The sequence below is a fragment of the Schistocerca nitens genome, chromosome 1 (genome assembly GCF_023898315.1).
Source record: "Schistocerca nitens isolate TAMUIC-IGC-003100 chromosome 1, iqSchNite1.1, whole genome shotgun sequence".
Lineage (NCBI taxonomy): Eukaryota > Metazoa > Arthropoda > Insecta > Orthoptera > Acrididae > Schistocerca > Schistocerca nitens.
This window is the reverse complement of record NC_064614.1, coordinates 8,043,116-8,115,204: the sequence shown is the minus strand read 5'-3', so window position 1 is coordinate 8,115,204 and position 72,089 is coordinate 8,043,116. Positions and strand designations below refer to the sequence as shown.

The 72,089-nt window shown below is 44.6% G+C and overlaps 1 protein-coding gene across 1 annotated transcript; it reads left to right on the top strand.

Moving 5' to 3' along the window:
* Window positions 1-28,807: 28,807 nt before the first annotated feature.
* Window positions 28,808-58,007, top strand: LOC126234412 (uncharacterized). Its single transcript, XM_049943106.1, has 4 exons — window positions 28,808-28,908; window positions 38,631-38,783; window positions 43,357-43,515; window positions 57,766-58,007. Exons 1-4 carry the CDS (start codon window positions 28,813-28,815, stop codon window positions 57,922-57,924), a joined length of 567 nt encoding a protein of 188 aa, XP_049799063.1. The 5' UTR covers window positions 28,808-28,812; the 3' UTR covers window positions 57,925-58,007.
* The last annotated feature ends 14,082 nt before the right edge of the window (window positions 58,008-72,089 follow it).

Below are 72,089 nucleotides of genomic sequence, written 5' to 3'. Positions count from 1 at the left end.
GTGAAAGGTTTTGTGTGTGTGTGTGTGTGTGTGTGTGTGTGTGTGTGTGTGAGTGTATCTATTTACATTATGTTTCCCTTAAGGTTTCTTTCTTCGTCATCTTCTTCATTGTCGAGTTCTGTGTATTGAGTTGCCACTGTCACCAGCACTGTTTATCAGCTGTAATAATAAGATAGTGGACAGTGGAACAGTAGAAGGTGTGAAAACAAGATAGCAGACAGTGGAACAGTTGAAGATGTCATTGGCGGTTGTTTTGATTTTCTCAGAGAGCTGTGACTGTGTGTGTGTGTGTGTGTGTGTGTGTGTGTGAAAAGAAAGAGGGAGAGAGAGAGAGAGAGAGAGAGAGAAAGAAAGAATTGGGGAGGGGGGGGGGGGTGAGGGAGCGTGTAGGTTTGAGGATTCATTATTATGATTATAATTATATTTACTTATTTTTAGTTTATATGTGTGCGTGTGTGTGTATGTATGTATGTGTCTGTGTGTGTGTGTGTGTGTGTGTGTGTGTGTGTGTGGTGTGGGGAGGGGAGTTCTATAGGTTGGTATTACCTAAGTATCTAATGATTCTTTGAGGGCCGAGAACAGAGTTCCATTGCAGAGGGCTGTTTAACAGTCATAATAATATAAAACGCACTGATGATGCTGCAACTGCAGTGAAACATGTCTGGGACAAAAAACAAAATTTTGTTTTGCTAAAGGCGGACCCCACTCAGGAACATAGATCTGTTACATTTTCTGTGTGTTTCGCCAATAAAATGCAGTCTTTGGTTCACCTTCCTCACAGCATGTTCTGTATGATCGTTCCAGTTTAAGTTTTTTGTAAGATCAATCTACAACCTTCAAGTTTTTGTTGCTTCTCGTGTAACCCAAATTTAACGGATTTCTTTTAGTACTCATGTGGATGACCTCACATGTTTTATTGTTATAGGCAACTGCGATTTTTCTCACCATGCATGATATCTTATGTGAAACATTTCGCTATTTTGATCTTCTGATGGCATTACTAGACGTTATGCGACAGAATCATCTGCAGACTGTCTTAGAGGGCTGCTCACGTTGCCTGCTATAACGTTAATACACATTAAGAACAGCAGAGCGCCTGTAACTCTCACGACTGAGATTGTACTCCGCAGGCAGGCACTTTGATAATGAACTGCCTGTAAAAATCTGTGTCTAAAACTATACGAGATAATTGCAGATCCCCTATCGTCTGTCGAATGTACCCATTATTTCGTGTGAATAAATGGCCAGTTGTGTTTCACAAGAAAGATATTTTCTGAGTCCGTGCTGATTACGTGCCAATAGATCATTGCCTTCGAGACATTTCAGAATATTGGGAGTACAGTTTACGTTCCAGTATCCTACAACAATTAGATGTCAGTGATGTGGATCTACACTCCTGGAAATGGAAAAAAGAACACATTGACACCGGTGTGTCAGACCCACCATATTTGCTCCGGACACTGCGAGAGGGCTGTACAAGCAATGATCACACGCACGGCACAGCGGACACACCAGGAACCGCGGTGTTGGCCGTCGAATGGCGCTAGCTGCGCAGCATTTGTGCACCGCCGCCGTCAGTGTCCGACAGTTTGCCGTGGCATACGGAGCTCCATCGCAGTCTTTAACACTGGTAGCATGCCGCGACAGCGTGGACGTGAACCGTAGGTGCAGTTGACGGACTTTGAGCGAGGGCGTATAGTGGGCATGCGGGAGGCCGGGTGGACGTACCGCCGAATTGCTCAACACGTGGGGCGTGAGGTCTCCACAGTACATCGATGTTGTCGCCAGTGGTCGGCGGAAGGTGCACGTGCCCGTCGACCTGGGACCGGACCGCAGCGACGCACGGATGCACGCCAAGACCGTAGGATCCTACGCAGTGCCGTAGGGGACCGCACCGCCACTTCCCAGCAAATTAGGGACACTGTTGCTCCTGGGGTATCGGCGAGGACCATTCGCAACCGTCTCCATGAAGCTGGGCTACGGTCCCGCACACCGTTAGGCCGTGTTCCGCTCACGCCCCAACATCGTGCAGCCCGCCTCCAGTGGTGTTGCGACAGGCGTGAATGGAGGGACGAATGGAGACGTGTCGTCTTCAGCGATGAGAGTCGCTTCTGCCTTGGTGCCAATGATGGTCGTATGCGTGTTTGGCGCCGTGCAGGTGAGCGCCACAATCAGGACTGCATACGACCGAGGCACACAGGGCCAACACCCGGCATCATGGTGTGGGGAGCGATCTCCTACACTGGCCGTACACCACTGGTGATCGTCGAGGGGACACTGAATAGTGCACGGTACATCCAAACCGTCATCGAACCCATCGTTCTACCATTCCTAGACCGGCAAGGGAACTTGCTGTTCCAACAGGGCAATGCACGTCCGCATGTATCCCGTGCCACCCAACGTGCTCTAGAAGGTGTAAGTCAACTACCCTGGCCAGCAAGATCTCCGGATCTGTCCCCCATTGAGCATGTTTGGGACTGGATGAAGCGTCGTCTCACGCGGTCTGCACGTCCAGCACGAACGCTGGTCCAACTGAGGCGCCAGGTGGAAATGGCATGGCAAGCCGTTCCACAGGACTACATCCAGCATCTCTACGATCGTCTCCATGGGAGAATAGCAGCCTGCATTGCTGCGAAAGGTGGATATACACTGTACTAGTGCCGACATTGTGCATGCTCTGTTGCCTGTGTCTATGTGCCTGTGGTTCTGTCAGTGTGATCATGTGATGTATCTGACCCCAGGAATGTGTCAATAAAGTTTCCCCTTCCTGGGACAATGAATTCACGGTGTTCTTATTTCAATTTCCAGAAGTGTATAATTCAGCGGAAGGAAAGTGACGGACCTGCGATGGAGCTCGTTAGGTGCAGCACCAGGAGTAGTAAATAGCAACACATGTAAACAGCTGCGTAACCGCGCATACACCGTTTGCATGAAGATGGTCTAAAGTTTTTGGAAAGTCACTGTGCCAACACACAGATAGTCCGCGTGGCTACCACGCAACATAAGGTTTTCTGCGGTTTCGAGTTCTGAAGATGTAAGTAAACAATTTCAGTACAGAGAGCATTTCATCCCTCATTCAGCAGTTGGCACCCAGCTGAGAAAAGCACTAGCCATTGGTCTAACCAATTTCAACAAACTTGACATCTTTGCGAAGGACAAAGCACGGGGCAAACCACGACGATCTCGGCTACTGTTTACATATGGGGAAAAGGAATCGACTACGAAGAATACTGCTAACCAAAAGAAAGCGAACAAAATTACAGCTTGATCGATATCGCACTGTTACTTATCGTGTAAGACAACGACCGGAAGGAAATTTCGTATGGAATTAAATATTGCAATGCAGTTAACTATAACTTTGCATAAGTAGCTGACATTGAATTTACTTTTGATTGCAGAATAGTAAATTACAGTCGTCAGTTCATATGTGAGTAAAGTTGATAAATTTTAACTGCTGAACTGAAATTGAAATTTCGTAACAATCACAGGTGTGTAAGGTAAGAAGAAGCGGAACGAAATGCACATGCACGAGCTTTAATGGAAAAGCGTGCATTGGAATTCTTTGTAATTAATGGAGCTCATTAATTATTGCTTAATACTTCCACATAACTAGAGGTGTGCTGAATGTCATCATTCACTGTAATACTCTCCTTCGTCAGGTTCTGTGAAGCAAACACCCACGACTAAACACTATTCAGTAATAGGTCCAGGCATTAATCATTAACTAACAACAAAAACTTCCGGAAAACCAACTTACAAAAGTCAGAAACATATAAATATTTGCAAACACATAACAAAATAATAATAATCACTTTTGTCACAACTGAATATTCACTTCTGTTTATCAGCAATCTGAAGTTACTTTTACTTTGCCTTGTTTTTAGTTAGGTACTAACGTGCTTCAGTAGAAGCACTACGATGTACTATGAACTTAAGTTAATTATTACCGCACCTAGTTTCATGAATTGACCGAATTTAAGTTGAATGGCTAGTGCCATAAAATTTCTCTCAATTGAAATAATATGTCTCTTTCACTTATGATACACTCGGCAATACTGTTAAAAGGATAGGAAACTACTGACAGTTAGTGGCATAGGAAAAATCTGTAAGACTCACTCAATAACAGTTCAACTAAAAACACCATCGTGTTCAAACTATTACGTTTACAACGCTGGCAAGCCGTATGCATAACGATGCAACTACGAGGGTGAGTCAAATGAAAACCTTAAATATTTTTTAAAATGTTATTTATTGTGCAGAAGTGGTGCAAAGCTGTGTCATTCAGTGTCACTTGGCGGTTTTCCTGAACTATGGCTTCAACTGCTGCAATGTTCTGTGGAGTCACAACTCGTTGTGACCTGGAGGACGAGCATCTTCCACCGAAGTCACACCATTTGCGAACTACCTACTCCATTCTTAGACTTGCTGCTGTGACAGACATGCATCACCGCATTGAACCTTCATTCGTCGATGAATTTCAATAGGTTTCACACCTTCATTAAGCAAAAACCGAATAACAGAACACTGTTCTTCCCTGGTGCAAGTCGCAAGTGGGGCGGCCATCTTTATACTGATACTGCGACGGCACGTGTGCATCTGCACTATGCTTCCCCCTACAGGCCATTCTGCACGCTGTTCGCAGCACGCTTACCAACTTACAGGATAACGGCGCGAAATTGACTCACCCTCGTAAATGGCTACTCGATCTGACTTGGCGGCGTGTTACAGATGGTGCGACTTAACGAATTATGCGGTAATAGTTAATGGCAACAGACTCTTCAACAGCGAGCAATATTTAATAACTCTGTCCACACAGCACTCTTCTTCCAATATTACCAATTCTTCTTACATATTTTGTACGGTGACCAGACACGGGCGCGCTCATACATTTACATTGTCTTACCACACTTAAAAGAGCTTCTCAACAGTACACATTTCAGTAAGCCATTTAGCGTCTCCAGAATGCGTCCATACTACACGTCAGATAACTTTCAACTCGTCTACTGCCTCTCTCCGCGCAAGCTCGCACCCGACGATATCATTACTATGCTCGATACATATATTTTTATTTTTATTTTATTCAATGTGAATTTCGCTAAACTTTGACAGCGTTTCTACCGCGGAGTTTTACAATATTCCTTTCCCATAATTCTTCATAATTACAATACAATCTTTAAGTAGTGCATACTGACAATATTAACAAAGTACGTACGTATCTCAGGAATTACATCAAAATTACAGAATTGTGAAATAACTGGTAATTGTGAGAAACGGTGTTGTAGTGTTATAAGCTGTGTTTGTATACTTTACATTTCCTATTTCCATTTGCAATATAAATTATTCATATCCTATTTATACTCCATACCGTAACATTAATTCATTTCCGTCCATATTTTTGAATGAGCCTGTACCTGTGCAACAGCGAGTTGCAGGTTTATCTGCACCCAGCTACGTCAGCAGGTGAACCCCAGCAACGCACAGTTTACCAAGTGGTCCAAACAGTGCGAGCGGAATGACGCACCCGATCGACGTGGCGGCCGTTGCCCCCCCGCGCGCTCCGCTTTATCCGAGCAATTGCCCGGAAATCGCCCCCTCTAATTGGAAGGCCGCGGTGCGCCGCCTGTGTTCTCTTTGTCGCTGCAAACGTTAATCGCAGTTGCAGTGCTTCACCGAAAATTTGCACAAAATGGCGCAGCAGGTTATACCACACACAAAAATGCCAATTTTAGATCGCTTCTAATTAATTTTCCTGTGAAATTACTCTTCATTTGAGTTTACGGTCGTTTTAGATGTAGGATAACACATGCCAGTGCCGTGGTAGTACGTGCCGCACACCAGGAACCGTTGGTATTTTATCAGCTGCATTGCGTTCGCTGACGTCAAATCGCTGTGAAAAATTGACGCTGGCCTTTGTAAGGTTACTGCTTTCACGGCTCGTCCGAATGTCGATATGTGTGTACAAGCCTAGCGATTTATAACGTCGAGGTGTTGTGAGAATAAGTAGAAAACTGCAACTCTGTCTGCAATAGTGGCCGCGCAGTTTGAAGCGCCATGTCACGGATTGCGCGACCCCTCTCGCCGGAGGTTCTAGTCCTCCCTCGGCCATGGGTGCCTGTGATGTTCTTACCATAAGTTAGTTAAGTAGGGTCCCTTACGAATTCACACACATTTGAACATTTTGCAAGACGTGTATATTTCTATTGTCTATTGTCAAACCACAATTTATGAAAGATGTTTCATTAATAGGATTAAGTAGGAATAATTAATATTTGTCATGTTGGAAATAATTGTGGTAGCAGGGAATATCTGCACCAAAGTATTGGTGATATAATTTTAAAAAGGGCGGGAGAAACCACGTACGGATACATTTTAAGAAAAGAGCGGGAAAGACCGCGCATTGATACATTTTGTAATGGTAGCAGGGATTGTTTGCACCAGAAGGCATTGTTGGCAGCAGAGACAGCACTTTAGCGTTCGTAGGAAGTCAGTAGTAAGCGAGAAGTGAAGCGAGTCGGTAGCAGGTCTGAAGCGAGAGGTTGAGAGGAGCGGTGTGCCTGCCAGCCACCAGCTATGATTTACAAGAGATTATAAACGGATGTACAGAGACATCGGCTAACTATTATAATAAGAGGAACTAATATCATTGAATTAATTTTTTGAGAAACTCAAGACTACTGAAGGTATGTTTGCGCATTGCTAGTTGTAAGATTATTGTAAAAAGTAAGTCCTATTTGAACGTTTGTAAAATCATTTCATTCAGAATCTAACTAACTTTTGCCAGAAATATTGCATTTCTAATTATAATCCATCCCAAAAACCATCAACATAAAACTTAGCAAAATTTTATTGTTGTCAAGAAAAGGTTTAACTATGAATTACGTAACTTCAGTCAAATTAATTAAAGAATAATGTCAGCTTTGCTAGTAAAGAATAACGTGAGCTTTGGTAATAAATACAGCCACTTATTATGAAAGCCCACCAGCAGCTAATAGAGTCTAGTAAAACAGAGTAAGTATATTCATGTCGCAGTTCTATGTAGCAGTGAGATGGCGATCCAGTAACAGTAAAAAAGGTAAGGAACAGTTTTGGGTATTGCAGATAACGACTGAGGACCACACAACGACGACACGTTCTATGTTTCGTCGAAATAATCCGAAAATCACTTTTAAAAAGCAGCAATTGAATTTGTATGCGAAGATTGAGAAAGAGAATAAATTTTAAGGGGAAGATTTCATTTGTTATTACTAAGCAAGAGATAGAAATCCTAAGGGAAGGTTACATAGGTTATTGTAAAAGGGAAGGTTATCATTAACAAAAGAGATATAGAGGAGACGGGAAGGTTTCAGTTTTGAACGTTCCCGCTTTGTTAGGCGCTGCGAGCAGTACGGGTCAGTCGGCAGGTTCGTTGCTGTGTGATCGTCGTTCACTAGAATCTGACTTTGTGCTGATTCGCCCGCCAATCATAAAGGGCTAATCAGATCTCAATACCAACAGCAGAGGCATATGCACGTTCCAGACACATTACTCTGACTACCGCGGGAGTTCGACATCAACGTGCAATATCCACTCGCAGACGGTACGCGGCATCACTAGGATGCCCACTATGTGATCAAAAGTATCCGGACACCTGGCTGAACTTGAGTTACAAGTTCGTGGCTCCCTCCGTCGTTAATGCTGGAATTCAGTATGGTGTTGGACCACCCTTAGACTAGATGACAGCTTCCACTCGGGCAGGAAATCCGTTCAATCACTAGCTGGAATGTTTCTTGGGGAATGGCAGCCCATTATTCACTGAGTGCCGCACTGGGGAGAGATGTCGATGTCAGTCGGTGAGGCATGGCACGAAGTCGACGTTCCAAAACATCCCAAAGGTGTTCTATAGGGTTCAGGTCAGGAGTCTGTGCAGGCCAATCCATTACAGAGACAATACTGTCGTGTAAGCACTCTGCCACAGGCCGTGCATTTTGAACAGGTGCTCGATCGTGTTGAAAGATGCACTCGCCATCCCCTAATTGCTCTTCAACAGTGGAAAGAAAGAAGGTGCTTAAAACATCAATGTAGGCCTGTGCTATGATAGTGCCACGCGAAACAACAAGGGGTGCAAGCTCCCTGCATGAAAAACACGACCGCACCATAACCTCCGAATTTTACTATTGGCACTACACTCGCTGGCAGATGACGTTCACCGGGTATTCGGCATACCCACGCCCTGCCATCGATCGCCACATTGTGTACCGTGATTCGTCACTCCACACAACGTTTTTCCACTGTTCAATCGTCCAGTGTTTGCCTTCCGTACACCAAGCGAGGCGTCGTTTGGCATTTACCGGCGTGATGTGTGGCTTATGAGCAGCCGTTCGACCATGAAATCCCAGTTTTCTCACCCCCCGCCTAACTGTCATAGTACCTGCAGTGGATCCTGATGCAGTTTGCAATCCGTGTGTAATGCTCTGGATAGATGTCTGCCTATTACACATTGCGACGCTGTTCAAGTGACAAGGTAGGCCTGTACGCTTTTGTGCTGCACGTCTCCCTTCACGTTTCCACTGCACTATCACATTGGAAACAGTGGACCTAGGGATGTCTAGGAGTGTGGAAATCTCGGGTACAGACATATAAAACAAGTGACACCCAATCACCCGACCATGTTCGAAGTCCATGAGTTCTGCGGAGCTCCCTATTATTTTCTCTCACGATGTCTAATGTCTACTGAGGTCGCTGATACGGAATACCTGGCACTAGGTGGCAGCGCAATGCACGTAATATCAAAAACGTACGTTTTTGGGAGTGTCCGCATACTTTTGATCACATAGCACACGTAAAGGATGCGGCAGGGACGCGGGAAACAGTGCAGTCGTTTTCGCATGATGAATAAATGGCTCTAAGCGCTATTGGACTTAACATCTGAGGCCATCAGTCCCCTAGACTTAGAACTACTTAAACCTAACTAACCTAAGGAGATCACATACATCCATGCCCGAGGCAGGATTCGACCGCAGCAGCAGCGCGGTTCCGGACTGAAGTATATAGAACCGCTCGGCCACAGCGGCCGGCAAGAACATCATCATTGGCTTTCGGTGCAAGGACAGACGTATTTCTGAAACGGCAAAGTTTTTGAACTGTTCGAGTGCCGCCGTGGTTGAAGTATACCGTGCATGGCAAGATCGGACTATTCAAAACCGGCGCCGACCCAACTGTAGCACACAACAGGCAACAGATGTCAGGACTGAACGATGGCTGCCGAGATGTGTGCTGGCGAACAGACGTGCAGCTGTTGAGCAACTGACCGCGCAGATGAACCAAGGGGCTACTAACCCTGCCCCCTCAATGACCATTCAACGAACGTCGCCGCGCATGGACCTCTACACGCAAGGTGCACGCAGCCATGCAGACTGTTGTTCAGCGGCGAGGAAGGCCAGAATTTGCACATCTGTACCACAACTGGGCGTCCACTGAGTGGAGATTGGTGGGCTTTTAAGATAAATCGCGTTTTATTCTCCGCTGTGCGTGAAACGTCTGAAAGCAAATGAACTGTAACAATTATCAGAGAGGTCCAGGCCAGAGGAGGGAGCGTTGTGGTCTGCGGAATGCTTTCGTCGCATTCCCTGAGTAATCTCGTCATTCTTGAACGGATCAACACAAGTACGCATCTATTCTTCGAGACCATGTCCACCTCTACGTGCAGCTTTACTCGCCACGATGGCACCAACCAGCAAGACAATGCAACGAGTCACACAGCTTTCAGTGCACGTGCGTGGTTCGAAGAGCACAACGGTAAGTTTACCTACTCCTCTGGCCAACATACTCCCAGAATTTGAGCCCGATCACGAATCTGTGGGACCACTCCTACCGAACTGTTCGCGCAAATGGCCGTGCCACTGCACTCGACATGGCTCCACATCCCTTGCAGCGCCTTCCAGAATCTCACTGGCTCTCTTTCCGCACGTCTTACAGGGATCCGCGCTACAAAACGTCGTTATTCAGGTTTTTGACAGGTGGTCACATTAACTTGACTGGAATTCTGTGAAGTTTGTTCCTAGTGGAAATAAGTTACAATAACAATCAACAGTTACCATCAATTGGAGACCTCATGTAAGATAGTTAAATCAATTTTCCGATTCTTACAGCGTTCCTCTTTAGGACAAGACAGAAGGAAGAGACCTACAAGATGGCAAGGAACGAGGATATAGCTTTAGCGCCATTTTAACCCCCACACTGCGTTGTGGGATGTGAATCAATAATCGACGGTACTGACCATTTTTGCGTGACATTAGTACCTACTTGTTCCATAGGCAATGGATGCCACGTTTCATAATGTGGAACAAGTCAGTTTAATGTAACGTTTCTTTAAACGGTACAATTTTTTCACTATTTAATATCTAAAAATTTATCAATTGACTAGATAGAGTTGTCATTTAGAAAATCTTTTAATTCGCTTTTAAATGCTCGTTGGCTATGTGACAGATTTTATATGCATTTTGGCAAAAGACCAAAGATTTTTGTGGCAGCGTAATTCACCCATTTCTGTGCCAAATTCAGATTCAACCCAGAATAGTGAATATTGTTCTTTCTTCTAGTGTTGTATCTATGCACTTTCCTATCATTTTTGAACTGGGGTGGGTTATCAACAACAAATTGTCGTAAGTGAATCATATATATTGCTTAGTACTGTGAATATCTCGAGTTCCTTGAATAAATATCTGCAAGGTATAATTGGCTGGGCTCCAGTTATGATTCTGATTACACGCTTTTCTGCGACGAATACTTTTTCTGTTAATAATGAATTACCCCAAAATATATGGAAGCAGTGAGTGAAAATAAACGTAGTAGGTTAATAAATTGATATGTTTATGAACAAAATTAGCAATAACCCTAACAATGTAAGCAGCAGAATCTAAATGTTTCAGCAGATCATCAATGTGTTTCTTCCAATTCAACTTGTCATCAATTCACACACCCAGGAATTTTGAGTATTCTGCCTTAGCAACGGACTTCTGTTCAAAGTCTAAATTTATCAATGAAGTTTATTGTGCAAAGCGGTATCTGCTGCGTTTTATCAAAATTTTGTGAGAGTCCATTTGCAGAGGACCACTTATTTATTTTCTGCAAGACAATTTCCCCAGGTAATTATTGTCTGTTGGGTGTTATTACTATATTTGAAACATCAGCGACAACAACTAGCTTTGCATCTTCTTGAATTTAGAATGACAGTTCATTAATATATATTAATCACAATTTGGGAGCTACAAACTCGATATTTGTCCCCAAGTAATAACACTCGGAAAATTCAAAATTATTGTATGCTTTATTTGCTTATTTATGAGCGCTTTTGGGCCAAATGAAAGTTTAAATAAAAATCTGTTTTATCTTTCTTATACTATGGATAACTTTTGAGTTATTAAATCATTATTACATGATGTGAAGAGAATGGAAGAGGAACACGAAAAAGGAATATATTTATTACCATTCTGAATCAGTGTATTACAACAACCACTGCAGGCTCTACTCCTTTTGGTATAGTATAAAATATGCACATAATTAAATGTTCTAAAGTCATTATCATAATTCAAACAGTAAATGTTATTAGTGTAGTTCGAATAATAAATGTCATCTTTGTTAATTTTAAGGTATCAGACTATGACTGGGGTAGGTGTTACATTGCTACGGAGTGATTTAACGAATTTGTTTTTTAAATTACTTAATAGTCACTTGTCTAAACAGTTGAGTGTAGACCCTTGATATTACACCGACTCACATAAACAAAACCTGTTAATGCGAAGTAGAGAAGAGCCTCACGTAGAACGAGGAGCATGAAATATGCAGAACACTTCAACCGAGGCCAAGACGCCTAGGAACGTACAAAGTGTTAGGAAGAAGAAAGTGCTGCTGCTAGGCAGTAGCCATGGGCGAGTTGTAGGCCCTCAGTTACAGGAAAGTTTAGGGGCAGCGTACCAGGCCACCAGCATCTTCAAGCTAAGTGCAGGACTAAGTCATGTGATAGAGGACCTAGGGTCTTTATATAAGGACTTTACAAAAGAGGACCATGTTGTGATAGTGGGTGGGGCGGGAAACAGTTTGGACAGGGATGGGGCATATGATATACGTGGTGACGTGGACAATATAGCTTCTGTGACTCATGGCACCGACGTACACTTTGTTGAGCTGTTCTGGCGTCATGGTCGACCACACCTTGATGGAGCTGTGAGGTGAATCAATGTGGGGTTAGGGATGGCTCTGAGGACAGACAACTTTGCTCATGTTTCTCTGGTGCCCATCAGGACTATCAACATATGGGGTTTCACTAGGCTTAGCCTACACCTCAACAGGACTGGGAAGGGAAGATTGGTACAGCTGATTCATCTATCATAGATACATAAAGATCTATAGGAAGGTGCTAATTGCTACAAAAAAGTCATTTAATAAGAAAATAATATATAATGCAGAGAATAAAAGCAAAGCAGTCTAGGATGTTATAAAAAAGGAAACGGGGAGAGGCAAACAAACACAGAGTAACATACTGCTAAGGGAGGGGGTTGAAGTAATAAATGATCCACAGCACTTAGCAAACTATGTAAACGAGCGTTTTTCAAGTATTGCAGAGAAGTTACAGCAAAAATTCCCCCAAATAAATATAACACCTGTAAATAATGTTGCACTAAATACAATGATGCGAATCAGAGTTTGGTTTCCGAAGTGATAAAAATGCGGAGTCAGCCATAGTAGAATTCACAAAAGTTATACTTGATGCTCTTGATAAAGATGAGTGCGTCACAGGCATATTTTTGGATCTTCCCAACGCGTTTGGTACAGTCAACCACAAGATTATATTAAATAAATTAGAAGCATTAGGAATAAGAGGGGTAGCTAACAACTAGTTTCGATCATACCTAACAGATAAGGTACAAAGAGTAGAGATAACACATACTTCAAATAGATCTAACATTTAGTAAAACACTTATCAGAACCAAAATACAGTAATATAGGGGTTCGACAAGGTAGCATATTAGGACCAATACTGTTCTTGATATACATCAATGACTTTTCCAGTAGTGATACTCATGGCGAAAAAATCCTCTTTGCTGGTGACAGCAATATCGTAGTCACTGAGAAGACAAGAGAACCCCTTGCTGAGAAAGCAAATGAAACACTAAAGGAAGTTTATGATTGGTCAATAAGTAATAAAGTGACATTGAACATAAAGAAAACTAATGCCATGAATTTCAGTTTGAAGAGGAAAAATGACAATTTTAAATTAGATGTAGATGGCATCTCTGTAGACTGTGTAACAAATGCAAAATTTCTAGGAATGAATATTGATTCTTAGTTGAAGCGGTGTGAACACACAAAGGTACTTGCAAACAGAATGTCATCCGCATGTTATGCCCTTAGAATCCTATCATCAGTGTGTAACATGCAGTGTCTTTTAGTTACATATTAGTCATATGTACACTCAATTCTTAGCTATGGAATTCTTTTTTGGGGAACAAATGCACAAAATATGAACCAATTTTCAAACTCCAGAAAAAGCCATAAGAATAATAACCAAAAACACCAGTCAGGCTCATTGTAAAGATCTGTTCAGAACACTGTGGATTTTAAATGCTCCATGTGAATACATTTACCAGTCAGTTGTACACGTCAAAAACAACATTGGTAATTACTGCACAAACAGCTCTGTCCATGACCATGCAACAAGAGGTAGACTCAACTTACATTTACCAAGAAAAAATAAACATAAAACTCAAAACAGCATTTACTACCAAGGAATAAAACTGAACAATAAATTACCAAAAGAGATTAAAGAAATTGCCAAAATACACTTGTTTAAAAAGGCAGCTAAAAAGTACCTGTTATGCAATACATTTTATACATTGAAGGATTACTTAGCTAAAACAGAGTAGAGGTGTGATAAAAAATGTTATACAAATAAATAATAATGATAATGATTATAAAATATCCAACATTCCACATAACACCTACACTTTATATTTTTTCTCCTTTTTTCTTTTCTAGAAATACTTACCTCCAAGCTATGCATAGTACAATACTAACACCTCTTCCTCTATCTGAGCTCAACATCTCACTCATTTTGGAGGGATGCTGACTCAGTTTGTGTGTGTGTGTGTGTCTGTGTAGTGAGTGAGGTGATATGCAACAATTTGTGCAGTGACTGATAGTGAGATATGAGTGAACAATGTGGCATTACATTATTTAATAAGTTATTTGTAAAAAAAGTGTTGTATACCAGGAGTAAATTTAATGATTATCTGTAACTAGAATATATGTGTTATTTTAAATTGACCTAAATTTGTAAATACTTTGACATGTCCTATATCCTTGTAAAAAGAGATCTATGGATGAATAAAGCTACTACTACCACTACTACTACTACTACATATTAGTACGTCTTCATACCATCATCTTGCTACAGTCAGCAAAAAATTACTTCCTCTTCATGCCAAAAGACTCTTTTTCACTGTTTTCAATCTCTTAATATTTTTTCACAACCATAATAGCAAAAATGTGATTTTGGAAATTTGTGGTAAGGTGTTATGCCACCAGATTGCTGAAGTTATCGGTCCCTAAGCTGACCCACTACTTAAACTAACTCACCTTACGCTATGGACGACACACACACACCCATGCCCAAGGGAGGACTCGGACCTCCGGCGGAGGAAGGCGCACCGACGGTGACAAGGCGCCCCAGAATGCGTAGCACAACAATGTGATTTCTGAAAATCGTTAGACTTTGAGGAAGTTACACCTTTCGAAGTCTTTAATATTCGTTGAGCTGCCACCTCTTTACAGACAGTGACTTCTTATCATGTAATACAAATTAAATGATTTCAGCGTAAGCTTTCTCATCAATAACAGTCTTAACAAATGTACTAAAAGATTATAAGTTTAAAAAATTGGTTATAGAAAAGTTAATAAAGTTAATATTAATTAACTTTGTCCTTGCGTAAGTTCGCCACAGAACTGTTTCATTTCTTTCTTTTTCCACAACCCTCAGGTTATACATTTCTTTATTTCCGAAAGTTTCCAACAAGTGCTTCAAAGTACTCATGCCTGACAGCAGATCCCTCCCTTACCTCCGAGATTTTTTAAAATTCCTCTTTAACTTCACTAACCGTTCTCTCCAAAACTTTATATCCTTCTTTAAATTCCTTAATTCCGTTTCCAAATTTATCTGCCCTGTTTCTACTTTATTTGAGAACTCACTCTGTCCTAATTCCATTTTGGTCTGCCCTGTTCTAAATTCAGAAAACAGTAAACTAAACATGTGATTCACCTAAGGCATTATGAAAATATTTCCTCCCATTATTTCTAGAGTAACTTGAAATGTTACGTTTTCTACAGTCGCTTTTACTTCTGCTTTCGCACCCATCTAATGTATTGCTATGTCCATCAATTTCACGTTTTATAAATGTTTCACCGTCCATTTCAGTTATTTTTCTTTCATTCTTGTAGTTCATTCAGTCCTTTTTTTATTTGTCACTGAGAGTTTGGTACTTGGAAGAAACACTCATAAGATAAATTTACCCTCGAATAGCAAGCTCACCCTATTAGGAAGGTTCACTAAATTGTGACTTGTCCCGTACCAGTAGCCTCCTGCAACTACACACTTTGTTATCTTATCAGTGTTAAATAAAACTTGGAAATATTTAAATGCCATTATTATTAGTATAGTTAAGATAATAAATGGGATCTGTGTTAATACTGAGGCATCAAACCATGTCTGGGGTAGGTGTTATTTTGCTAAATACTGCTTTAATGAAATCTTTATGTTAATTTTTTAATTGTCACTTGTCAAAACAGTGGAGCGTGCAGGCTCAACATTACACCGTTCACAGAACCAAAACCTGTTTATATGCCAGTACCCTTGAACAAAAGAAATTTTTAGAACACATTCTCGATTTAACGTATTATCTCAAAATTATGCACATAAACTTTAACCCTTATTTTTATTGTGGGATATGGATCGATAATCGAGAGTACAGACAACTTGTGTAGAACTAGGAACTTGACGATTGTCCACAGTAAATCTCGGAAAATGCGTAAGTATTTTTTAAAGTTTATACTTCATTTGCTCACTTAAGAGACCTTTTAAGCTAAATGAAAGTTAAAATTAAAATCTTTTTTATCTTCCTTCCACTATGGATGATCTTTGATTTATTCATTTATTAGATGGCTTGGACAGGAAAAAACTGGAAAATGGACAAGAATATGAGGTAGGTGTTATTTCGCTGCAGACAGATTTAATGAAATCATTATGTTAATTTGTTCATAGCCATTTGTCTAAACAGTGGAGTGTGCAGGCTTAACACTACAACCACTCACAGAACCAAAATCTGTTAATGTGCCAGTATTTTTCCACGTAAACGTTAAGCCTTATTTCAGAAAGCCTATCCCAAAGTACACTTAATATAAGAATCTCTCGAAACACGCTAACATAGAATTTAAGTCTCATGCATCAGTTACCTGAATTGAAAAATGACAGCCACGCGTTATATATAAGTCCCAGTGCTAAATATAATGCATAAACTACAACCACCAGTCTCACAATTTGTAAATTAAATGCATTTAGTGTCTCACGTGTAAATCAGCTCTATTATAGCAATTAAACCAATATTCTTTGAGAAGCTCACTTCTCAAAATGAAAACATCATTGAATTCAACTTCTGTATCGATCACGAGTGTGTTAAATTTACCAACAATACCTGTTTACACCAGCAACATTCCAGAGAGCGAGGTGGCGCAGTGGCTAGCACACTGGACTCACCTTCGGGAGGACGACGGTTGACGGTTCAAACACGCGTCCTGCCATCCTGACTTAGGTTTTCCGTGATTTCAATAAATGGCTTCAGACAAATCCCTGAATAGTTTCTTTCAAAAGGCACGGCCTACTTTCCACCCATCCCTTCCGTAATCCGATGGAACCGATGACGTCGCTGTTTGGTCCCTTCCCGCAAACCAACCAGTGAAACATCCGTCAGCAACATTCCTATTGGACATCGAAAGACTCCCAGCCTCTTTCTGTTGCACCACTCTTCCGTGCTCTTGTAACTAGTAGACTGTAGACTCTTACTTAGTAGACTGTCCTTCTACGTTACTGCAACTCACAGTAGTAGCTTCCCACATAGATAAACAATTTTATCAGCAAAGACATAGTTTCTTTAAAGTTCCTTTAGTGCACAGAAAATGTTTTACGTTAGTGACAATGCAATAACGTAAACAAATCTTTCTTCTACACACAATAAGATTCATTATAAAAAGATCATGAAATTTGAGAGTGAAGAAATTACAACGTAGCAAAAGTCAACTACTTTACTGCACTGCTACTCCAGGAGTGCAGTTTAACCTAATACTAGATTAACGTGATTCCGGTACCTCTGGCATAGTCAGGCATTAATTAGTAAACATGACAGTAAAATAGTTGTGAACATGATGTTGCATGGCTGTGACTGTTGAAATTCAAACGATCATCTTAACGTAATTTAACTAGAAACTGTACTTTTCAGCGTAATCTGTCTGGTCTTATGGTTAGGCTTACCTGCAAAAAGTTTGAGATTACAGCTTATGTTGTCCACTAAGACACTGATGTGATGCTCTCCTGGAGCATACCATTATATTCAGTATTTGCAGATGGCTCTTCATCGGGATGAGACGGAGCCTGTCATCAAATTATTCATTCAGTCTCAAGTCTGGTTAGATGCCGCTATTGATGTGATTCTGATTCAATATCTTTTCGGATCTCTAGGAACACCGAAGGAATATGACATTGTGACTCCTGAGCTGGAACCCCTGTCACAGAGACTAGCCTTGAGCCACGGGAGGTGTCCGGGTCTGCATATGCGACAGGCGGACTAGAACGACACTATTCTGTCTGCAGAGACTACCAACAGCGAGGGACTATGTTGGACGTGACTCGTCACTAGCAACCGATACGATGTCGGTGTAGTATTACTCTGAGCCGCCACATAAGTCGCGTTATCCAAAGGTGAGTTATCTGGCCATGGAAGTCTTTGAGTGTTTCCACAGTAGTAGATGCTTCAGCTCTAGCTTCTGTGAGGCGGAGCGAGGAAGAACTCAACTCTTCGACAGTGTTTATAGGAGAATGGTGACTGCATAGCATAGTTGCACTTCGTCGTAGACGGTACTTGCATTGTATATCCGTCTGAAGTTGAACATTAGTCCATCTTAAATACGAGGGCGTTGAATAAGTAATGCAACGCAATTTTTTTCTGAAAACGGGTTGGTTTTATTCAGGGTACCAGTACATTATATTATTTCCCAATCTTTTGCCTGCGAATCTCTAATTTTCAATATAATCTCCATTCAATGCGACGGCCTTGTGCCACATTATTTGGAAAGCGCCATATGTCTGCATAATACCAGTCCACTGGTAGACGTGGAGTCAGTACCGTGCTCCGACAATGGCGCTCCCTTCATCCACGTGCTGCTTCCGTGGAGTGCATCTTTCATAGGGCGAGACACGTCGAAGTCGGAACGTTGCGAGATCTGGGATGTAGGGAGGATAAGGAAGAGCAGTCCACAGAGGTGTTTGACCGCCTCTCGCTTGCGCAGAATTATGTGAGGCCTGGCGTTGTAATGGAGAAGGAGAAATTCGTTTGCGTTTCTGTGGCGACGAAAATGCCGAACTCTTTTCTTCGACTTTACACTACTGGCCATTAAAATTGCTACACCAAGAAGAAATGCAGATGATAAACAGGTATCCATTGGACAAATATATTACACTAGAACTGACATGTGATTACATTTTCACGCAATTGGGGTGCATACATCCTGAGAAATCAATACCCAGAACAACCACCTCTGGCCGTAGTAACGGCCTTGATACGCCTGGCAATTGAGTCAGACAGATCTTGGATGGCGTGTACAGGTACAGCTGCCCATGCAGCTTCAACAGGATACCACAGTTCATCAAAAGTAGTGACTGCCGTATTGTGACGTGCCACTTGCTCGGCCACCATTGACCAGACGTTTTCAGTTGGTGAGAGATCTGGAGAATGTGCTGGCCAGGGCAGCAGTTGAACATTTTCTGTATCCAGAAAGGCCCGCACAGCACCTGCAACATGCAGTCGTGCATTATCGTGCTGAAATGTAGGGTTTCGCAGGAATCGAATGAAGGGTAGAGCCACGGGTCGTGACACATTTGAAATGTAGCGTCCACTGTTCAAAGTGCCGTCAATGCGAACAAGAGGTGACCGAGACGTGTAACCAATGGCACCCCGTATCATCACGTCGGGTGATACGCCAGAATGGCGATGACGAATACACGCTTCCAATGTGCGTTCACCGCGATGTCTCCAAACACGGATGCGACCATCACGATGCTGTAAACAGAACCTGGATTCATCCGAAAAAATTACGTTTTGCCATTCGTGCACCCAGGTTCGTCGTTAAGTACACTATCGCAGGCGCTCCTGTCTGTGATGCAGCGTCAAGGGTAACCGCAGCCATGGTCTCCGAGCTGATAGTCTATGCTGCTGCAAACGTCGTCGAACTGTTCGTGTAGGTGATTGTTGTCTTGCAAACTTCCCCATCTGTTGACTCAGGGATCGAGACGCGGATGCACGATCCGTTACAGCCATGCGGATAAGATGCCTGTCATCTCGATTGCTGGTGATACGTTGGGATCCAGCACGGCGTTCCGTATTACCCTCCTGAACCCACCGATTCCATATTCTGCCATCAGTCATTGGATCTCGACCAACGCGAGCAGCAATGTCGCGATACGATAAACCGCAATCGCGATAGGCTACAATCCGACCTTTATCAAAGTCGGAAACGTGATGGTACGCATTTCCCCTCGTTACACGAGGCATCACAACAACGTTTCACCAGGCAACGCCGGTCAACTGCTGTTTGTGTATGAGAAATCGGTTGGAAACTTTCCTCCTGAAACGCTAATCATTTGCATATCACAGCATCTTCTTTCTGTCGGTTAAATTTCGCGTCTGTAGCACGTCATCTTCGTGGTGTAGCAATTTCAATGGCCAGTAGTGTATTAGTGTACCACAATACACCGAAAATTTGATCGTTGCTCCATGAGGATGGACATCAAACAGGATAAGCTCTTCAGCGTCCTAAAGACTATCGCTATGATTTTAACAGATGAGGGTGCGGCTTTGAACTTTTTCTTCTGAGCGAGAGGTGGTGTCGCACCATGTAACTGGATCCGTGAATCAAATCGCACTGCAACAGCTCTTGGTGGCCAGGCGACACAGTCTATGGCTCCTTCCGTGTATAGCGATTTTACGACTATGACGAGTGGGGCCTGAAGATGGCATCAATGTAATGCCGAAACTGGTAGCACATAAGAAGTTCATAAAACAAAATAAATTTCTACAATACATACGGCTGTTGGTAAATTACTGCATCAAGTAGTTCATGCCAGCCGCCGTCCCACGATCCATAATGGATCAACGAAGATCGACTGCGAGTGTCCGCAGGTTCCAATACTGCAGAAACCACGACTGTCTGAGGCCAGCCGGCACGCGAGAGATCGGACAGACTTGTACTACCTTATTTCGATGATGACAGACGCTTCGCCCAAAGAATCACTGTGCTTTTATTTTTAAATGCCAGGTCTCCGTCGGCATTCTGCAACTGCTTATGAATATCTGCGATGCTCCAGTTTCCAGCCAAAAGAAACTCAATGACGTCTCTCTGCTAGGAACGTACCTCCGTTACAGAAGCCATTTTGAAAGCCACGTATAGCGCCTCCACCTATCGGAACATCATGAAGGAATAGGGACTGAAGCGAGAATACCCTGTATTTCTTGAATCGAAAAAAAAAAATTGTTTGATTACTTGTTCAACAACCCTTGTAGCATTCTGCTACATATAGAAGATGAGTCATACAGGATTCTGTGAATAATTACTTTCGTTTCTCTTGTAGAAGGATTCTACATGCGTTCTTTTCCGCGATGACGTGTCTCAACAGCAGGTAATACAATATTTAATAATTTTTTCATAACGCGGGGCCACAGTCATAATATATTTCTTTAAAGTCAGTACCGCCATTAGACTCTTGTTTATTTACAGTGTTACATTTACACTTCAAAATACTAACACGAATTCTTTACAGACGAATGGAAAAACTGGTAGAAGGCAACCTTGGGGGAGATCAGTTTGGATTCCGTAGAAATGTTGGAACACGTGAGGCAATACTGACCCTACGACTTATCTTAGAAAATAGATTAAGGAAAGGTTCAAATGGTTCAAATGGCTCTGAGCACTATGGGACTCAACATCTTAGGTCATAAGTCCCCTAGAACTTAGAACTACTTAAACCTAACTAACCTAAGGACATCACACACACCCATGCCTGAGGCAGGATTCGAACCTGCGACCGTAGCAGTCCCGCGGTTCCGGACTGCAGCGCCAGAACCGCACGGACACCGCGGCCGGCATTTAAGGAAAGGCAAACCTACGTTTCCAGCATTTGTAGACTTAGAGAAAGCTTTTGACAATGTTGACTGGAATACTCTCTTTCAAATTCTGAAGGTGGCAGGGGTGAAATACAGGGAGCGAAAAGCTATTTACAATTTGTACAGACACCAGATGGCAGTTATAAGAGTCGAGGGACATGAAAGGGAAGCAGTGGTTGGGAAGGGAGTGAGATAGGGTTGTAGCCTGTCCCCGATTTTATTCAATCTGTATATTGAGCAAGCAGTAAAGGAAACAAACGAAAAATTCGGAGTAGGTATTAAAATCCATGCAGAAGAAATTAAAACTTAGCCAACTGTCATTCAGTCTAGATGGTGTACTCAGTAATGAAACAAAGCAGTAGGCTCTGCCAGAAATATCGACTCTTAGACAATGTGTCTAATAGTGTATTTTAATATGACAGTATGCCATCTTAGGCAATTTATAACACTTGATAATGGCACTTTGAAGCCGAAATCATGATTGTGTAAGTATAAATGTAACAGTCTAATGGCGGTACTGACTTCAAAGTAATACAATATTGTTGGAGTTGGTGCAAAAGTCTCCTGGTAAGTTGATCGCAACTCAGAGCTATAAATATAGGGTGACAGTTGAAACTGGTCCTTGTGTTGGCATTAGTTCGCCATTTGAGAGCTTTTGGCCCCACATAGTTTGGTGGAGTGGTGGCAGCAGAGGGGGGCTGGGGAGGAACCGCTGTCTCTCTGTCGCGATGAAAGCGCGCGCCCTGCTGCGGAAGAGCAATGCTCGCCGGCGGGATAAAAATGGCGGAAACTTTTCTTATTACGCCGAGGGCGGAGGAGGCCCCGCCACGCTACGCCGTATTTTGTTCAAACAGGTGCGCCGTCGGAAGTCTTCAGCGCCACCTCCGGAGCGACGACACGGCCGCGCGGTTACGCGAGCGGGATCGGCGCCCGAGGAAGAGGCGGGGGTGGAGGGGGTGGGGTGTAAGAGAGAAGAACAGTGTGGGCGGCGGAGGGCAGCTGCGGCGGCGGAAGGGTGGGGGTGGGCCACGACCTGCCTTTGCGAAAGAGACGGTTTCTCACTGTCAGAATACACAGGGTTCCTTTTTTCATTTAGTAGTGCCATTTAAACTTCACAAGGCTGTAATGATCAGAAAAATGTCGCCATCAGTGGCACAACTAAGTCTGACACTTTGTTTCACAAATCAGAAAAAAATCGGATCACTCTGCTCGGTTCAAGCCCAAACTCAAAAACTTGTTTTGACTCGCTCAATATTAATTCACTAATGTTGTTGTTGTTGTGGTCTTCAGTCCTGAGACTGGTTTTATGCAGCTCTCCATGCAACTCTATCCTGTGCAAGCTTCTTCATCTCCCAGTACTTACTGCAACCTACATCCTTCTCAATCTGCTTAGTGTATTCATCTCTTGGTCTCCCTCTACCATTTTTACCCTCCACGCTGCCCTCCAATGCCAAATTTGTGATCCCTTGATGCCTCAAAACATGGCCTACCAACCGGTCCCTTCTTTTTCTCAAGTTGTGCCACAAACTCCTCTTCTCCCCTTTTCTATTCAATACCTCCTCATTAGTTACGTGATCTACCCATCTAATCTTCAGCATTCTGCTGTAGCACCACATTTCGAAAGCTTCTATTCTCTTCTTGTCCAAACTTTTTATCGTCCATGTTTCACTTCCATACACGTCTACACTCCATACAAATACTTTCAGAAACGACTTTCAGACACTTAAATCTATACTCGATGATAACAAATTCCTCATAAGGCAGAGAAAACTCTACACATCAGGAGAAACATTTACAGAAGAAAACATTAAAATTTTACACATGGATGAAACAAGATTGCAAGATGAGAACGCGATGGATTTTGACAAATTATAGACCTTTCAAAAGTATAACATACGAAATAATCCTTAAAAATACATCTCATGTAGCGGTTGCTTCGCAGTTTCGCAAGACATTCTGAGATCTGTAATCGAAGTAAAGCCTGTGCACAACAGATTTATGACAACTTCCTTGAAATTCGTTAATGAAATGTACCAGGTAACTTATGCACGCATGCCCGTCAACCAGACGAAAAACAAATACCAAGAAAAGTAAATAATTCACGGTCTAAGGCGCTGCAGTCATGGGCTGTGCGGCTGATCCCGGCGGAGGTTCGAGTCCTCCCTCGGGCATGGCTGTATATATTTTTCCTTAGGATAATATAGGTTAAGTAGTGTGTAAGCTTAGGGACTGATGAAATTGGCAGTTAAGTCCCATAACATTTCACACACCTTTTTTTAAAAAAAATAATTCATGGAAGACGCTAGAACGTAGAATCGTGAAAATTTTAATGCGTGATTTCAATCAACATTTGCGGAAAGACATGAAATTCAGGAATACGATTGATCACTTCCATGTGCAAAAACAGACCAATTAGAATGGAAAGAGATTTGTAGAACTCTGTAAAAAATTCGGCCTCAAAATTACGTGAATCTGTTTGAAGGAAAACCCAAAAAAAATAAACAAAAATAAATAAATAAATAATATGGCGACCACACAACAAGAACTTACGGTAGGTGTATTCCAAAGTGATCATCTCTGTGTGTGGTATCCTCATCATAAGGAGGTTTTAAATATTCAAGTCAGGGAAGTAGTAATTATTGACACAGAACACTACCAAATCCGAGTGAAACTAAATTCAAGCCCACTAAAATTTATCAATAGGATATCAGTAAATACAAAATTTGATACTAGTAAAATCCAGCCACTACTATCAGCAAACAAAGTAGCGTTCACGACACAGATTCACATAGTAGTGTTCTGTGGCATCAATTTTAGGGGTAATCTACTGCCGTCAAAAATTATTTATTTTCTAGAGGCTAGCAGCAACAACGTTATGCACAATGGAGGACAATACATTTTACAGGAGGTCCTTCAGTAATCATGGAATACTATACTGAATGAGTGGTTGGTAACAACAGTGAATAAGAGATGAATCTGAGATTCACAACGACAGTACTAAAAATAAACATAATCTCGAAGTAGGCTTAGTATCTCTGTCTGAGATTTAGAATGGAACGACTGGCAAAGAACTGGAAACCCACAGCTCTTTAAAAATGAAGAAAACGAATGCATCATTGCCCATTGATTGTAAAATTTCATATAACTCAACTCACAGATAAAAGTTATAGTCGACTAATGTTTGTATTTAACAGGATTTAAATTTTACATTAAACACACATAAAAAAAGTTTTGCGTCACCTTGATTCCGAGAGTTCCGGAACCTCTAAAGAAAATTTGAATAGAGATCAACATAAACATCATTCCCGCCCTTTCTATTGCTCATGAAAACCAGAAATTGCGTGTTGTACCACGACACAGCGAGACCTTCACAGGTGGTGGTCCAGACTGCTGTACACACCGGTACCTCTAGTACCCAGTAGCACGTCCTCTTGCTTTGATGCATGCCTGTATTCGTCGTGGCATACTATCCACAAGTTCACTGTTGGTCCAGATTACTACTCAACGGCGATTCGGCGTAGATCCCTCACAGTGTTTGGTCGTCCATAAACAGCCCTTTTCAGTCTATCCCAGGCATGATAGATAGTGTTCATGTCTGGAGAACATGCTGGCCACTCTAGTGGCATGCTGAAAGAAGCCATTCAGAAGAAGTGCAAGATGGAGGCGCCAATTGTCGTCCATGAAGACGAATGCCTCGCCAGTATGCTGCCGACATGGTTGCACTATCGGTCGGAGGATGGCATTCACGTATCGTACAGCCGTTACGGCGCCTTCCATGACCACCAGCGGCGTACGTCGGCCCCACAAAATGCCACCCCAAAAGAGCAGGGGACCTCAACCTTTCTACACTCGCTGGACAGTGTGCCTAAGGCGTTGAGCCTGACCGGGTTGCCTCCAAACACGTCTCCGATTGTCTAGTTGAAGGAACATGCGACACTCATCGGTGAAGAGAACGTGATACTAATCCTGAGCTGTCCATTCGACGTGCTGTCGCGCTCATCTGTACCGCGCTGCGTGGTGTCGTGGTTGCAAAGATGGACCTCGCCATGGACGTCAGGAGTGAAGCTGCGCATCATGCAGCCTATTGCGCACAGTTTGGGTCGTAACACGACGTCCTGTGGCAGTGCACGGAAAGCATTATTCAACATGGTGGCGTTGCTGTCAAGGTTTCTCCGAGGCATATTCCGTAGGTAGCGCTCATCTACTGCACTAGTAGCCCTTGGGAGGCCTGAGCGAGGCATGCCACCGATAGTTCCTGTCTCTCTGTATCTCCTCCATATCCGAACAACATCGCTTTGGTTCACTCCGAGACGCGTGGACACTTCCCTTGTTGAGAGCCCCTTTCTGACAGAAAGTGACAATACGGACGCCATCGAACCGCGGTACTGACCGTCTAGGCATGGTTAAACTACAGACAACACGTGCCGTACACCTCCTTCCTGGTGGAAGGACTGGAACTGATCGGCTGTGGGACCCCCTCCGTCTAACAGGCGCTGCTCATGCATGGTTGTTTACATCTCTGGGCGGGTTTAGTGACATCTGTGAACAATCAAAGGAATTGTGTCTGTGATACAAAATCACTGTAACGTCTTTCTCCAGGAGTTCTGAGAACCGGGGTGATGCAAACAGTTTTTTGATGTGTATACAAACAACTGTGTGAAATCAGTAAAGTAGTTTAGATATATAGTGTGGGGTGGGAGATGAAAACACAGCTGAAGAAGAGCATGACTTTTTCTTCAAAATTTTTGATTTTGTACTAACTTATGTATTCCGACAGTTAATAACAGGTTCGGTCAGTGTGGCCGAGCGGTTCTAGGCGCTTCAGTCTGGAACAGAGCGACCGCTACGGTCGCAGGTTCAAATCCTGCCTCGGGCATGGATGTGTGTGATGTCCTTAGGTTAGTTAGGTTTAAGTAGTTCTAAGTTCTAGGTGGCTGATGACCTCAGATGTTAAGTCCCATAGTGCTCGGAGCCATTTGAACCAGTTAATAACGGGAGTAGCTTGCTAGATTTAAACAACTGTCGGTATACACTGATCAGCCAGAACATATAACCACCTACCTAATAGCTGGTTTGTCCAGCTCTGGTACGGATAACAGCGGCGACGCGTCGTTGCATGCAAACGGTGATGCCCTGGTACGTTGCTGGAGGGAGCTGGCACCATATCTGCACACACAAGTCATCTAATTCCCGAAAATACAGGGGAGAGGAGCTATGGGCCCTGACGCCACGTTAAATCAGAGCCCGCATGTGCTCTGTCCGGTTCAGATCTGGCGAATTGGTGAGGGGGGGGGGGGGGAGGGGGGGGGCAACACGTCAATTGGTACTCGCCACACTGTGTTCCTCGAACCACTCCATCACACTGCAGGCCTTATGACATGATGCATAGTCTTGTTGAAGAATGCCACTGCCGTCGGCAAACATAATCGTCATGAAGAGGCGTACACGGTCTGCAACCATTGTGCGATATTCCTGGGCCGTCATGGTGTCTTGCACGAGCTCCACTGGACCCATGTACGCCCACGTGAACGTTCCCCAGAGCACAATCGAGCCGCTGCCAGCTTGTCTCCGTGCCGCAGTACAGGTGTCAAGGAGCTGCTCCCGTGAAAGACGACGGATTCGCGCCCTCCCGTCGGCGTCATGAAGAACGTATCGTGATTTATTAGACGATGCAACACTCGGCCACTGCGCCTGTGTCCAGAGCTCATTTCAATAGTAGTTGCCGATGTCGTGGAGTCAAAATTGGCACATGAATGAGGCGTCGGCTGTGGAGGCCCATCGTTGGAAGTGCTCGGACCACAGATTTTTCAGACACACATGTACTGTGCCCAGCATTAAAGTCTGGTGTTAGTTCCTCCATACTTCAAATGGTTCAAATGTCTCAGAGCACTATGGGACCTAACTGCTGTGGTCATCCGTCCCCTAGAACTTAGACCTAAGCCGGCCGAAGTGGCCGTGCGGTTAAAGGCGCTGCAGTCTGGAACCGCAAGACCGCTACGGTCGCAGGTTCGAATCCTGCCCCGGGCATGGATGTTTGTGATGTCCTTAGGTTAGTTAGGTTTAATTAGTTCTAAGTTCTAGGGGACTACTGACCTCAGCAGTTGAGTCCCATAGTGCTCAGAGCCATTTGAACCATTTGAACTTAGACCTACTTAAACCTAACTAACCTAAGGACATCACACATATCCATGCCCGAGGCAGGATCCGAACCTGCGACCGTAGTGGTCGCGCGGTTCCAGACTGTAGCGCCTAGAACCGCTCGGCCACTCCGGTCGGCCCTCCATAGTTCGCCGCCTGTCCTGTTTTACCAGCCTGCCCAGTCAACGACGTCCGACATCCGCAATGAGGGGGCGGCATAAAGTCCCAAGGCGTCTGGACGAGATTTCAACTCGGTTTCGCCAAATACTGAAGACACTCACAACAGCACTCCTCGAACACCCGACAAGTCGTGCAGCTTCCGAAGTGATCCTGCCGAGCCTCTGGGCCATCACAATCTGCCCCACGGTCAATCCCACACACACACACACACACACACACAGAGCACACACACTGGTACTACACGCACCGTGCGTGTGTCTGACTAGCAGTCACACTTCGCCAGGTGTCGCTGCTTTTGCCTGGACCGCTTTATATCGATAGCAGGTACTTGATGATCATAATGTTCTGGCTAATCAGTGTACTTACGAGATCTAGCCTCTGTCTTTCATGATGGGGTTCAGGGAACGCGGTGTGCAAGCGACTGAATAAAGAAGAAGAAGAAAAAGAAAAAAACAACGTCGTTTCATTCGACAGTCATCTGTAACAACACAAACACAGCAGTGCTCTCCATAGCCACCCACACGAAACAGGTAATCTCCTTGCACCTTACACGCACGATAAGAGAAATTCGAATCATCTCCTATAACCGCCCCCCCCCCCCCCCCCTCCCCATATACACTTCAGCAATACTGAGTTCTTCCAGTGTCGCAGACGGTATTATCTCAATATATGACTGAGTTTTGATAACAGTGCTCTGCATAATACTGAAAATAATCGACGCCAACCTTCGCTTGTAAGGATCTGTCACGCCAGCGTCGGGCGACATTTGGAACTACGCGGTGAGTTGACAGCGTGAGCCTCACTGCTTTAACGCTGCACGTGAGAGCTGGAGTGGAACTGATGTTTGGGCGTCCAGTATAATGAAGTGTTACAAACCGGCGATGGCAGCGGAGATAGCCGTCAGTTTTGATTCGAAAAGCTGCTAATGTGCCAACACATCAGGACGCAGATGGCGACAGCGATATGGTGTGGGCACTGGCTCCTGGGCGCCTATAAGAGCGGCCCTCGCGCGCTCTGTGGCCACGCCATGACCGCGATGTTGCTGCCGCTGCACGACATCAGCCGCTGCTGCTTCTGCCTCGTCCTGGCTGCTGCGTGGGTGGCCGGCGCGCCCAGCAACCTCCAGATGGCGGTAAGTTGGCAGCAGTGCACGGGCAAAGGGCTGCGTCTACGCGGTCCGTAGCCAAATTTGGAAAATAAAATAACCGGAAAATGGTGTAATTCTTTAACAGTGCGGTACATTTCTCTAGCCAACACAGCGTTACTCGTGAGTACATGAGCAGGTCTGACAGGTAGGTGATCCATACAGGCCACGTATGTAGCCGTGAGTGCGTTTTCCATGGTTTGCACCTGTCCACTGAGGGCAGTCGTATGGGCCCCACACTGATGTCGTCTTCTCTCCTCACGCGATTCAACACTAACAACCATTTCTTAATGACTTTTATGTTGAGTCAGTCAGACCGTATAATTAGTAGCTTTAGATGTGTCTCAGATCTTATTCCAAACTGTCTCGAGGCAACATTATCTAGTGCCACTCAAAGCGGGTACATACACTACTGGCCACTAAAATTGCTGCACCACGAATATGATGTGCTACAGACGCGAAATTTAACCGACAGGAAGAACATGCTGTGATATGCAAATGATCTGATTTTCAGAGCATTCACACAAGGCTGGCGCCGGTGGCTGACATGAGGAAAGTTTCCAACCGATTTCTGGTACACAAACAGCAGCTGACCGGCGTTGCCTGGTGAAACGTTGTTGTGATGCCTCGAGTAAGGAGGAGAAATGCGTACCATCAAGTTTCCGACTTTGAGAAAGGTCGGAATGTAGCCTATCGCGATGGCGATTTATCGTATCGCGACACTGCAGCTCGCGTTGGTCGAGATCCAATGACTGTTAGCAGAATAACGAATCGGTGGGTTCAGGAGGGTAATACGCAACGCCGTGCTGGATCCCAACGGCCTCGTATCACTAGCAGTCGAGATGACAGGCATCTTATCCGCATAGCTGTAACGGATCGTGCAGCCACGTCTCGATGCCTGAGTCAACAGATGGGGACGTTTGCAAGACAACAACCATCTGTACAAACAGTTGGACGACGTTTGCAGCAGCATGGACTATCGGCTCGGAGACCGTGGCTGCTGTTACCCTTGACGCTGCGTCACAGACAGGAGCGCCTCCGATAGTGTACACAACGACGAACCTGGGTGCACAAATGGCAAAACGTCATTTTTTCTGATGAATCCAGGTTCTGTTTACAGCATCATGATGGTCGCATCCGTGTTTGGCGACATCGCGGTGAACGCACATTGGAAGCGTGTATTCGTCATCGCCATACTGGCGTATCACCCGACGTGATGATACGGGGTGCAATTGGTTACACGTCTCGGTCACCTCTTGTTCGCATTGACGGCACTTTGAACAGTGGACGTTACATTTAAGATGTGTTACGACCCGTGGTTGTACCCTTCTTTCGATTCCTGCAAAACCCTACATTTCAGCAGGATAATGCAGGACCGCATGTTGCAGGTCTGTACGGGCCTTTCTGGATACAGAAAATGTTCGACTGCTGCCCTGGCCAGCACATTGTCCAGATCTCTCACATTTGGAAATGTCTGGTCAATGGTGGCCGAGCAACTGGCTCGTCACAATACGCCAGTCACTACTGTTGATGAACTGTGGTATCGTGTTGAAGCTGCATGGGGAGCTGTAACTGTATACGCCATCCAAGCTCTGACTCAATGCCTAGGCGTATCAAGGCCGTTATTACGGCCAGAGGACGTTGTTCTGGGTACTGATTTCTCAGGATCTATGCACTCAAATTGCGTGAAAATGTAATCACATGTCAATTCTAGTATAATATATTTGTCGCATGAATACCCGTTTAACATCTGCAGTTCTTCTTGGTGCAGCAATTTTGATGGCCAGTAGTGTATATTTTAGATGGTTAATGCAAGACAGGTCCTGTTGTGCTTTATCTTCCCGCACTTCTCAGCTGCCCAGTAAGGCTCTTATAACTTCAGGAAGATTCATGTACGCCAAGATCGGGACGCGTGCGCGCTGTGTAGGCGTATATGATCCCAGGAATGTTGTCACTGTTTTTATCAACTGGACAGACATTTCCTGTAAATTGGCGCTGTTATAGCAACCAAAACAGAACTAGACTCCTTTCGAACAGGCCTCGGAAAGGCCAACGGTACTGAGCGATCGCCGTGGCTTCCCAGCCGATAGGCGTTACTGGATTTGGATGTGGAGGGGCATGAGGTCAGCACACCGCTCTCCCGGCCGTTGTCAGTTTTAGTGAGCGGAATTGTAAACAGACGCCCAATATTTTGCTGCGCTATGCACCAGAACCATATCCGTAGTCCTCAAGGTGTCTGGATCGCAGCACTGTATGTAGCTGCCACTTCAGTCAAAACTGGACCACAGCTGTTAACGGTAGTAAAGATTCCCAGGATGCCCTAGTCAACACTACGTGGTCCACCATCATCTGCGGACAGTGCAATGGCACACACCCATTGCTAATCAGCTTGCAAAATTTTGTCGAACATGTAAGATTTGTAACAGGAAGAACCCAAGATATGTTCGGAAAAACGGGCTAACCCTAAAATGCAAAAACTTAGAGATAAGTGCTGCTGTCTGTTGCTAGTTACGGGAGCTATAAATAGAATTGACATACGTCTCACCCCTAAATATCAGCCTCATGCCAGTGTGGAATTTGCTGAAGGCAGTACTTGTGTGCATACAGTGCGTGCTGACACGCTCTGCATTGCCTGAACAGCAGCGCGAGGCGCAGCAAGCACCGACACACACGAGTATTTGCCTTGAGCACTAGTACCACTCTGGAGATCAGTCGACTGTTGCTTTTGTGTCTCAGGCCTAGGTTTTGGCAAAGGATCGAGTGAAAGCATCTATGAGGAGGGATTCGGCCTGTTGATCGATGTGAGAGGCACACGTTAATTTGCGTAATGGCGGATCGTGGCTATAGTCGCCGAAGGACAGAAGACTTCGGAAATTACCAACTCGAAGGCATATTCGCACCTATATGCTTAATCGAAATAAGATAAGTCCTAAAAAGATATGCTTTCACTATCAAGTGCCGAGTCTCATAACAGAGACAGTAATAGCGGATCACTTTTTTGTCCATTCGGACAGAGAATGCGCGTCTGTCTACCGAAAACAAGATTACATGTTCCACCACATCGATTCGGAACTCATTTCCACCCGTGTCGAAAAGCATTGGAGAAAAGAATGAAAAAGAATACGTTGGTCTGCTTATAAACTTGTCTGGATAACGTGCGTCCCAGCAGTGTAATATGAAGATCTTACGCCACACAGCGACACACAGCACCTTACAAAGCTGAGAATGATGGAGACGGGATGAGGTACGCCGTACATACACGCACTGTCTTTCCTCAGCAGTTCACTGTTTGTGTACTAGAACTTAATTCTTCTTGGACTTTCATTTCCTCTCTTCCGGGAACCTCTTCATTCTTTTACTTCTTTTCTTTGTCTTCTCCTCGGAAATCTAATACCTGAACCTTATTTTTATGATCTCTTTTCAAATGATTTTATGCTGCTGGCTTTGCTTCTGAATTCTTCGCTGTTTTGGATCAGCTGTAGCGTAATACTAGTCTCTTGCAGAGATCCTTGGACCGCTTCTACCCACTTAGAGTTGAACTTAAAGATTTGGTGTAACTGAACATCTCTTTGCTCAGTCGACTTAAGTCCATTATTACCATGTGTCCATAAAATTTCAGCCGTCCTTTCCGCGCTGTTTTCAAGTCCCATCAGTAATCTTCTGCGCTGACCTAATCTTCCGAAATGTTACTTTCCTTCTTTTCACGTTCCAAGAAAGGTTCCTTTTTATTTAAAATAAGAAGCATAGAGTCCTTCTCGTTTTGTAACTGAATTATATTGCCTGATTTTGGCCTTGTAAGATGTTGTTCGTTTGTTATACCTGTTCTCAGTTAATGTGTAGAAAGGCCCATTGACTGCATCTTTGTCCAGTCCACACCGTTGGAACCGTTCTCTTATGAATTGGAATTTATGCATCCTTTTAATGTCCCATTATTTCTCTCCTTGGTTTCTGTGTTCCATATATTCGGTCCTTTCATACGAGACATTGAGACCCATTTTTCCAGCGATTTCATTTTGGCCTCTAGAATCGTATATACACTGCTGAGCCTATACGTTATGACCACCTGCCTTATAGCTTGTTTTCCGTCTTTGAAACGAAAAACATTATCGATTCTGCGTATAAGGGATCCGACAGTTTGTTGCAATGATAGTGAGGAATGTGGCATTAGAAGTCTGCGCGCAAAAACTGGTCGCTGATTTGCGTACCCGATGATGGAGCCCGCTAGCGACTCAGATGGGTTCCACAGGATTTGCATCAGGCGAATATGGTCGTCGAGACGGCAACGTGAGTTCACTATAATGATCCTCAAAAGCTTCTGGCTCCGAGTCACGGCCAATTATACTGCTGAAAAATAACGCCAGGGAAGACATCAAGCATGAATTGGGATGTGGGTGGTTCGTTGCTGTCAGCCTGGCTTAGATTACTACCACAGGTCCCATGTAGGCACAGGAGAATGTCTCCCACAGCGCAATACAGCTCCCAACAGCCTGCGTCCTTGGCACGCGGCACGTTTCGAGCCGCCGTTCATCTCGATGACGGCGATTGTGGAGACGACCAGCGACCTGTGTAGCAAAAATGAAGAGCCGATACGTTTACATTTATCGACGGCCGATACGCGATGGTCCCGTGATCACTGCAATGACGGTGCCGTTGGGTCAGCATACGTACATGTAGGGCTGGTCTGTTGCGGAGCTCCGTGTTGAACAACCTACGATGAACGGTGTGCTCCGAAACACTTGTGCGTGCACTAGCATTGTGCTCTTTCAGCAGAGATGGCGCAAATCTCCATCTGTCCGCCCGCCTGAGTGGCCGAGTGGTTCTAGGGGCTATAGTCTGGACCGCGCGACCGCTACGGTCGCAGGTTCGAATCCTGCCTCGGGCATGGATGTGTGTGATGTCCTTAGGTTAGTTAGGTTTAAGGGGCGTTTTATGAATCTGCAGACTATTACCTTTTAATAGATATATAATTTATTCAATTCCGAAGACTACAACTATTTTTAAATTTTTTTTGAAATGTGTTCTACTTGGGCGTGATCCACTGTGGCGCTGTTAAACTGCTGTCAGATGGTGTTATTATTAACGTCCGTGTTCATCAGGTACATTTTAGTGATGTGAGATAAAGTATGTGTTGTGGCTAACCTGTGATGGTTCAATATATATCGCTGGTGTGATTGTCGATTGTTTCATGTTTATTTACTCTGTCGTTATCTCGAAAATATTCGTAATTAATTCTGTTTCTTGAGTCTCTGTTTTGTTGAAGTATAATAATGAGTAAAAGTAAAGTTATTAGAAATCCTCTGAAGGCTTTTAAGAAAAGGAGAAATGTTGGAAAGCCGAAGGTATTTAGAAATATGGGAATGAAGATAGGTTCTAACATGGTACGAGCGATGCTTGCTTTAGACAAGGAACGCCTTCGGGCTGCAGACAGGGCTGTAAAGAGTCTAGAAATACAAGCAAGAGTAAACAGGAGGAGGAACAAGAGGAAGCTAGAGGAGGAGTTTGCAGAGGATGAAGATAATCCATCCTATGGACCTGGAATGCACTAAAAAGTTAATCCAATCTTTGTTGCTCGATTCCCAAAACTTTTATTTTCTCATACTAATTACATGTTTTCTAAGGATCTTCCAAACATATTTGTTTCAAACTTTCAGTAAATGTTACACAGTACCTTCTGCACAATTTAACACAGCCTTTTTCCAAAAAACTGTATATTTTTGAATATATAAATAAAAAATTGCAAAAAATGTTGTGAATTTTCATTACAATTGAAAAAAAATCATCTTTAATAACTAAACTAAAATTTTGTAAAATCCCTGTGTTAAGTTATAGCCCATATTCCAATAAATAATCTGTAAAAAGTTCAACTTCCTACCTCAAATACTTTGTGAGGAAAGATGTAATTTATAAGCGTTATTTTAACATTGCAAGTATAGGGCTTTCCGGAGCCCCTTAAGTAGTTCTAAGTTCTAGGGGACTGATGACCTCAGATGTTAAGTCCCATAGTGTTCAGAGCCATTTGAACCATTTTTTTGAACCATCTGTCCCACTTTACATAGTAGACAAGCTTCCGAATCCCACGTTCTGTAAAGAGTCGTGGACTTCCACCCATTTCGCACCAAGTGGTTGTTTCACTGTCCTTCTACCTCTGTCCGTAGATGCTCACGACAGTAGCACGTGAACATTAGACCAGCTTCGCCGTTTTCGAGATACTTGTTCACAGCCTCTGAGTAATAGCAATCTGCCATTTGTCAAAGTCGCTTACCTCACTGTTTTGCCCTATTTGTATCCTATATCTTATCTAGGGTGATCCCCCGTCCGTTTGTGCTCCGCTTACATGATTTTGTTACCGTGTCATGTGCCCGTAACGCCACCAGGTGGCTTCCAACTTCGCGGTGCGCTGAGATCATAATGTTTTGGCTGACCAGTGTACGTGGTGTCTGTTGTTTTGGACATGTGCGAAAGAACAGACATCACACACACACACACACACACACACACACACACACACACACACACGTCTCTAACACAGAAACCATGCCCTTCGGTATGTTAGTTCATTAGACGTTTTTTGTTCCGTACCCTCTCATTGATCAATCCCTAATGTTTGTACACGGTGGAAACAATCGCCCCGTATGTATATGAGCAGAGGTCAGCCAATGGTCTCTTCAGTGCAGATGCACACCAGGTTTGAACTCTTACGGCAATCGACGAAATGCCGCGAATAATGAGAATAATGGACTGAGAGTTTGGGTCTGGTGGGTGCCTTGCTGGGGTGATCCATGGAATTGCGATGACCACTGTATCCGGATGACGCAGTGGTCAGCGCATCTGCCTAGCAAGCAGGAGACCCAGTTCGCGCCTGGTCCGGCACAAATTTTCAGCTTTCCCCATCAGTGCCCGCTCGCAGCCAAAATCTGTAACTCTTGTTTCTCTCTAGAATTATTTGTGCATCGTTCCGCTTCTGACTACAACAATAAGGTCCTGGTAAAATCTAAGCGTCTTATAATGAAACAGCGTTACTTTACATTCACTGAAAGTGCTGTAAAAATCTGAACTGCTAGATTAAGTCTCACGTAATTCCGATTACGTATCAAGAGATGCTGACAAATCATTTTAAAAGTATGGTTGGATTAGGGCCTGTGCATTTAATTTTGTTGTTCTAAAATTAAGAATATAAAACAAACCATTTTGCAAAGTCAGAGCTCTTCCTTAGGATGTTGTAATTAACCATCATTCAAAGTATAAAATTCAGCTAAAGAACTGAGGAAGCCATTAGGCCTGAGAAAGGCGATGCGTTTTCCCTTGTCGTTCTGTCTTGTGGCATCTTTTCTGAAGTAAAATGCGCCGCAGTAGGCAGACACAGTGGACAGGATGGAGATGGGGAAGGTAGGAGTGCCCTGTCATTTTCTGTTTTTGTGAACGCGTTTCGCGTGGAACGAAGCATACTGCAGACAGAATGAACTGTGGCGAAGTGTGCCTGCAGTGTTAAAGTGAGGTCATGTTTTGTTGCGCTCTTCAGGACAGTAACTGTTTGTGCTGACATTGGTACAAATTATGGAAAGAGTCGCAAGTTGTAGACGAGAATGCGAGATGTTTCCAGGGTAAAATATGGTAATGCAAGATTTACTCCACGTAACTCCAAGAATGTTTCTCGAATGTAGACATTGTGACTGACGGTCTATCTAATTAGTAAGGGGTGTGAAAAATTTGCGGAAATATTTTTGCATCACATTGTCAACTAAGTTGCTTCTGACGAGGCAAGCTATAGACGTTAAGACAACAGTATAAACATATGTGGAATAGTAGTGGATCTGATTTAGTGGTTGTTTCCTTTCTATCCAAGGTGTATTCCACATACTTATTCCTCCAACTTTTCGCTATTCTCTCCTGGACAACGCTGAAGAAAATTGGGGACAATCCGTCTCCTTGCCTGACTGCTGTCTTAGCTTCAGAGGGCTCTGGGACGTCTCCAAAAGGCTTAAATTCCGAGGTGGTGTCTGTCAGGGTTTGGTTTACTATTTCCCTTGTTTTTCTGTGAAATCCATAACTAATGTGTTCTGGCTTATTATTATTCTAGCTCTCAGAATACCCTTGAGGTGGAATATGTGTTCCTAGCGCGATTTTCGTTTTCGGAAACCAGCTTAATATTCTCCAGTCATGTGATCGGATTGTTCAGCTCTTCTCAGCAGGATTATGGAGAGTACCTTATCAGCAATTGAAAGAAAGGCGATCCCTCTGTGGTTGTTCAGATCCGATCAGTTCCCTTTCCTGTGGAGTCTGTGAATGAGCGCACATTTCCAGTCTTACGGTATCTTTCAGTTTTTCATGTTTCTTACATAAGGCGTTCTGTTCCATTTTCTGCAGCTTGCCCTCCTACCTTGCACATTCATGCGACAATGCCATCTTCACCTGGTGCTTCATTATCGTTGAGCTCTGCGATAACCTACTACATTTCACCGAAGCTGGGTGGTTTGGAATCCAAATTATTCTGCATTTGTTTCTGAGCATCCACTCTTATCCGAGGATCTTCCCACTTTTTCTTCGTACTGCTGTTACTTATTGGTTGCTTCACTGTTGTGTGACGTCAAGTTTCTCAAACAAGTAGCTTCTGCATGTACACTTACACTCCGAAAGATACATTAGGTGGGATAGGATATTTCACACCGATATTACCAGTTTTGTTTCACATTTCATTCGTGCGCATAAGCGAAGGAAAACTGTGAACTCGGAAAGTTTGAATATATCCAAAGTAATCTTATTTTCACCAACTGCGACATAATCGCGTGTACAAACAGTGATCCAATACTGTAAAATGCTTTTTTATTCCAGTCTATGATCACAAATGAATTCTTTAGACGATGACCGTTTCAGTCTGAGGATGGTCATTACATTTGATCACAAATGAATTCTTTAGACGATGACCGGTTTCAGTCTGAGGATGGTCATTACAGACTGAAACCGGTCTTCGTCTAAAGAATTCATTTGTGATCATAGACTGGAATAAAAAAGCATTCAACTTAATCTTGTTCACGATGCATACCAAGGCCTACACAGTGTCTTCAGAGACTATAGTAATACAGAAACATTAGACATTGGTAAAAATTAATTCAATTATGACTCTGTTTGTTATGAATGGTCTCTAGAATATCTAAAAGTGTTAATGAAGGAACCCTTACGCTGCAGCAAAGGCTCACGCCACACGCTGCGTAGTCACCAGTCCTCAAGAAACACTTTACCTGACAGTAGGAAAGTACGAGGCTCAATGAGATGTGCGTCCGTGCTCTGCCGAGGCTCAGATCCAAGTGATGGAAAACAGTGGAGGGATGAGGGTACCTCCTTTTGCGGATAACACTGTGGAAGGTAAGCATTGGGCACTCGCCTGCTCCCTCACTATTTTCTGCACAGTGCATCACTTCCTTACCTTCACCGAAAAACTGCTATTGCTTAGCGTAACTCTCATTTCTAGACGAGGATCAGTTTGATGCATTAGTCGTACGTGATCGCAATTAGGCTGTTAGAGCGTCTCGACAAATTCCGCAAGAGTCCGAGCCTTCTGTATGATTCTGAATGCTATCAGATCGTAATGTTGGAAGCGCTTTTCCTTCCCGAGCGTCTCATGAGGCAAAAATGGGTGGAGTATATCTCGAGACCTGTGCTGTGGTTGTGTGCGTGTTGGCAGCAGCAGCAGAAGTGGCGTTGTGCTGTTTCAGGGCTCGTACCAGGTGCGTCTGGACCACTTTGAGCGCTGCGAGGACGAGGGCACGGGGGAGGTGGTCTTCTCCACCGAGCTGGACGCCGGCGAGGGCGGCAAGACGTACTCCACCAACTGGACGTGGCCCCACGACGTCGACCACCAGATGCCGGTGAGTGGGCCGCTCCCTCGTACATGCAATGGGAGGGATGTGGACAGTCCAGTGCAGCTGCAGACACGTCCTCAATCTTCCCGAGTTAAGCGCTTGTAAATGTGAGATGGGCTTATGAAACCGCTCTTCTTTGTTCTTGATCTTTATCTATGACAAGGTGACCTCACAGACTGTCTTATCCTTTCTGATTTCCTCCATACTTATAGGAATTGAAGGCCAGTGTCGGAACATCAGTTTTCTAAAGCAGTACGACGCACTCTTCAACTGCAACTGGCAAAAAATTGGTTTTGAAGATTAGTTTCACGAACACTGTTAGACAAGAATATTTGTTGCTAGCTGAATGCGTTGTGTAAAGGCTTGTAAAGTCACTGGTTCGACTATCGGTTGGAACAATATTTTTTTGGGCCGGCCGGGATGGCCGAGCGGTTCTAGGCGCTACAGTCTGGAACCGCGCGACCGCTACGGTCGCAGGTTCGAATCCTGCCTCGGGCATGGATGTGAGTGCTGTCCTTAGGTTAGTTAGGTTTAAGTAGTTCTAAGTTCTATGGAACTGATGACCTCAAAAGTTAAGTCCCATAGTGCTCAGAGCCATTTGAACCAATACTTTTTTGTTTACTTTTATCTAAATACTTTGCTTACTATCTGCTGATTAAAAATATTGAATCATAGTCTACATTGAAACACAAAGCGTAAAGTTCTTAGCAAAAGGTTTCAAAAGTTCTTGACCGGTTTACTTCAAATTATTACCATAACCTCTAACAAACATATTTCAATCAATAACGTACAGCTTTTCTGTTAAAACCTACTGTGAGAAATAAGACGGGGTGCAGTGCAAATGTCGATTTCGTTTTCATGTCGCAGACGGTTTTAACGACAAAAACAAGCCATGTAAATCAATACACAAATTCTAGAATGAGATTTTCACTTTGCAGTGGAGTGTGCGCTGATATGAAGCTTCCTGACAGATTAATATACAAATTGTTTCGCCCTTACATTTTCTTTCTTTATGTATACATTGCCCAACGAAATTAAAGTATCACTTTTTCGAAACCCTGTAATTGCTGTAATTAGGACGTATTTGAAATTTGGCTCAAAGGCACCTAAAACCATGCTCTGTATTGATCCAAAAGCGTGGCGGTTCCTGATAGCAGAGCAGCAGAGTAGCCTAACTGCAGGCGGCTGGGATTCCATCACGAGATATCTCGGTGCAGGTACATTTTGAATATGCTCATCAAAGATGGGCGGATGGTGTTGCCAAACTGGCTGGTCTTAAAGGGAACCTTTGCCACTTTGTTCCTGCATCTGCTACAGGATGGCGCGAGAAAGGAAGGATGATAAATCGTATAAACGATTTTCTGCTCCGGATCATTTTAAAATTTCGTCGAATCGTTTGGAACGGTCCCTAGTCGTCCAACCCGTACGCCACAGCAAGAACTACCGTCACGGTACACTCCAAATGTGTGAAATCCCATTCAATGGGGTAACAGCCTCACGAAGTCCCTAGAAAAGGATTAAATCCATCGGGGGATGGCAGCAGTGACAAAATTTGTGAAGAACGTCGTACTGCTGCATATCACACTGCAAACTGCCGTTTCCGATCGCGAAATGTGTAAAAGTTAACGCCGCAAGTGAAGGGGTAGTTCCACTCACGCCCTTAAAGCCATCCCATGAGATCTTTTCGCGTCGATTCCGAGGGGAGGTTTTCCTGAAATGTTGTCCTCGGCAACCGATAAAGAAAATCCACATTATTTCAGTCCTGGGCGCCACGGTTTTGACCTCCGTTGCACAGGCGTCAAAAAAGGGGTGAAATTTTGGTAAGAGGGGGTGTGACGACCTTCCCATAGTATCACACATTCATGACGGCTTCGGACTGAATTGTGGTGAAATATGGCGCCATTGTGACATCATGAACGTCTGAGCTGTGGCGTGTCGATCGCATGTGTTGACTTCCTGCAGTTTGAAACGTCACTAATACCGAGGGCGTGAAGTTGCTCTTGCACCATTACTTACGATTGTGCAGGCAATTTTGAGCTTAATTTCCAACTTATACGTCGTAGGGGGAGGCAATTACGGAGTTTCGAAAAAGTGATCATTCAATGTGTTGTAGTTTTACTCATATCGCCGAGTGATGCTGCATCGCTGTTTCCGTTGATTTTGCTACGATGGCGTACTGCCTTTCTTGATTTTGTGCGGAAGTCCAGTAAAGTAATTATTGACACGCTTGTGTGACAAATTAATTCGAAAAAACGGCTTTCTAAAAGTGAAAATAAAGTAGGGTGCAGTATGTGAAGGAGTATCCAGGCAGGATTAAATTATCTATTGAGCTACAGTCGCCGCTTTTTATTCATATTTGATCGCAATACCCGATGTGTAACTGTTAAGAGCCACATTCTTCCATCATTTATAGCACACATTGTAAGACGTCGTGGTCTCCTGACCTTCATTGCTTACATATTCCGCACATCAAGACGCTTCATTCGAACCCCAACTCGAAAAGATAAAGTCAATGTTGTATGAATTCATGTAAACGATATGCAAATAACAAGTGCGCACTGGAGTTGAAATACTCGAGGCTGGCGCACACACATACATTCCAGACACGACGGTCACAGGAGTTTTTAGTTCGAGAGAGGCAGACCACACACCGGGAGGCCAGTCCCTGCAGAGGATGAGTCAACCTCGGCCACCTGTGGAGCAGAACACGTGTGCCCGAGTGAAAGGGGGAACGACCCCGTGTTCGGCTTAAAAGCAAATTACGCTACATTGTGTGGGAGCGTCCAACCTACGCATTCTTTACACATAGCACGCAGTTTCAGAGATTTTCGCAGGGAGACAGCAAACGCCAAACGCCGATACTACAGATTTCCGGATTGGTCGCCTTAAATGAGACGTAATTCTCCCGTTTTAGAAGAGCAATGCTGACTGGCAGACGATATTCCTGATGCCTTGAGCTGAAGGAGTAATGGAAGAGACCGAAAGATATACCCCTTCACGTCTGGCGTGGAGAGCCGCCGTTCCATTGTCGCTCTTGGAGCGAGGAACAAGTCTCTCCTCAGAACTTCACTGGGAGAGCAGCTCTGTCGAGAACGAATCGAAACTCGACTCTATATTGAGTCCTTGCGATTAAGCGTTGTTCACTGTGTTGGTCGACACACTTATTGTGCGGTGTGAATGGACAGAGTTATAGTTAAACGCCTGAGAGCGAATTTTTGAGTGGCATCGTGGTGGACTGGTTATCTGACCGGTGTACCACGCCAGTAGTTAGACTAGGGGCGAATAGGAATCCTTGACTTCATCAAGGCATAGGGAGAGTTTGATTGGCGAAGGTCAATCCAGATAGAACGAGAGTTATCTTATTTGTAAGCAGCGAGCGGCGCAGACAGCAGTCATCACAGCTTATGGTATTGTGCACTACAGCTATTGCGAGCCCCATATTTCCTCCACAACAGTACACTTCACTGCATTTCACACGCGACAGCCTCAACTGTACCTAGCAACATTCTAAAGGGTAATTATTCAAGTTGAGTAGGCGTGCCTCTCAGCCATTCTGCCAAGTCAATAACAATCTTAAACTTTGTATAGAAATTTCGTTAGCGAATCCTATCCTTGACAGGTTACTCCACATTCCAAAAAGAACCAGCATATAACTTGTTCAATTCATAACTAAAAGTGCCATTGTGATTTCTCAGAATTTTTGCAAAATAAATAATAATTTTCGTTAGTTTCATGTTTTTCTTACACTAACTAGCACTACTCCAGTGCCCAAGTATCCCACTAGTTACGTAAGAAATTTTGTGAATTTTTGTGTCATTTCCTTACAGTGGACGACTCCAGAAGATATTTATTGCTGAAAGTTTTCCAGGCATTTCTCTTTAGAACGTTAGGACCGTCTGTGTGACTTCTGTAGTAGTGTGGGGGTGGAAATTGCATCTCGCAGGAACCACAGGGTAAAGGGTACATCTCAGATTAATCCGTTGTGCAGAATGACAGAATAACAGATCAACCCCACGCTCACAACATGTCAGTTCCTCTATTCTCATAAACAGCGTGCAGAAATCACTAACTTAATCTTTTAGTATCACACATTCGTACCTCACTTCTATACATATTTTTCACTAAGGGTTAGTACTTGAGTCGTTCAGAGCAAAAACATTAACGCTGTTACTCTCTCTCCCTCTAATCACTTCTCCTTCCACCTTCCTCCAACTGTCCTTTGCTCTGATTTTACACTGATATTAATATCTGTGTGGACAGTAGTCATGAAATGGAAAATATACGTGTTACTCGCTTACATACATACAAATTCACAACTTCTAGGTAACGTAGGTATTAACCGAAGAAAAGGTACGAAAAATACGGAAATAAACATGCCAGGAAAATTCCATCGCAGCTCGGTTTCCTTTCCTGGTTGCTCAGTGTACGGTGACTAAGATGAGGGATAGGCTACAGCTCTGTCGCCCCGTCTGATTCCCTTCACGGTCGCCATATCCGGTGTATTCTCTGCTCCTGTGTGCCAGACAACCCGACGACAGCCTACACGCAGCCTACAGGCAGCCTACACGGTGTGTTGCAGGCGCAGCTGGCGATCGCCAAGTGGGGCTCCGGGGGCTGGGGCGAGCACGCCTACGACATGGACGCCGAGGACTACTGCACGGCCCTCCGGGACAAGGCCAGGATCGTCTTCGAAACCTTCTTCGGCCACATGTCCGGCGGCAAGTGTCCCATCCCCAAGGTCAGCAGCTCGCAACGCGCCACGCCACTGTTTACGGATCCACAATAAAATTTTGAAAACGCGACGCTCAAACTGAGCATCCTTGCAGTGGGATCCGTAGGGTAGTGCTGTTTGGATTGCCGTGCCTGTAGTGTTATTATACACGATGTACAACTTTGCTTCCGCCGTATGCCGATAGGTGATGACAACGGTAAGTGCCGGTAGAGAGGCTGTGTAGGGAGACAGTGGGCAACCGAACGATACGGCGGCCATTTTTCTGCCAAACTGTGGGCGGGACTTTTGAATGGCCAGTAGTCGAGTAGTAGAGTACACACTCACCGAATCAAAAGAACAAGACAATACGGCGAAAGCATTCGTTAAATGCCTTTCTTTACAGCTATAAGATACTCATAGTAGCCTACTACGTACAGCACAGGAAAATTTGATACAGTGGCTGTAAAAATTTTTCGTTACTTGCATTTATCTCCTTTAAAGTTCGTTTACTAGACATATTGCAATCAAAGTAACGTAAATAAATAAAATATAGTGTATAGCATTTGTTTTGTATGAAGTGCAAAACGCTAAAGATTTGACGTACCTGTATTATGTCAGATGAATGAAAGTCGTAAGCAGTTCTTTACTTGTGACATGCAAAAAGTGTGAGACGTGTTAGTACTTCTTGTCACGTCTTCAAACTTTTTGCATGTCACAAGTAAACAACTGCTCGCGACATTTTTTGAATGCCTCTCGTAGATAACAAACGAAAAAAAATACAAAAATAAGGTAATTTTAAATGTAGGCTACTGTAATAACGACCAAATACGAGGCCTGTTCAGAAAGTAAGCTCCGATTGATTGCCAAATTGAAACCACAGTGAATATCGGAAATGTTTTACTTGTAACAATTAGCTACACCTTTCAGCTACTTCTCTACGTAGTCGCCGTTTTGACTTAGACTTTTGTCATAGCGTTGTACCAACTTTTCAATAGCCTCATCATAGAAGGCAGCCGCCAGTGCTTTCCGCCAATTCTCCACGCTGGCCTACACCTCGTTGTCTGTGTCAAAATGTTGTCGTCAAAGACAGCGGTTCATGTGACCAGAGATGAAACTCAGGGGGAGACAATTGCGGACTGTATTGTGGGTAATCTAACATTTCCATTCGCAAACGATGCAGGAGCATCTTCATTGCCCCTGCAGAATGCGGCTGAGAATTGTCTTGAAGACGAAACAGCACGACAGTTATGTAATGTTAGCTGCATAGCTTCAGGCGAAATTTCTCACCAGGCCCTCGTACTTGGCGCAGACACTATTTTCTAGACATCTTTACGCACTCACTGCGAGCTCAGAAATGAAAAGAGCGACGTGATGCTAACTGGGGTTATACTAGAGACACTACCCAACACATCTGTGCAAAGCTTTATCGGATTTTCATAGTCGTTTCCATTTCGCGACCGATCGGAGCTTACTTTCTGAACGCCCCTCGTATAACAAGAAAACTACCGTATCCCTTCTACCCCACAGTAAGTAGGCCTATTAAAAACTGTCTTCAAGAGTACCTACAATTACTTACTACGAATAATGTTTCAGCAACCACGACAACTGCGGAAAACGTGCTTACAACTTGCCTGCGTCAACAGTCAGGCAATAATACTGAAACCAAAATAGTGCCTAGTGTTCTGATTCGGAACGAAATAAAGTTTGACGCTATAAACTCGAATGAGCATGGCACAATAATTTCAGGAACTTTCCGTTTCCAGCAAGGAATGTCAGATATTAGCTTCAGAAAAGCTTGTGATGCTACCAGTATGCACGCAAACGCCAATTACGTACTAAAAACGATGTACAACTAAATCGAACATGCATGCACAACGCATAACAAGTCTCTCAATAATTCAAATACCTTTTAATCGTTTCTGAAAGTCCTCTGAACTTCAATTCAACTCAAAAGCACGAGAACATAGGAAGCGCGAGAGACGTTTTGCAGAAAAATGGCGCCAAAGCTAATCAACCAATCACGGGCAACTTCACCTAGGGCCACTCTCTCTGTATACAGGCTGTCTAGGTAGCGGTTGGCAGAAAGAGATCGCAGACGTCAGGCAGTTAGCTTGGACCTCAGTCAACATAACCTCATTCAAACATTAGTCGATCTGTGTCTGCATCGTAAAGTTGTTCTTGATTGAAAATGTCAGTTTACGTGCCTAATTCTCTTCATTTGCGGGAGTTGTTACTGTTTTGTTTCAATATGAAGAAAACAGCGGCAGAGTCTCATCGAATGCTCTGAAGTACGTATGGTAAGGACGCTGTTAGTGAAAGAACATGTCGTAAGTGGTTTCAACGCTTCAGGGACGGTGATTTTAATGTCGTACACCGGCATAGTGGTGGAAGAGAGGAGGTTTTCGAAGATGTAGAATTGGAGACATTGCTGATTGAAGACTCAGAAGAATTGGCACGATTAGTGGGAGTGACACAGCAAGCCATTTCAAAACGTCTCAAGGCTATGGGCATGATTCAGAAAGAAGGAACTTGGGTCCCATGTGGTCTGAAACCAAGAGACGTTGAACGGCGTTTGTGTGTTTGTGAACAGTTGCTTCAGAGGCGAAAACGGAAGGGATTTCTGCATCGCATTGTGACCGGGACGAAAAATGGGTTCATTACGATAACCCTAAACGCAAAAAATCATCGGGATATCCCGGCCATACTTCCTCATCGACGGCCAAACCGAATATTCATGGCTCCAAGATCATGCTCTGCATTTGGTGGGACCAGCTCGGCGTCGTGTACTATGAGGTGTTAAAACCAAGTGAAACAATCACAGGTGATCGTTATAGAACGCAGTTAATTCGTTTGAGCAGAACATTAACAGACAAACGGCCGCAATACAGCGAGAGGCAGATTAAAGTCATTTTGCAGCATGACAACGCTCGACCCCACGTTGCAAAAGAGGTCAAAACATACTTGGAAACGCTAAAATGGGAAGTTCTACCACACCCGCCGTATTCTCCAGAGATTGTTCCCTCTGACTATCACCTGTTTAGATCAATGGCACATGGCCTGGCTGACCACTTCCGATCTCATGAAGAAGTCACAAAATGGATCGATTCGTGGATCGTTTCAAAAGATGAACAATTTTTTCGACGCGGGATTCGTACACTGCCCGAAAGATGGGGGAAAGTGGTGGCCAGCGATAGAAAATACTTTGATGATACATATGTAATCAATTTGTTTCATTAAAACCTCAAATGTTGGGGAAAAAACGGTGCAAGCAAAGTTATACACCTTGTAGCTTTATAAAAACTTTGTACATCTGGATTAACATCAACATGACTGTTGACCATTAAAATAACGACACCATGAATAGGCAAAAGCGTCGATTTGGCATCAAGTGCTGGACATTTATTGATTGTTTTTAGTCCATAGACTCACTATTCACGAAAAAATGGCTCTTAGCACTATGGGACTTAACATCTGAGGTCATCAGTCCACTAGAACTTAGAACTACTTAAACCTAACTAACCTAAGGACATCACACACGTCCATGCCCGACGCAGAATGCGAACCTGCGGCCGTAGCGATCGCGCGGCTCGAGACTGAAGCGCCTAGAACCCATCGGCCATTCCGGTCTGCACTATTCAAGAGGTCGTAGCTGCTCGTGTATGCCATCTTCAATCAGAAATACGCAAGTGCAAAGTGTTATGACTCGATAAAGCTACAATCGTCCAATCATAGGTGTCAGTTCTTAGACTGCTCTCGGATATAGCTGATTGGAACTATAACATATGAAACAATAATTTTCTTTATTAGAAGAAATTGACTTTATCAGTAGAATTGACTTTACACAATCCATTGTTACAGGAATGAGCCGAAAATTTACGAATGTCTTTCAACAGTAAAGCACCACTTGATACAGCCAATTACGAACTCTTCTCTTGAAGTAAAAGTTCAACATTTACAAAAGTAAAGTGCCATCTGGGACGTGAATAGAGCTGGTAGATAAAGTTGACGGCTTCATCGGAGGTCACAAAGTGGGTGAGAACGAGTCTATGCTCAGCTGTATCCAAGGTGACAAGATACCTCCTCATATGGTGTCAGACCTCCTTTTGTCCGGCTTAGTGCATCAGCTCGGCGTGCCATGGACTCAACAAGTCGTTGGAAGCTGATGCAGAAACATTCAGCCGTTTTGCCTCTATAGCCTACCATAATGCGGAAGTGTTCCCGGTGCAGGATTTTTGTACGGATTGACCTACGTCCCGTAAATGTTCCATGGGATTCATGTCGGGTGACAAATCATTCACACGGATTTGCCAGAACGTTCGTGGAAGCAATCGCGAAAAACTGTGGCCCAGTGACCATTCCATCGTTGTTTGGGAACAAAAAAGTCCATGAATGGCTACGAACGGCCAACAAGCAGCCGAATATAACCATTTCGAGTCAATGAAATGTTCAGTTTGTTACACCGGAGCCAAGGTAGCCCGTGAGGGCCGGCAACCCATATTACATCACACAGGAGGAGGTTGTCTATACTCAAGGCGAACCAAAAGCACCATGGTAAAAACCGGCTATTTACATACAAGATAATGGAAACAGACATTCCGAGTACTACTTCCTGCAGGGGGGAACCCGAGCCATGGCCTGCAGGAAGTACCACGACGCCAAAACCTGATTGGCTGGAGACAGCTATTTAGGGGCTAGAACCAGCCCCGAAGTTCAGTTCACGCCGGATGCCGACCTGGCGTTCTGCGACCGTTTAAGATTACGTCTTCGTCTCTGACTTCTTTACATCTACATCTACATCTACATGGGTACTCTGCAAATCACATTTAAGTGCCTGGCAGAAAGTTCATCGAACCACCTTCACAATTCTCTATTATTCCAATCTCGTATAGTGCGCTGAAAGAATGAACACCTATATCTTTCTGTACGAGCTCTGATTTCCCTTGGACTGTTACTAGGATGTGTGTGTGTTACCATGACCCTTTGTGGAAAATTAGAAGTGAACTTTTGTTAGCCTCAATTAGGAGACTTTTAATGGCATCGTTATTGTTACCTTTCGTTTGTTGTTCCATCATCAAACTTGCTAACTTACATCAATAAAAGTTGTGTTTGTGAAAAAGTGCGAACTGTCAGTCACAACACAGTTAGACCAGGGGACCCAGTCAGTTCCACCAAAACGCAGCCCACACCATTATGGAGCCACCACCGGCCTGCTCTGTGCCTTCTTCACAACTTGAGTCCACGGTTTGGTGCGGTCAGCGCTACACTCGAACCGTACCATCAGCTCTGACCAACTAAACTCCAAGCTCATCCGACCTCGCCAAGGAATTCCAGTCGTGTAGGATCCAACCAATATGGCCACGAGCCCGGGCCAGGCACCGCAGTCGACGTCCTGTAGTTATCAAAGGCACTCGCGTCCGTCGTCTGCTGCCGTAGCCCGCTGACGCCGAATTTCGCTGCATTGTCCAAACGGAAACGTTCGTCGCGCGTCCCGCATTGAATTGTGCGGTTATCTTACGTAGATTTGCTTGTTCGTCAGCACTCTACGTAAACGCCGCTGCTCCCTCTCGTTAAGAGAAGGCCGCTGGCCACTGTGTAGTCCTTGGTGAGAAGTAAAGCCTGAAATTTGGTATTCTCGGCACACTCTTGACGCTTGGATCTTGTAATAATGAATTCCCTAACGATTTCCGAAATGGAATGCCCCATGCGACTAGCTCCAACTACCATTCTGGGTTCAAAGTGTCTCAATTCCCGGATAGCTGCCACAATCACGTCGGAAACCTTTTCACGTGTATCACCTAAGTATAAACGGCACCCCCGCCAGTTCACTGCCATTTTATACCTTGTATACGTTATACTGCCGCCATTTGTATACAGGGTGACTTTTTCTTCCGTGTACAAACTCCTGTGATTGATTGATCTACATATACATATATACTCCGCTAGCCACCAAGCGGTGTATGGCGGAGGGCACAATTCGCGCCAAAGTCATATTTCGCCCTCCCTGTTCCACTCGCGGATCGCACGAGAGAAAAACGACTGTCTGAACGCCTCAGTGCGAGCTCTGATTTTCCTGTCTTTGAATGGTGATCATAGCACGATTTGAAAGTTAGTGGTAATAATACACTCCTGGCAATTGAAATAAGAACACCGTGAATTCATTGTCCCAGGAAGGGGAAACTTTATTGACACATTCCTGGGGTCAGATACATCACATGATCACACTGACAGAACCACAGGCACATAGACACAGGCAACAGAGCATGCACAATGTCGGCACTAGTACAGTGTATATCCACCTTTCGCAGCAATGCAGGCTGCTATTCTCCCATGGAGACGATCGTAGAGTTGCTGGATGTAGTCCTGTGGAACGGCTTGCCATGCCATTTCCACCTGGCGCCTCAGTTGGACCAGCGTTCGTGCTGGACGTGCAGACCGCGTGAGACGACGCTTCATCCAGTCCCAAACATGCTAAATGGGGGACAGATCCGGAGATCTTGCTGGCCAGGGTAGTTGACTTACACCTTCTAGAGCACGTTGGGTGGCACGGGATACATGCGGACGTGCATTGTCCTGTTGGAACAGCAAGTTCCCTTGCCGGTCTAGGAATGGTAGAACTATGGGTTCGATGACGGTTTGGATGTACCGTGCACTATTCAGTGTCCCCTCGACGATCACCAGTGGTCTACGGCCAGTGTAGGAGATCGCTCCCCACACCATGATGCCGGGTGTTGGCCCTGTGTGCCTCGGTCGTATGCAGTCCTGATTGTGGCGCTCACCTGCACGGCGCCAAACACGCATACGACCATCATTGGCACCAAGGCAGAAGCGACTCTCATCGCTGAAGACGACACGTCTCCATTCGTCCCGCCATTCACGCTTGTCGCGACACCACTGGAGGCGGGCTGCACGATGTTGGGGCGTGAGCGGAAGACGGCCTAACGGTGTGCGGGACCGTAGCCCAGCTTCATGGAGACGGTTGCGAATGGTCCTCGCCGATACCCCAGGAGCAACAGTGTCCCTAATTTGCTGGGAAGTGGCGGTGCGGTCCCCTACGGCACTGCGTAGGATCCTACGGTCTTGGCGTGCATCCGTGCGTCGCTGCGGTCCGGTCCCAGGTCGACGGGCACGTGCCCCTTCCGCCGACCACTGGCGACAACATCGATGTACTGTGAAGACCTCACGCCCCACGTGTTGAGCAATTCGGCGGTACGTCCACCCGGCCTCCCGCATGCCCACTATACGCCCTCGCTCAAAGTCCGTCAACTGCACATACGGTTCACGTCCACGCTGTCGCGGCATGCTACCAGTGTTAAAGACTGCGATGGAGCTCCGTATGCCACGGCAAACTGGCTGACACTGATGGCGGCGGTGCACAAATGCTGCGCAGCTAGCGCCATTCGACGGCCAACACCGCGGGTCCTGGCGTGTCCGCTGTGCCGTGCGTGTGATCATTGCTTGTACAGCCCTCTCGCAGTGTCCGGAGCAAGTATGGTGGGTCTGACACACCGGTGTCAATGTGTTCTTTTTTCCATTTCCAGGAGTGTATATGCTCTACATCCACGGTGAAGATCGGATTTCGGAATTTAGTGAGCTGTCCCTTCCGTTTAGCGCGCCGTCTATCTACGTTTCCCACTTCAAACTTTCTATGAGATTTGTAACGCTCTCGCGATGGCTAAATGTACCAGCCACGAATCTTGCCGCTCTTCTCTGGACCCTCTCAGTCTCTTGAATCAGACCCAACTGGTACAGGTCACACAGACGAACGATACTCCAAGACTGGACGAAGTAACGTATTGTAAGCTATTTCCATTGTTGAAGGACTACATGGTTTGAGGATTCTACCAATAAACCGCAATATAGAATTTGCCTTCCCCGTTACTTGTGTAATCTGGTCATTCCATTTGAGATCACTTCGAATAGTCACACCCAACTACTTGACGGATGTTACCGCTTCCAAAGACTGGGCATTTATTTTGTATTCGTACATTAATGGGGATTTTCGCCTTGTTGTACGCAGTAGGTTACACTTACTAATATTGAGAGATAACTGCTAGTCATTACACCACGCGTTAATTTTCTGCAACTCCTCATTGATTTGTTCACAACTTTCGTGTCATACTACTTTCCTGTAGACTACAGCATTATCGGCAAACAGTCTAATGCCGCTGTCAGTATCATCAACCAGATCGTTTATGTAAATCTTAAAAAGCAGCGGTCCTATTACGCTGCCCTGGGGCACACCTAAAGTTGCGTTTGTTTCTGTTGAAGTCAACCTGTTCAGGACGACATACTGCTCTCTGTCTGTTAGAAAACTTTCTATCCAACCGCATATGTCATCGGATAGACCGTAAGCGCGCACTTTTTCGGCAAGCGACAGTGCGGAACTGACTCGAACGCCTTTCGAAAGTCGAGAGGATACGGAACAAAAAAGTTGTAATGAACTAAAGTCTGGAACTGCGCGGGTTTCATGCTAGAGATCATTTATTCAGTCGTACTTTGTTACAGAGACTGCGGTCTAGTATGAGCTGTACCATGCAGCCGCAGTTACAGTAAGCATGGTTTTCGCCTAGAGGGTGGCACTGTTCCTCACACGTCATGCCCTAGCGCCTTCTCCTGCCGTAGTAATTAGTAAAGTTGTGTCCGATTCACTGCTCTTTCTGACTCATAGTGGAGGTGATACAGCGTCGTACACAATGATTCCGTATTCGAATCGAGAGCTTACCGACACGGTGTCTACTTAAGGAAAGGCAAATGGCAAAGGGTGGCGGGTAGCGAGGTTGTATCAGGAGACCGACCTCCGACGTGAACAACCACAGCATTCAATATCTGCAACAATGTTTCGCTGTTTGTCTTAGAAAGAGTCGTTTCAGAAAGCAGGAAATCATGAAGGACGTAACCGAAATATTCGGACACCAGACTTGGAGGAAAATGTGATTAACAGTGTTGGAGGCGACCGCCGTGTCGGTACCAGTCAGCTGGCCCGCCAGACGACCGTGTGGAACATTCTGCGTGACAATCGTTACTGCCCTTATTACATGGAGTGTGTGCAGGGCTTTTCATGAGCAACAAAAAGGGCGCAAATGATGTTTATGTTGTTCTCTATTCTAATTTTCTGTACAGGTTCCGGAACTCTCGGAACAGACGTGATGCAAAACTTTTTTTGATGTGCATATAACTGGACGGACGCAATGCTTTGTTCAACGGAAAATACGTGTACAGCAATTAAATGTGTTACGCCTTCACAAAAATGTGTTTTAGTGATCAGTCGTTCCTCACTGTAATCTACACTACTATATAAAGACAAGTTACCGCTTAATGTTATTACCAGAAATCTCGTAAAGTACCTGACCGAATTACTTCAGGTCAGTGCATGATACTCTAACAAACATTCGGACGCACATGGGCTACGTATTTGTTAAATATGTGTACCATACAAATGATGAGATGATGATGAGGTCCGGTAATCCGAGGAGGGTAGAGAACGATGCGGGGGACCCGCACCGCCGAATAAGCGAAGTCGTAGCGGAGGTGGTTTGCCATTGCCTTCCTCCGACCATGATGGCGATGCATAATGATGAAGACAACACAACATCATCCAGTCATCTCGAGGCAGGGAAACTCCCTGACCCCGCCGGGAATCGAACCCGGGACCCCGTGCGCGAGAAGCGAGAACGCTACCGCCAGACCACGAGCTGAGGACTTGTAACGACCACACAAATGTGTGTTTAAAATCTATACTTCCTATAAGACGACGAGCCGCTGTTTCCAAAAATCTCGTGAAGTTGCTGACCATTTACTTCACACGATGCTGTAGTGAATGTTCGGACAGACACAGAATCCTTATTTTCTGATGTGTATAGTATATAAATACGTACATAATGTGTAAAGAGGAAACATTGTTAGCAGCGGCCACGAAGATCTTTGCCGACTTTCTTCAAATCTTTACATGATACTCTAATAAACATTCGGATAGATACAGGCTACATAATTTTGATGTATATGGTTTATAAATATATATGTAATCTATACTAGGGTATGTAGGCAAGTTGTTAAACGTTGTTACTAAAAATATCGAAAAGTATATGGGTGCGATCTACTTCAAATTTTTACAGTATATTCTAATGATCATTCGGATGTACATATGTTACATTTTTAATATATAAATATATATGTAATAGGTAAAGGGGAGAAGTTGCTACCAAATATTCGGAAAAGTACTTGACCAATCTACTTCAAATTTTTACACGATGCTTTGAATGAACAATCAGGCGAACATATGTTATATATTTTTTGATGTACACAACACGTACATAATATAAGTACAAAGGGAAAATTTGTTGCCAAAAATCTCGAAATGTCCTTAACTGATTTACTTAAAATTTTTAGACGATACTCTAGCGAACAATCGGACAGACACAGGCTACACATCTTTTATAATGTGTATAAACGTAAAATATAAAGGGGAAACATTTTTACCAAACGTCTCGAAAAGTTCTTGACCGATTTCCTGCGAATTTTTACATGATATTCTAATGGACAATCAGACGGACGTATATACAGGGTGGTCCATTTATAGTGACCGGGCCAAGTATCTCACGAAATTAGTCTCAAACGAAAAAACTACTAAGAACGAAACTCGTCTAGCTTGAAGGGGGAAACCAGTAGCGCTATGGTTGGCCCGCTAGATGGCGCTGCCATAGGTCAAACGGATATCAACTGCGTTTTTTTAAAAATAGGAACCCCCATATTTTATTACATATTCGTGTAGTACGTAAAGAAATATCGATGTTTTTGTTGGACCACCTTTTTCGCTTTGTGATAGATGGCGCTCTAATAGTCACAAATGTATAAGTACGCGATAGTACGTAACACATCCCACCAGTGCGGACGGTACTTGCTTCGTGATACATTGCCCGTGTTAAAATGGACCGTTTTCCAGTTGCGGAAAAGGTCGATATCGTGTTGATGTATGGCTATCGTGATCAAAATGCCCAACGGGCGTGTTCTATGTATGCTGCTCGGTATCCTGGACGACATCATCCAAGTGTCCGGACCGTTCGCCGGATAGTTACGTTATTTAAGGAAACAGGAAGTATTCAGCCACATGTGAAACGTCAACCACGACCTGCAACAAATAATGATCCCCAAGTAGGTGTTTTAGCTGCTGTCGCGGCTAATCCGCACATCAGTAGCAGACAAATTGCGCGAGAATCGGGAATCTCAAAAACGTAGGTGCTGAGAATGCTACATCAACATCGATTGCACCCGTACCATATTTCTATGCACCAGGAATTGCATGGTGACGACTTTGAACGTCGTGTACAGTTCTGCCACTGGGCACAAGAGAAATTACGGGACGATGACAGATGTTTTGCACGCGTTCTGTTTAGCGACGAAGTGTCATACACCAACAGCGGTAACGTAAACCGGCATAATATGCACTATCGGGCAACGGAAAATTCACGATGGCTGCAATAAGTGGAACATCAGCGATATTTCATGATAAGTGGATTGGTCGTCGAAGCACCATACCATGGCCATCACGTTCACCAACATGCGTCAGCGCATTGTCAATGCATGTGTGAGCATTACGGAAGGTGAACTACTCGCTGTTGAATGATTAAGTTCTCAAAGGTATATGTATCACATTGGATCAACGACCTATTTGACCATCTAGCAGGCCGACCGAAGCGTCGTGATGGATGGACCATCTATATATAGAGGTTTCCTGCTAAAACCAACTGTGAGAAAGAAAATGCTATACTGTGGTCTGCTACGAAAATGTGCGGTTTTGTTTTGTTTCTCGCAGTCACACAAATTGTTTCTCCCACAGATATATTCTTTTCATAATTTGTAGTGAGTGTGTATTTGTGTGTTCAATATTGTGTTATTTTTGTTATAATTTAGACACATATTAATTCAAAATAAATGGTTCAAATGGCTCTGAGCACTATGGGACTTAACGTCTGTGGTCATCAGTCCCCTAGAACTTAGAACCTAAGGACATCACACACATCCATGCCCGAGGCAGGATTCGAATCTGCGACCGTAGCAGTCGCGCGGTTCCGGACTGAGCGCCTAGAACCGCTAGACTACCGCGGGCGGCGATATTAATTCGCTGAACATATTGCTTATATGCCGGAAACCGTAAATGGATTTCACCTTCATTCATAAAAATTTTCGGTAATTAACGCTATTAATTGAAGAAAAAGATGTAAATCATGTATAAATAAACACATCAGGAAAATTCCGTCACCATGTGACTCAATCGGAGTACGGGTCTGCTTCCCAAGTCGGTTGCGCTAAGTTGCATGCTCGTACGGCTAGCGCTCTGGTATGGTACTCGACAAGACCGTGAAACCCCAAACCTTGGCTTCTTGTTAAACACTTGATAAATGCACTAGAGCAGCTTTGGCTATATCTATGCTTGTATAGCAGACGAGGGAAAGATTAGGTAAACCGGTGGCCACTCGCTTATAAGCTTGCTTTGTTAGTACTGCTGCTGGGATGCCTAGGAGAGCGTGTGTTGGTACCCTTATAACCGTATGCGACTGGATTCCAAAGAGCGACGTTTAAGTCCGGGAAGGATAACCCCTCTAAAAGCGAACGCGGAGAGCTACACAGTGTCATGTTGGTGATGAACTTGTGACGCTACAACGCAATCCATGCTATGAATTTTTTCGCTTATTTAACACATGAAACTGTTCGTATACGATGTATTGTCTAGTGTAAATATGTATTGTAAATACTATGTTTAAATTATGTAATATTGAACACTGTCAAGTCAGGGCATATTTAGTTAACGTTGAAGTCAGAGAGATTGTTTTGTCGTGCCGCTGGGCGCGGGAGCGCGCCAGCGGGCAGTAGCAGCAGTGACGCCGTGCTCGGAGTGAGACGTGCAGTCGAGTGCTGCTAGTCCTAGCTGTGTTACATCTAACGGCTAGTGTGTGGGTCTAAGTACGACGGGAAAGTAATGGTCGGCATATCTGGAAGCATGGCCGAACAAGTTATTATAGATTAATGGGCATAGTGCTGAAGAAACGAGGGCTTAAATGTGAAGCGCACTGTGGGCCCAAGTCGCAACAGTAAAAGCCCGCTGCCACATCGTGTCGCTGCCGCGGACTTCCGTCGATCCACCGAAAATGAGGGAAGTAAGATCTACGTAATTTTCGTAGGATAAAATTGTAGAAGGCTTGCCAGTGACTGTGCTTTTCTCTGAAGTTGAACAATTAATAACAAGCACTTTATAATCGAAGTGTTGCAGTTACATTCCACCCGACAATAACACCAAGTAGGTTCCTTCCGATCCTTACCTTATTGAACCGAGTGTGTCACGCCATTATCAAGAGAAAATATGTTAATTATCAAATTATTTGCATAGACGGTGAAGAGTAAATTTCAGACTGGTTATCGTAGTTAATTGTTGCCCTTAATAAGCTTACGCCAACCGTAGTAACTTAATAATAGACTGAAGTAATAAATTTGATTATTAAGATTTATTTCAATGCATATTCAGCTGAAGTTAATTCAAGGATATTTCATGAAACTATAAAGCTTATTCCACCTGACAATCCCCCAATTAATGAGTTATTATCAGCCAAACATAGTTAATCAATTATTGGCAATATATTTCATTTGCAGTAGATTAAACTGTGCAAAGTACATAATTTTGAAGACAGACTGACAGTCCATTATTCAAAATCTCGATGGATAATTATCTGTATTGTCAGCATTGCACTTAACTGACAAATTATGAACAAAATAAGTGTAGTTAGATTGTTATGGCATTGTTTTACATGAGTACTGACCCTGACACAGCACTTACGTAAAAGTTCCCGTTCCACCTGCTGCGGTACAAACAGGTAAACTTTATTTTTGACACAATTATTCACGTACTTAACAGTACTGTCGCTCATCAGTTGAGCTGGCGACCGATTTTTTAATTGCTTTTACAGCTTAATCATTTCTTTCGGCAAAATTTCCACTGGCAGAATTTATTTCCAAATTATTTCCATTATTTCATTTACCGATCGTTATTGAATGAAATTACTCATTCGATAACGATCAAGTTATAACGTCTCCTGTTTCCCGCGGAATAATCATTATTTACTTCGGATTCGGACGCCTTATCCCGACGCGGGTCAAAATTCATAATTCACGGTCATTGTCAACTTGTAATTTCGCAAATCCCGGGAAGAATACAGGTGCCAGGAAAGTTTACCACTATAGCGAGCAGAGATAACAGAGAGCTGACACGTAATGGCGTTTGTTTGGCAGGGCACGTACGAGATCCGGGGCGCGCCGCTGACGTTTCAGCTGGATAAGTTCCCGGCGCTGCCGTACGGCAAGTACCGGCTGGACACCGTCTGGCAGTACGGAGGGCAGGTCGTGGGCTGCTGGCGCTGGGTCGTCCAGGTCGAGGAGGACCTCCTGTGACACACAGTGGCGGGCGGCCAGTGTTGTGATTTCTCTCTGAAATAAATTCGTGTCCATCACTAGACAAATAAGTGAACAAAGTATACACATTTATTTACTTGACCCGATTCCGTTTCTCCTTGTATCTTCGACCCCCTGCATATGACTCCTTAGAGTTCACTCTCCCAGATAATATCTACGTGGTACTGTGCTGAACAGATTCTTGACTGCAACTGTGGTTCATGTGAATGTGTGTATCTGCGGTCAACCCGAAGCTTAGTTTGAACAACACAGTATTTTAGTTGACATTCTTCTAATACAGGTGCCTTCCCCCGATATTTCGACTGACTTAACCAGCCTGTTGGACTCTGAACAGCTATGAAACTCGTCGTTTCTCACGTTAACGAATGTTGCCAGAGGTGAAAGTGATGATAAGAAACGGAGGAAAACCCTGGGATTCACAGGGATCATCCCTTGATCTTTGGATCCGTGTTTGGCGTTTTACCACTGAGTTACTGAGTCACTGAGACTCATTAGACAGGTACACAGCACACATGATTAGTTACTTGAGATGTTTCATGTAAAAGACGTTAATAACAGTAAAAGTAAGATGCGACGATGACGTGCTTATACCGGGTGATCAAAAAGTCAGTATAAATTTGAGAACTTAATAAACCACGGAATAATGTAGATAGAGAGGTAAAAATTGACACACATGCTTGGAATGACATGGGGTTTTATTAGAAAAAAAGTATTGCTAGACGCGTGAAAAATCTCTTGCGCGCGTCGTTTGGTGATGATCGTGTGCTCAGCCGCCACTTTCGCCATGCTTGGCCTCCCAGGTTCCCAGACCTCAGTCCGTGCGATTATTGGCTTTGGGGTTACCTGAAGTCGCAAGTGTATCGTGATCAACCGACATCTCTAGAGATGCTGAAAGACAATATCCGACGCCAATGCCTCACCATAACTCCGGACATGCTTTACAGTGCTGTTCACAACATTATTCCTCGACTACAGCTATTGTTGAGAAACGACGGTGGACATATTGAGCATTTCCTGTAAAGAACATAATCTTTGCTTTGTCTTACTTTGTTATGCTAATTATTGCTATTCTGATCATATGAAGCGCCATCTGTCGGACATTTTCTGATCGTTTGTATTTTTTTGGTTCTAATAATACCACATGTCATTCCAAGCATGTGTGTCAATTTGTACCTCTCTATCTACACTATTCCGTGATATATTCAGTTTTGAAGTTTATACTGACTTTTTGATCACGCGGTATGTCAGATGGTGTGTAAGTTGTGAAATGTGCCAAAGCACAACCATTTCCATTTGGTAATGGACAAATGGACAGAAATGCAATAATGGGTTGTACAACTAAATTGTTTTACAGTCAAAAGATGACCAATACGTCATTTAATTGAATACGAATGTTTTCTCGATGTATGTCAGTTGTGGGAGGGGGAGGGGGGGGAGCAGACTGATACAGGTGCAGTCAGCATTGTTACCAAATTTATTACAGATGACGTCGGTATATGTTACAATAATGATGTCATTAGGTAACATCATAGGTTTTTCTCCCCCTCCTCACTCTCCACCCCGCCCTCCTTCCTCTCTCAGACACCCTGCCCTTCCATCCCCCTCCCCTCACCCACGAAAAGCTCATTCCGTACCGAGCTGTTAGTGTGGAAGGATCTCTTTATTTCATCATTTTCTTGGGATGTACAGACGTTATCCTGTTGGAAGAATTTGCCAGTACCGCCAGAAATTGCCGGGAAAAGCTCAGCCTCGGTGGAAGCAACTGATTGTGTGTGCAATGTGTTCGACTGATGAGATATTAGAGTTGGGCAGAGAGAACTTTCATAATTATATTACCTGTAAGCATGCAGCTGAGGACTGTGTTCATACCTTCCTACATGAGGACTGGAAAGAAGTGATAATGGAGGAAAGTATACCTTTCGGCAAAAATGATAATGCAGTGGGATGGCTTAAAGATACATTTCATGGCTTGTGCCGATGGATGCTTGTGCTGGAACTGTCTCCCCTTTTTGAAATGACTGGTCAATATTTCTAAGAGACGAATATGCTCCAGACCGACTGGTCTAGTTCACAAAACCACACAAGGGGACGCCCGAAATTGTGATGTCATGTGTTTTCCTCCGGGCAATTGTTGGGAAGCAATGACAAAACAACATCCAGTCACGTGATATAAGGGACGTAAGGTTGGTGCGGTAGTTCGCTGGACTGAGTCAGTGGAATGATCATGAAGCGTCAACGGCAGAAGCTACCAAGAACGTCCAGCCAGAATGGGAAGAAACGAAAGAGTAAGTACCCCTTGCTTGAAATATTACACGTCTGTCCGTACTTGCTATTATTACTGTTGCATCTTCTTATTCTTCTTTGCTTGGTAGTGATAGCGACCTCTAGCTTGTCACGACCTGCAGTTGTGATGCTCTCTGGTCTGTCAATGCCTGCAGCAGCACAGCAAACCAGCGGACCTGCAGCGGCTGTGACTCCAACACATGGAATCCTGTAGCAGAAGTGGTCAGCAAGGATCTGCTATTTCCTGTACCACTCATCGATTTGTGTGCTGAAGATACGCAACAGCAGAGCATAAATGTACCCATCCATGAATCGCAAAGGGCACTGGGGCTCTCAGACAGCAAGGTGCTGGTCAGTACTGGACTCAGACGTACAAACCACCCATTTAACGAATGAACATTCCAGTGCTACTGCAATGGCAGAGTGTCGATGTAATGGATGAGAAGATATCATTGCTCCCAGTACACTACCACTATTCACTTATAATTTGACTGCTAGTGGATAAAAGTGTCTGAATACAGGCGTACATGCAGAGGGTGACTGGTGTATGGTGACGGAGATGAGAATGTGATGAAAGGTGTTAAGGTGCAGTTTATTCAGTCAGCATGGAATGACGTATATAGCGCAATCCCGTACATCAATGCTCAGGTGACTGGAGAGTATAAGCCATCTCTTTCTGTTCTAGACATTTACTGACGTTACATGTCATGTCAGTTTGTGACGACTCATGATGAAATCTGGGGGTCTGTCCATTTATTGCCGGCCGGAGTGGCCGTGCGGTTCTAGGCGCTACAGTCTGGAGCCGCGTGACCGCTACGGTCGCAGGTTCGAATCCTGCCTCGGGCATGGATGTGTGTGATGTCCTTAGGTTAGTTAGGTTTAAGTAGTTCTAAGTTCTAGGGGACTGATGACCACAGCAGTTAAGTCCCATAGTGCTCAGAGCCATCTGAACCACTTTTTTGTCCATTTATTTACAGCTCTCTATTGTTACAAACTTATACGGACTAAGGACTCTGCTATGTGTTGTGGCAGAGAAGCTGCACCACGGGATACTGTCTATTCAAGTTGTATACAAACAAGCAGTGAAATATCTCCGTGGGTATAGTACACAAATGAATGATTTAGAGCAGTGCTGCAGTTCATGTGTAAATGCAGTGCCAAAGTCAACAACTATTGCTCCAATAGGCATGTAGTCCATCCACACTAAATTTATGGGACGAATAGCTGAGTTTTGCGACGCTCCTTTCAGTTTGAGGGAACTGAATTTATTGCATACAAGAATCAGTTATTTGAGAAATACAGTGCTGCTGTGAAAAATGAACCAACAGATTTTGCTGATATACTGCAACCTATGCACCGTTGCTGATTTCTAAATAAAGAAATAATGTATTATTGTAATTTTTTCTACATCATAACCCTCTCATTATAAGTACACCGTCTGTGTGTACGAAGTAAACAGGCAGATTTATATGCAGAGCATGTGCACTGACGAAAATGTCACTTGTACCTAGACCTTTCAGACGAAACATTTGTAAATATGTCTCCCTCACGAAAAATATCGCTTGTAAATATACACTCCTGGAAATTGAAATAAGAACACCGTGAATTCATTGTACCAGGAAGGGGAAACTTTATTGACACATTCCTGGGGTCAGATACATCACATGATCACACTGACAGAACCACAGGCACATAGACACAGGCAACAGAGCATGCACAATGTCGGCACTAGTACAGTGTATATCCACCTTTCGCAGCAATGCAGGCTGCTATTCTCCCATGGAGACGATCGTAGAGATGCTGGATGTAGTCCTGTGGAACGGCTTGCCATGCCATTTTCACCTGGCGCCTCAGTTGGACCAGCGTTCGTGCTGGACGTGCAGACCGCGTGAGACGACGCTTCATCCAGTCCCAAACATGCTCAATGGGGGACAGATCCGGAGATCTTGCTGGCCAGGGTAGTTGACTTACACCTTCTAGAGCACATTGGGTGGCACGGGATACATGCGGACGTGCATTGTCCTGTTGGAACAGCAAGTTCCCTTGCCGGTCTAGGAATGGTAGAACGATGGGTTCGATGACGGTTTGGATGTACCGTGCACTATTCAGTGTCCCCTCGACGATCACCAGTGGTGTACGGCCAGTGTAGGAGATCGCTCCCCACACCATGATGCCGGGTGTTGGCCCTGTGTGCCTCGGTCGTATGCAGTCCTGATTGTGGCGCTCACCTGCACGGCGCCAAACACGCATACGACCATCATTGGCACCAAGGCAGAAGCGACTCTCATCGCTGAAGACGACACGTCTCCATTCGTCCCTCCATTCACGCCTGTCGCGACACCACTGGAGGCGGGCTGCACGATGTTGGGGCGTGAGCGGAAGACGGCCTAACGGTGTGCGGGACCGTAGCCCAGCTTCGTGGAGACGGTTGCGAATGGTCCTCGCCGATACCCCAGGAGCAACAGTGTCCCTAATTTGCTGGGAAGTGGCGGTGCGGTCCCCTACGGCACTGCGTAGGATCCTACGGTCTTGGCGTGCATCCGTGCGTCGCTGCGGTCCGGTCCCAGGTCGACGGGCACGTGCACCTTCCGCCGACCACTGGCGACAACATCGATGTACTGTGGAGACCTCACGCCCCACGTGTTGAGCAATTCGGCGGTACGTCCACCCGGCCTCCCGCATGCCCACTATACGCCCTCGCTCAAAGTCCGTCAACTGCACATACGGTTCACGTCCACGCTGTCGCGGCATGCTACCAGTGTTAAAGACTGCGATGGAGCTCCGTATGCCACGGCAAACTGGCTGACACTGACGGCGGCGGTGCACAAATGCTGCGCAGCTAGCGCCATTCGACGGCCAACACCGCGGTTCCTGGTGTGTCCGCTGTGCCGTGCGTGTGATCATTGCTTGTACAGCCCTCTCGCAGTGTCCGGAGCAAGTATGGTGGGTCTGACACACCGGTGTCAATGTGTTCTTTTTTCCATTTCCAGGAGTGTATATACCCTGTACATCATGTGTGTATCAAGAACACTTGTGAATAGAATAGTTTTTAACTTTCACCTGCTGCTAGCCACCGAAGTCTGATTAGTTTTTAGTGAAGATATAATTCTCTGAAACATGGCTGACTGCTCCCTCAAGCGCGACTCGAGGACACCTTGTAGAGCTCTGAAGGGAAGCAGCCGACCGCCGTCGTTGTAGTGAGCCTTAGCAGCTGCAGCCGTCCTTCCGGTGCCCGCAGGCAGCTCTGCACCCGGGAGACCGCGACTCCACGGCCCGGCCCCTCCCCCGTGGACGGCAGCTTGCAGTCCGCCGGACGATGCCAGCCAGAGCCAACTTCGCGCCGGTGTAGCTCTAAGGTGCGACGCTACCCGCCACAGCGATGACGCATCTGTGAGCGGAGGTTGGAGGTAGCTCCAGCGGGCCGTAGTGGTCGGCGTGCAACTTAAACAATCGTCATTCTATCAAGTTCTAGACGCGGACAAAATGGCGACACGACAGTACCTTTGAACTTCTGGGCTTGCTTATTTACGTGTATTTTCCCTACGCCCTCTAGAGAGGACAGGTGGAGTGCTCTTTAATAATTTCAGTGTCAGCTTTCCTCACCTCATTTCGGCGGTGTCGTATACCTGCCTCGCAGAATCATTTGCGAAGTATCAGCATCGCCCGAGCCTGCTCCGATGTGCCAATCGGTTCCTTAACTTCTGCCGTCCAGCCATAGCCCTGCTGACGCTGTATTGTATATTATCTCCATCCTAGCATTGTTGTGATGGTTAGTGAAATTCGCAGTGGCATCGTGGTCATTGCATAATTTTTCTGGGAGTTGTCTGAGAGATTCAGTAACTGGCCCAAACGTTACTCTTAGTGTTTGCTCCCACTCCAAGTGTCCTAAACTTTTTTTTTTTGAGTCCTAGTCTTCTGATTGGTTTGATGAGACCCACCACGAATTCGTCTCCTGCGCCAAGCTCTTCATCTCAGAGCAGCACTTGCAACCTACGTCCCAAATTATTTGCTGGCTGTATTCCAATCTCTGTCTTCCTCTACAGTTTTTACCCTCTACAGCTCCCTCTAGTACCATGGAAGTCATTCCCTGATGTCTTAGCAGATGTCCTATCATTCTGTCCCTTCTTCTTGTCAGTGTTTTCCACATATTCCTTTCCTCTCCGATTCTGCACACAAACGTCCCATTCCTTATCTTATCAGCCATCTAACTTTCAACATTCGTCTGTAGCACCACATCTCAAATTCTTCGATTCTCTTCTGTTCTGGTTTTCCCACAGTCCATGTTTCACTACCATACAATGCTGTGCTCTTAACGTACATTCTCATAAATTTCTTCCTCAAATTAAGACCTATGTTTGACACTAGTAGACTTCTCTTGGCCAGAAATGCCCTTTCTACCAGTGCTAGTCTACTTTTGATGTCCTCCTCGCTCCGTACGTCATTGGTTATTTTGCTGCTTTGGTACTAGAATTCCTTAACGTCATCTACTTCGTGGCCATCAATTCTGATGTTAAGTTTCCCGCTGTTGTCATTACTGCTACTTCTCATTACTTTCGTCTTTCTTCGATTTTCTCTCAGTCCATATTCTCTACTCATTAGACTGTTCCTTCCATTCAGCACATCGTGCAATTCTTTTCACATTCACTCAGGATAGGAATGTGATCAGTAAATCATATCATTGACATCCTTAACACAGAATTTTAATTCCACTTCTGAACCTTTCTTTTATATCCGGCATTGCTTCTTCGATGCACAGACTAAATACTGTCTTACACCCTTTTCGATCCGACTACTTCGTCTTGATCCTCCACTCTTATTAGTCCCTCTTGGCTCTTGTACATATTGTACATTACCTGTCTCTCCCTGTAGCTTACCCTATTTTTTTCAGAATTTCGAACATCTTATGGCATTTTACATTGCCCATGTCGACGAATCCTATGAACGAGTCTTGATTTTTCTTTAGCCTTGCTTCCTTTACCAATTGCAACGTGAGAATTGCCTCTCTCGTGCCTTAACCCCTCCTAACGCCAAACTGATCGTCATCTAACACATCCTCAGTTTTTTTCCATTCTTCTGTATATTATTCTTGTCTTGGATGCTCGAGATGTGATGCTGATAGTGCGATAATTCTCGCTCTTCTCAGTTCTTGCAGTCTTCGGAATTGTGTAGATGATATTTTCCGTAAGTCGCCATACTCATACATTCTACACACCCACCAGAATAGTTGTTCTGTTGGCACTTCCCTCAATGATTTTAGAAATTCTAATGGAATGTTATCTACCCCTTCTGCCTTATTTGATATTAGTATCCCAAAACTCTTTCAAATTCTGATTCTAATACTGGATCCCCTATCTCTTCTAAATCGACTCTTCTTCTATCACTCCAGACAAATCTTCCCCCTCCACCTATCCGCTCTGTGCTTTGCATTTAACAGTGGAATTCCCGTTGCACTCCTGATGTTACCACCCTTACTTTTGATTTCACCGAAAGTTGTTTTGACTTCTCTGTGTGCTGAATCAGTCCTTCCGACAATCATTTCTTTTTTGTTTTCTTGTCATTTTTCATGCAGCCATATCGTCTAGCTTCCCTAATGAGCCGTGGAGCCATCGAGTCTGTAGACTGTTCTGTCTGGCGCCACTGGCTCAGGTGCAGTATCGACCATCCCTTTTGCGGCCCCATTGCCAATATCTGTGAGGGAGCGTTGGTATCTGTGAGTTGTGTCCTTAGAAGGTCTGTGCTTGCCGATATATAGAGGGGGTTCGCTGGCCCGAGAGAGAGGCACGAAGTGTAGGGATGGGCGGTAGCAACGCGACGAGAGCTGGTCACGAGGTCCGAGCGGCCGAAGCCACGAGCTGCCCAAGGAGGGCCTGCGCAGAGCGAAGATGCCGGAGTACCTCTCCGGGGTCAGCGTCGACTACAAGCAGCAGGCCGACATCCCGTCGGTCGGTTGGCAGCATTCGTGTCGGACGACTGGTCGTGACCGGGTTGCCCTCTTCTACCTGCCTGTCATTGGCACCACTCAGTAACCGCTGCGACGCACCGTGGATCCATGGAACTGCTTGCTGATAAAGAGAAGTAGCATTCTGTAATCCTCGTGTTGATTTGTTTCATTGTCTACCTGCCCTCTTTATTATTCTCTGGTCTCCTCTTTGGCAGTCCCCTCCCTCGGGGGGGGGGGGGGGGGGGGGACTACTCCCGTATCTTATGCCTATGGAAAGATCATCATGACACAGTATGCGTCTTTAATGCAGTCATTTACATTGCCTTCTGCATCTTCATGCCGTTGATCATTGCTGATTGTTGTGTACATAGATCCGCGTAGTCAGCGAGTACACAACTTTCCCACTAGAGCGCGACCCACTAAGCACAACAGCGCAGTCGCAGCGCTCGTCCGTCTCCACACTACGAGATGGCGCTGTCTTAGAGACGGACCAAATTCTGCTCCCGCAGATCCGCGTATTAATATGTAACGCAGCCAATGAGATTGCTGGTAGCGTAGAACCTTTTCTCCTCGCGGATCACACTCGCGCAGTGATACCTGAACGCGCTAGGTATTATAACGAGTGTACAGACCACCGATTAGTCAATCTGCATTTGTCTGCGTCAGTCTGTACCAGTCTGCATTAGTCTGCACCAGTCTATAGTCAAGTTTCAGTCTGCGCCTAATAAGATCATCATATTCCTGTACATAGCCATGAAGAGAAATGTATAGACACTTTGTCAAGTATCAGAGATATGTGAGAATAAGATTAACGTACCAGGACCAAATGAACTTCAGATTGTTAATTGTAAATAGCATCCAGAATCAAGTTAAGTAAGGTTTATGATTTTTATTATTTTAGTAAATGCGTGTGAAAATTAATCATGTTCTGTTTAAAGTTGGTCACCGTCAATCTGCCACTCTAAGCGTGCAAGTGGCATTTCTATCGTCTGACCTAACGGAAGAAGATAAACACGCCACGATAAGACCACGAGACATATTGCTGACACTCGCCTACTTCGTTAGAGCGTCAAGTCAAATAATCTGATGGTGTGTGTACCGAAGGTCTTACAGTGCGCACACCACACTGAGTCTACCGTCTTTAAGAGCAGTTTCCCAACCCCAAGGACAGGAGAGTGTCCTGAACATCTGTCCGCTCCTCCACCCTGTCGTTGGTGGAATTAGGGTGACTTCTTATACTGGAGGTATTCAGCCGCCAACGCTGATTATTACTGGTCAAAATTTCAGCAGTGGCGTGCTTCGAACCTGGGACGGATGACGTTTTGATTACTAATGAAAGACGTCACCGCTAGATCACGGGTTGACACTAAACTGAGCACCTGTAATTTCTCTCAAACAGCCTTCCATGCCTCGATGACTTTATGCTTAGTCGATATTTTGTTATATACTTATCAGAGTTCTGTGCAGGGTGCACTTATATACATTCCTGTCCACCTTTTTTACAACTGTATCAGTCATTACAACTGAGTCATTGACTTTCTTTTGAATTACATTAATCATGTCATATAATGTGTTAATCGATCTCAAAAGAGCCCTATAAAACTTGTCTAGTGCCCCGCATACATCCCGGGCATTACATTCGGGAGTCTCAGTTTCTGCAGTCATGTAGAAGCAAATGTTCTGCCTATAAACACCCATCCCTTCATGCCAAGCGCCCAGGATGCATGCGTATTTGTCCCTCGTGTGATGTATACTGACATACTCACCTCTTTTCATACCTATATATCTAGAAACTCTTGAAAGTTTAGTCTATACCTACCACCATTCAGTTTTCTTGTTTTATCAATAACGAGAAACTCCTTCTGTGTGCGATTTCAGCAGTCTCCTCACATCTTTACAAATTCATCGAATGACATATCAGTTCCTACTCGTTCTTGGTAAATGTGATATAAATTCGAATTGTCTTGTTTGAAGGGTATAATGTGGTTTGCATTATCCATCGCCAACTGTATAGGAATTTTGGAATATATCTGACTCAAATAAGAAACGTCAAAATCCCTATGGCAACATTGTCAAATACGAACTTGGCGTTTGGCTTTACTTTCTCCAGTGGAGGTATATCGCTGCTTTCACTACGTGTTGTGTAGGCATACCTTTGACGACTTGCGAAATCTGCTGTAACAGTTGGTACTTGGGCTAAAAAAGCGTATTTGAAAATACACATACATGCCCAAAGTCGACTCCATGCAGTTGTTCTACCAACAACATGAGAAAATTTGTCTTATTGTAATTGGATGCAATCACAATTTTCACTTGTATCCCATTCTTCTTCTTTTTCTGGTCTTCTATGTCATCACAGGACCAATCGCTTAGAATGAAGTCCTCGTGATGAGGATGTTCGACCCACACAGCCATGATACCAACTACATCTGTTATGGGCTTTTATAGAAAAAATACTTGTAATAATGACATGTGTAGCCACTATACCACAGTCAGTAACTAGCAACTTACCGACTGAGCTACAATGGTGCCACACTGGTACATTATAATGAGGAGTTATGAATTAAGAAAAACAAAAGATTTGCAGTAATATATTATGTCTTCATTCACACATCAGCAGTGGTACATAGATTGCAGTACATCAGCAAAAACCACTGGTTCTTTTTTCACAGCAGCACAGTATTTCCCGAATGACTGTTTCTTGTATCCACTAAGTTCGTATCATATTTCCCTCAAACGGAGACAAGTATCACAAAACTCTGGTATTCCAGCAGTAAATTTAGCGTACATGGACTCCACGCGCACTGGAGCAATACTAGCTGACTTTGGCACTGCATTGATACATGAACTGAAGCACAGTACTAAATCATTCACATGTATTCTGTACAAACGAAGATACACTGAAGAGCCAAAGAAACTGGTACAACTGCCTAATATCGTGTAGGGCCCCCACGAGCATGAAGAAGTGCAGCAACATGATGTGGCATGGACTCGACTGATGTCTCAAGTAGTGCTGGAGGAACTGACAACATGAAAAGTGCAAGGCTGTCCATAAATCCGTAAGACTACGAGGGGGTGGAGACCTCTTCAGAACAGCACGTTGCAAGGCATCCCAGATACGCTTAATAATATTCTTTTCTGGGGAGTTTGATGGCCATTGGAACTGTTTGAACTCAGCAGAGTGTTCCTGCAGCCACTCTGTAGCAATTCCGGACGTGTGGCGTGTCACATTGTCCTGCAGGAATGCACAATAGATATGAATGGATGCAGGTGATCAGACAGGATACTTACGTACCTGTCACCTGTCAGATTCTCAGGTGAGGGACACTTTAGTGAGGTACGTTCAGGGTATACCATCTTCTGGAAGATGGTAGAGCACTTGCCCGCGAAAGGCAAAGGTCCCGAGTTCGAGTCTCGGTCGGGCACACAGTTTTAATCTGCCAGGAAGTTTCATATCAGCGCACACTCCGCTGCAGAGTGAAAATCTCATTCTGGAAACATCCCCCAGGCTGTGGCTAAGCCATGTCTCCCCATATCCTTTCTTTCAGGAGTGCTAGTTCTGCAAGTTTCGCAGGAGAGCTTTTGTAAAGTTTGGAAGGTAGGAGACGAGATACTGGCAGAAGTAAAGCTGTGAGTACCGGACATGAGTCGTGATTCGGTAGCTCAGATGGTAGAGCACTTGCCCGCGAAAGGCAAAGGTCCCGAGTTCGAGTCTCGGTCGGGCACACAGTTTTAATCTGCCAGGAAGTTTCAACTCCACCATTGTTACTGAAAGTCAGGACATCTTAAATCGTTGGAAAGAGCACTTCAGCTCACTATTAAACAGCCCTTCTACTGCCGCTGGAGAGTTTCTCAAAAATGTCCCACAGCACCCTCCACAACCCTGGATGGCTGATCCTCCAACTTCTCAATAATTTTGCAAGGCACTCAAGAGTGTGAAACCTGGGAAGGTTCCTGGACCTGACAGCATCCCGATGGAGCTTATTGAGGGTGGCGGATTGCCTCTAAAAACTAGACTCTTCTCACTCATTCTATTAATGTGGGAAACCCGCAAGGTACCAGCTGATTTGAAGAACTCCACAATTGTCACCATCTTCAAGAAGGGCGACGGAAGCGTCTGTGGTAATTACCGGGGAATATCTCTACTCTCTGTCACTGGCAAAGTTTTTGCAAGAATCCTTTTAAATCGCCTCTAGACACTTTCAGAGACTATACTACCTGAGTCTCAATGCGGGTTTCGACCTTCAAGAGGGACAATTGGCATGATTTTCTGTGCACGACAACTACAGGAGAAGTGCAGAGAACAGCAAAAGCCTTTAGTACTTGTTTTCTACGATCTGGAAAAGGCCTTTGATACAGTTCCCAGAGAAGCCATGTGGATGGTCTTAAAACGCTTCGGCTGCCCTGAACATTTTGTTGACTCGATTGAAGCTCTCCACGATGATATGACTGGACAGGTCCTCTGCCAGAATGAAACAACTGGTGAATTCCCAATAACAAGTGGGCTTAAACAAAGATGCGTTCTGGCACCAACATTATTTGCATTGTATCTGGCAGCTATGCTTTACGAGACATCCGTAAACAATGCAGGAATAGAACTAAAGCACAGGTTCGTTGGAGGATTATTCAACCAGTCCAGACTCCATTCAAAAAGGTTCACCAGTACCACTCGTGTGACAGAGCTGCAGTACGCCGATGACAATGCTTCTCCAGCTCATTCACCTGCAGAGTTGCAGCTGTCAGTTGATTCCTTCAGCAGGGCGTACGAACGATTTGGTCTCTCCATCAATATTCCAAAGACAAAGTTGACGGCGCAGCCAACTCCTGGCTCCTCCGTTCCTGATTTCAGCATATCCATTTATGATACACCCTTGGAACAAGTGGACCATTTCCTCTACCTAGGAAGCATACTGACATCTAACTGCTCATCTGGAAAAGATGTGGAGAATAGATTACGTGCTGCCCATGTAGCATTTGGACGTCTTACAAAGCGTGTCTTCCTGAATAAACACCTAATACTGTACACCAAACTGACGGTGTACAAAGCTGTAGTCATTTCCACCCTGCTATATGGTTGCGAAACCTGGACGTTATTTTGCTGTGATCTGAAGAAACTAGAACGCTTCAACCAACAGAAGCTAAGATATATCATGAACCTGAAATGGGATGACTTCATATGCAACACGGCTGTTCTTGAGAAAGCAAAAATGTGTAGCATGGAGGCTCTTATCATTGGGAATCAACTCAGATGGGTTGGACATATCCAGCGGATGAAAAATGACAGACTTCCACGCCAAATGCTGTACAGCGAAGTGAGCACAGGTAAAAGGCCACGAGGTGGCCCTCTCAAACGTTATAAGGATCAGTACAAGAAAAACCTGAAAAACTTGAACACCGATCCGAGTAATTGGTCCACAATAGCAGAAGACCGAAGTCGCTGGCGCTCAGTTACCTCAAATGCTCTTCAAAACTTTGAGTTGGAACGTCGAAGAATGGAGAATGACAAACGCCGGAGACGTAAACTCCTCCAGGGTCAGCCACGTCCTCCACCTTCCATCAGCTGTAATGTCTGTGGCCGCCTGTTCCACGACAGGATTGGATTGCTAAGCCATCAACGACACTTCCACGCCTGAACCGTGACAAAGGAAATCTCAGGAGAGAAATGAAAACTCGGATACGTATCAGGGATCCCATATCACTCCAACTGCACACGCCCCACACCTTTACACAGCCTCCACCAGCTTGCAGCACGCAGTGTCCATGGATTCATGAGGTTGTCTCCATACCTTTACACATTCATCCGCTCGATACAATATGAAACGAGACTCGTCTGACGAGACATTTCCAGTCATCAATACTCCTATGTCGGTGTTGACGCGCCCAAGCGTGGCATAAAGCTTTGTGTCGTGCAATCACCAAG

Coding starts and splice junctions, on each gene's coding strand:
- LOC126234412 (XM_049943106.1), top strand. CDS start 28,813: ATGTTGCTGCCGCTGCACGACATCAGCCGCTGCTGCTTCTGCCTCGTC. Junction 28,909..38,630: donor CCAGCAACCTCCAGATGGCG/GTAAGTTGGCAG, acceptor GTGCTGTTTCAG/GGCTCGTACCAGGTGCGTCT. Junction 43,516..57,765: donor GCAAGTGTCCCATCCCCAAG/GTCAGCAGCTCG, acceptor TTTGTTTGGCAG/GGCACGTACGAGATCCGGGG.